General features: G+C 39.1%; 4 protein-coding genes and 1 long non-coding RNA gene across 6 annotated transcripts; 2 read left to right on the top strand and 3 right to left on the bottom strand.

The window, feature by feature from the left end:
• Window positions 1-27,403: 27,403 nt before the first annotated feature.
• On the bottom strand, window positions 27,404-28,462 carry LOC110896568. Its single transcript, XM_022143838.1, has 2 exons — window positions 28,140-28,462; window positions 27,404-28,064 (listed from the first exon to the last, which is right to left on the bottom strand). The coding sequence occupies exons 1-2, from the start codon at window positions 28,440-28,442 to the stop codon at window positions 27,795-27,797; spliced, it is 573 nt and encodes a 190-aa protein (XP_021999530.1). The 5' UTR covers window positions 28,443-28,462; the 3' UTR covers window positions 27,404-27,794.
• A 1,483-nt stretch (window positions 28,463-29,945) lies between these two features.
• Window positions 29,946-42,430, bottom strand: LOC110896570. Of its 2 annotated transcripts, none has more exons than XR_002567996.1 (2): window positions 41,164-41,226; window positions 29,946-30,426 (listed from the first exon to the last, which is right to left on the bottom strand). It is a non-coding gene; the product is annotated as an uncharacterized LOC110896570 (long non-coding RNA). The 2 variants fall into 2 exon arrangements; XR_002567995.1 differs by lacking the exon at window positions 29,946-30,426 and adding an exon at window positions 40,389-40,901 and having other exon boundaries at window positions 41,164-42,430.
• A 495-nt stretch (window positions 42,431-42,925) lies between these two features.
• Window positions 42,926-45,027, top strand: LOC110894582. Its single transcript, XM_022141807.2, has 2 exons — window positions 42,926-44,627; window positions 44,807-45,027. The coding sequence occupies exons 1-2, from the start codon at window positions 43,190-43,192 to the stop codon at window positions 44,842-44,844; spliced, it is 1,476 nt and encodes a 491-aa protein (XP_021997499.1). The 5' UTR covers window positions 42,926-43,189; the 3' UTR covers window positions 44,845-45,027.
• Window positions 45,028-54,079: 9,052 nt separating this feature from the next.
• Window positions 54,080-55,985, top strand: LOC110894583 (uncharacterized protein At1g65710). The gene is made up of 2 exons (XM_022141808.2): window positions 54,080-55,202; window positions 55,283-55,985. Exons 1-2 carry the CDS (start codon window positions 54,174-54,176, stop codon window positions 55,826-55,828), a joined length of 1,575 nt encoding a protein of 524 aa, XP_021997500.1. The 5' UTR covers window positions 54,080-54,173; the 3' UTR covers window positions 55,829-55,985.
• Window positions 55,986-56,814: 829 nt separating this feature from the next.
• On the bottom strand, window positions 56,815-60,997 carry LOC110894585 (ras-related protein RHN1). Its single transcript, XM_022141809.2, has 8 exons — window positions 60,822-60,997; window positions 60,656-60,733; window positions 60,382-60,549; window positions 59,756-59,804; window positions 59,593-59,666; window positions 57,895-57,988; window positions 57,196-57,296; window positions 56,815-57,008 (listed from the first exon to the last, which is right to left on the bottom strand). Exons 1-7 carry the CDS (start codon window positions 60,858-60,860, stop codon window positions 57,196-57,198), a joined length of 603 nt encoding a protein of 200 aa, XP_021997501.1. The 5' UTR covers window positions 60,861-60,997; the 3' UTR covers window positions 56,815-57,008.
• Between the last annotated feature and the right edge of the window lie 11,092 nt (window positions 60,998-72,089).

The following is a 72,089-nucleotide window of genomic DNA, read 5'->3' as shown; positions in this document are numbered from 1 at the left end:
GCCCTTGCTGCTTTGGCGGGTAAAAAGGTTGTGAGCTTGAAGGGTTCCGGGAAGGGTGGTGAAGGTTCCACCAATGTTAATCCAGGGGAGGTTTATGTGCCGGATTGGAAGGTAACTGTTGATACAACAAATAATAGACCAAGGCCTGTAGCGATATCTCAGGGGTAAAAGGGTTCAAGGTTTCGATTAGCCTAACGCAGGTCGTGGGGTCCCCCCACGTTTGTAGCACGTGGAGGCGGATCACTTTGTTATTATTCACTTTGAATTCTAGCTTGAAGGGTTCAACCCAGAATGTCTATGTTAAGTGAGATAATATTGTAGTGAGCCGAGAATAGAACAAGCATGGAGCAGGTTCTAGAGAGGAGAAGTAAGATCAGAGATCAAGAGTGATCTGAGTTGATCTGGAATCTGGAATGAATGGCAATAGGCTGTTATTTATAGGGAAAGAATATTCTATAAGAGGAAGCCTTTGACCAGTGATCCTTGGCTACAGTGAGGGACTTGCCCATTTGAGGGTTGAGGGTTGAAGGGTTTAGACCTGCAGGTAAAAGCGTGTTCTCTGTGCACATACTCTCTTTTACGGCTGTGAGAGTGTTGGACACGCAGAGGGTGATGTGACAAGGCTCTGACTTGTCTTTTTACTGTTCATGACCGTTGGACTATTTCCGAACCTTTTAACCTTTCAACCTTTTAAGCTGTTGTGTTTCTAATCAGGTTTATTAAGGTTTGAGCTACCCCCGTCATCAGCCCCCCAAGTCAGAGGTATTTGGGGTGTAAGCTCAAATGCTTCTGACTTTTGTACACGATTTTTATTGCTTAAAGGCTTCAAGGCTTGAAAGGTTATCAGGTGTCTAAGTTTTTTGGATTTGAATTTTGAAATGACAGTTAATGTGATGGATGGCAGTTTTTTGCCTTTTGCGTACTAATAATTGCCTAGACTTCACTTTATTTTTTCTTTCGATCGTCTCTCCTGGGAGCTAGCAAAAATATGTATGTGAGTTATTCTTGTCTCACTAGAGGAAGTTGAGGCTTTTTGTAAATAATGGGGGATCGATCCAAAGTTTAATCCGGTGGCTCTGGGTTTACATAAATCGATCGATCAGTGTCCCGCTGGTTCGATTGCTCTTTATTGTTGTCATTTCGAGTTTTCCAACTTGTGTCATCCGTTTTCAGTCTTTGTTCTGAATATTTTAGAGTATTATCGTGTGTCGTTTGTTCAGTTGCGTCCTCAAGGTCTTGCTGGGATTTTACATTTTGAGGTTTTATGATAGGGTATGACCCATCGTTGTTGTTCTGATGTTTCTTCCGTTTGACCAAGAACGACGATTGGGTCACGTTTGAGATATCCCAAGTTGATGTTTGTTTGACTTCCTCAATGGTTACTACCTTTGGTTCTTTAAAGGACCGATTTTTCTGGATTTCAGAGTCCATTGTTCCTTTCAGACTTGTTTGGAGGCATCCTTATGTTGTTTTGAATGAGCTTGAACCTTTCAAACACGAGATAGATGGTTGTTGAAGTTTATTAGGGGGTGTCCTTCCAGGATTTGTCCCTTTCCCGAACATCTTTTAGTGTTGGTGGATGTTAGCAAGTTGTGGGACAAGCCGGATCGTGACCCTGTGCTTGTGAGAGATGATCAAGGTATGATATTTTGTATTTTCTGCTTATGTTATATTTTATTTGTTGCAGTTATGTTTGCCTTAGACTTTATCAAGAGCGATGACACATCTGATGTTGTGTTTGGAGATGCCGAGGCTACAACCGGCGAAGATGTTGTTGTTAGGGGCACTGAACATAGGTTCGAGGGTTCAGGCTATGTGAACGTTCCCAATGTCAAGGGTTTCACCAAAGTTGTTGCTTCCAAAGTCTCTACTCGTTGTTCGAGCTGTTGTTTGATAAATACTGCTGACCACCCATCGGCTTCTGAGCCGGTGGAACTAAGTAATGACATAGAGGCTTCAGATGATTTAGAAGTTGGGGTTGGGGAAAATCAAAAAAGGACAAGGGACGGCCCTTGGTGGTTTGGCGGGTAAAAAGGTTGTGAGCTTGAAGGGTTCCGGGAAGGGTGGTGAAGGTTCCACTAATGTTAATCTAGGGGGTTTATGTGCCGGATTGGAAGGTCACAGTTGGTGACAGCTTCAAGCCTTCATCCGTTTGTGAGGATGTTCTTACCCACTTTGATTCTCCTGTTGTTCGAGGTTCTTGCTCATCTATGGACAATGAACTGATGATTTTGAAAATGATGATGGGTGCTTGCAACCTTGCTACCTTGCTTCTTGAGGGTGTATCCCCATTTCGAAGAAAGGATGCAAGAATATGAAGTCTTTTCGAAGAAGAGGGATGAGATGAAATCTTTAATGGTTGCTTTGAAAGAAGCTGAGGGATACGCTAAGAGGGAGAAAACATTGCTGTTTGAAGATTTTTAGGAATTTTCTTCCCGCACAAGACTGAATTGGAAAAGCTCTTGGAGACTGACAAGGTTCAAGTCAGGGTCGATAAGGCTGCCTTGGAGCTTCAGAAAAAAGGCCTTATTAGAGGAGAAAGAAGGGTTAAAGGCTTCACTTGCCCAGGAAACTAGTCATAATAAATGGCTCATTGAGCATGAATTCCAGCAAGTGGTTAACTATCTTCTCCATTCATCGGAGTTCAAAAAGGTCTTGGGTGATGTGTACACCGAGCTTCTTGCTCATGGGAGACACCAAGATTTGTTTGCTGGGTACAAAGCTTTGTAAGCCTGGGGAGCCTTAGGAAAAGTCTTCTCTTTTTCAACCCAAAGCCTTCGAAGTTTTCAAGGAAACTGTTTTGAAGGTAGGGCATATTATTTACCCTTATGTGGGTGAAGTCTCCAAGTATTTTGGTAAACCTTTGCCTGTCTTGCAGGAGCTAAAACCCAAGGGCCTTAATGAGGCTGTTTGTAACGAAGTGTTGAAGTCCCTCTCGAAGAAACGTCCTTGCTCCGGAGATAGCGAGGAAACGTGTTCTGAAGGTGGTGAGGGCTCAAAGGGTTCAAACCTTGAAGCCTCCGAGGCAGTGGGTGCAGCGGGGAGGAAAAAGAGGAAGGCTAAAAAGACCCAAGATGATGGAGGTTCGAAGAAGGATGATGCATCAAAGTCTACCATCCATGACGTTGCTAAGTGAAGAAGAAACCTTAATTCATAGCTTTCTTAGCATGTCGAATAATGTTATGGGTTGTTTGTTTGAACATCTTTTTATTTTAAAGGAATCGTCTAGATCCCTTGGTGGTTAAAGCCTTGAAGGCTTGTGGACAATGTTTTATGTTTGATGGCCAGTATGGCCGTTGCTATCTTTAACTTATCTTGCTATGTTGTTCTATTTATTCCCTTGCGTTTTCATTGATTTTGCATGTTGTCTTTGTTTTGGGTGGTGCATCTTATGTTATTTATACCTTAAAGGGTTCAGTGCTGCAGTCACTTAGCCTTAGGATATTTTTAACAAGAAGATACAACCTCTATCCTATGTATGACATTCACTTAGAGTCTTTTTGGTTCGTAAGCCAATGTTGGGGCTTAAGGAACATTTGGTGTAGGCTGTTCAAACCCGTCTATGAGACATGATTTTTAAGATTTCTCTGAGTCTCATGGAGTTGTATTGATTTAGGAACTCACCCCTTATATAGGTCCATTCAACCCTTGAACCTATTGAGCGATGTGGCCTAGGAGCTCATCCCCTTACATGGCCCTTGCCATGGAGTTTCTTGCTAGGTTCTCAACCTGATTATAGGATAAAAAGACAAATTTTGATTCATTGTTTATTCATTTCAAAGTACTTTGATTACTAGGGGAATAGAACAACTTTGGAACTATTTGTAACACGTTTTGGTTAAACATGGAACCTTTTAAGGTTGTTGCCATCCCAATGGCGGGGAAGCTTTTTGCCTTGCGGACCTGTCAGCTTGTATGATCCCCCTTTGTGGGCTTTAAGGATAATGTATGGCCCTTCCTACTTAGGACCATGCTTTCCTTGGCTTTCTTTCTTGCTGGCCTCATTGTTTCGAAGCACAAGGTCCTCAAGCTTGAAGCGTTCATGCTTCACCCGTGTATTGTATATGATTCTATGTTTTGCTTGTACCTTGCTTTTTGTATGGCTGCTTAATCACGAGCCTCTTCGAGGAGTTTCAAATTCAACATCGTCTCTTTCTTATTTGGCTTGAGGTCGATGTTAATTGTTCTTTGTGTTGTTGCTCCGATTTCAACTAGGATTACAGCCTCTGATCCAAACACTAGGCTGTAGGGTATTTTCTTTGTGGCTCGTTTTCTCGGTTGTTTGAATTTCCAATAGCACATTGGGAAGCTATTCGAGCCAATTGTTGTCGTATCTTCCTAATCGAGATTTAATCCCTTCAACAATGTTGTGGTTTATCCTATCAACCTGGCCATTGGATTGCGGGTAAGCTACCGAGCTGAATACTTGAGTTATTCTGAACTCCTTGCACCAGGAGCTAGAAGGTTTCTCGGCAAACTATTTCCAGTTATCCATGACTAGTACCCCTGGGAGCCCAAAACGATAGATTATGCTTTCGAAATCAATGACATGTTTCCCTGAGATTTTTGCCAATGGTTTTACTTCTGGTCACTTGGTGAAGTAATTCACGGTTACCAATAAGAGCTTGACTCCTCATTTGGCTAGTGGGGATGGACCAACAATGTCTATACCCCACTTGTGAAATGGCCAAGCCAAGGAGATGGGAACGGGGTCATGTTTGGGGCTTTTGGGTACCGGAGCATGTAACTGACAAGTTTCACATTTTCGCAGTTGTTCGGAGGTATCTCGATGCATGGAAGGCCAAAAGTGTTCGAGGTTCATCAACTTTGACACTACCGATTTTGGGCCACAATGAGCTCCACATATCCCTTCGTGAACCTCTTTGATCAGATATTGGCTTTGTTTTGGGCCAACGCATCGAAGTAGTGGTGCAAGGTATCCTTTTTTCTAAAGGATATATCCTTGTAACACATACTGCCTTGACTTGATACGAACCCTTTCAGCCCTAGTCTGGTCATTAGGTAATTCATCATTTTTTGGGAACTTTTCAATGGGAGTCATCCAATTTGGCCCTTCTTCGGTGATCACATCTTGAAACTCGTGTTTTTTAGATGGATGGTATTTTTAATACCTCAACTAGTATCTTCTTGGTGAGATGTGCAAACGTAAGAGATGCAGGCTTGCTTACTGCATCAGCTCTCTTGTTTTGAGATCTTGGAATTTATTTGATGGCACATGTTTGAAATATGTTAATCGATTCCTTTGATTTATTTTGGTACTTATTCATGTTGGGTTCTTTTTCTATGTAGATGTTATTGTCTAAGCTTGAGAGAGTCTGTGAGGACTTGAAGCCTTTTGACACCCATATTTTTTGCAAGCTTGAGCCTAGCAATCAATGCTTCATACTCAGCTTCGTTGTTTGTAATCTGAAATTCAAGACGAAAGACATACGTGAATTCCAATTCGTTGGGATCAATTAGAACTAGCCCTGCTCCTGACCCTTCAATGCTGGAAGCTTTGTCGGTAAAGAGCTTCCAGGTATCAGGGTTGGAGGGTTCAGCTGCAGCTGTTATGGCTTCTTTAGGGACTTACAAGATGAAGTCAGCCAAGATTTGAGCTTTGACAACTTTTCTCAGGACATAGGTGATTTTGTGTTCACCTAGTTTCACAACTCATTTGGCTAATCGCCCAGAATTTTCTTGTTTTTCAAGCACATTCTTAATTGGTTAGTCAATGATCACTTGTATCGGGTGTGACTGAAAGTACCTTCGAAGCCTTCTAGCCGTTTGGACTAGGGCTAGAGCAAGTTTTTTTTTCTTTTTTTTAAAGAAGAATATTTGATTTCTGCTAATTTTGAAGTTTTGAAAAAGTAAACGGGTATCTGAACTTTGTTTCGTTCAATGATTAGAACCGTGCTTATGGTATTTTCAGCAATCGAAAGGTAGATAGAGGTCGTTCCTCCTGTTTCTGGAGCCGAAATGGCTGGGAGTGAAGCCAAGTGTTGCTTCATTTGGTTGAAGGCTTCCTTTTGAGGTAAAACGCTTCAAAGCTGTAAGCTTTCCATTGAAAGTCTTTCTTGTTAGCACATCCTTTGAGGGTTGGCTTTTATGCTTTGTTTCCCCATGATGTGCCCTAAAAACGAGCACTTGACTGGATTAAGCTTTCATGTTTATCTTTCTCGAGGTTTGGAAGGTTTCTTGTATGTCATTGAGCATTTGGTATTCCGTTTTGCTCTTGATCATCAAATCTTCAACATAAGCTTCTATGTTCTTGCCAGTTTGTTCGGTAAACGCTTTGTTAACCAGGCATTGATAAGTGGCACCTGCGTTTCTTAAAACAAAAGGCATTTTTTGGTAGCAAAATATGCCTTTATCAGTGTGTAATGCGGTTTTTATTCGTCTTCTTCTTTCATTAGGATCTGATGGTAACCCTTTTAGGTGTCAAGAAAACACGAGAAGCCCGTGAGTAAGTTAACCTTGAGGTCTATCCAGGGCAGCAGGTAGCAATCCTTTGGGCGTGCTTTGTTCAAGTCTTTAAAATCGATATACATTCTCCAAGACTTGTCGGGTTTTTAAACCATTACCGGATTGGCCACCCATGATTGATACTTGACCTCTCGAAGGGTTCCGGCTAGAACAAGCTTTTCCATCTTTTGGCATTCTGCAAGGCTTCTTTTAGGGGCTTAACTCCGTTTCTTTTGTATAATGGGCTTAACATCAGGTGGGATCCATAACTCATGTTTCAACAATGCTATGAGGGATGCCGGTCATATCTTCGGGGTATCAAGCAAATACATAGTGCAAGAGCAGCTTTTCAAGGTATGAGAGGATTTCATTGTAAAGGTTAGTGTTTACCCTTATCCCCTGTTGAGGATATTTTGGGTTTATGTTCAACCCTTGTTCATCGTCTTCGTCCTTTCTTGAGCTTTCCCCTTCAACCACAAAAGCTTCTTGGGTAGGTTGAAGGGTTGCTATCCCTTTTTCAGTGGGAAACTTCACAGTGCCTTGACCAACTACAACTGCCATTCCGAACACACCTTGCCCTGGCCTTCCTATGATGATATCATAGTTGGAAGGGATATTGATCACCGCAAAAGTGAGTTGTTCGGTTCGTCCCTTTGTTCTTTCGCTGAACAAACATTAGGGGTTATTTGGCCTAAAGGCTTGGTAGGTATGTCTGCGATACCTTCGATGGAGGATTCAGGCTGTTGAAGCTTTGAACGCTCATCGTCGCTGAGAGGGTTAAAGCGTTTCAAGCTTTTCATCAGCTGAGAGGGTTAAAGCATTTCTCAAGCATGATTTTGGAGGATTCAGACTGTTGAAGCTTTGAACGCTCATTGTCGCTGAGAGGGTTAAAGCGTTTCAAGCTTTTCATCAGCTGAGAGGGTTAAAGCTTTGTTTTCAAGGTCGACCATGTTCACTTCCTACTTTTATTCTCCAACCATTTTGTCCTTGACCCCTTTAACCAAGTGAGCAAGTTCGGAGTTGACGGCTCTTTCGATCCTCTTTTTGGGTTGGAAGCAATTATTGGTATGGTGACCTTTCTATTCGTGAAACTCACAATACTGGCTTGATTATTCCAATCTTTTGTTTTTTGGCAAAGGTTGAGGAGGGCAGAAGCTGTGTTTTACCCCTTCGGTTGCCAAGATCTCTTATGTAGCCTTGGTTAAGGCTGTAAAGTTTATGGTTTTTTCTTGGCTTGGAGGGTTCCGGCCTTCAGGCCTTCTGGAATCCGAACCTTTGAACCGTTTGTTATAAGAGCCATACTAGAAGCTCCAGTTAAGAGTCTTTTATTTTGTTCTTTGATGTCTACAGCTTATTCTCCTCGAATGTGGGCTTCAGCCCTTTCAAGTGTTTCTTCAAGGGTTTTGGGCAGACATTTATTGAAGTATCTTGTGAAATATTTGGAATTTTAGCATTCATGAACCTTGCAACCCTAATCTTTTCATTGGCGTAAGACGTTCATCATCACGTTGTTTGGTCTGGAAGATTATCGCGGCGTCATTGACATGCCTCTGTTGTTATAGGGAACTTTTGCTAAGATCGTCAAAGGTCTGAACGCTTCGTCCAGGAAGGTCATTGAACCATATGCGTGAAAACCCTTCAAGGGTTTGCATGAACATGAGACAACATTCGGAGTTGGGTCATTTTTCAATTCTTGCAATCCCGGCGAAGATTTGGAGGTAGTCTTTAGTACCGTGATGGCATCTTTATCTGGGTTTGAAACTTGTAATCAACGATTTGTTGGGAGAAGCAAGACAAGTTTGTTAGGCTTGTAGGGTTTTGAGAGGTCTTCTACTACCCTTGAAGCTGGGTAACCGCTTGAGGTACACTAGTGAGTGGTTGGCACTTGGTTGATGAAATTAAGGTCAAAGCCTTGAAGGCTTTCTGTGTCATCATCCACTTTTCACGTGCTGCAAAGGAAATTTTTTCCATCATCCGTGTCATCAGCTAGAGTATAAGGTTAAAGCCTTAAAGGCTTTCTGATGGTACTCATGAAAGATGTCATCATCTGTGTCAAAAGGTTAAAGCCTTAAAGGCTTACTGTATAAGGCATTCCCATGGATGTGTTCATGACCCTACCACGAGCCGAAGGCAGGGTGGCCATGGCTTGTTTTCACGAAGTAGCAATCGGAGGGAGAACACTTGAAGTTGGTGACTTACCATAATTGATAAAGAGTGGTTTTATGCCCCATAGGTGCACCGGTTGTAACGGGTTGGTAGGTAAATAAGGGAAAAGCGGTTGGACTTGGCCTCCCAAAAGCTTAAAGGCTTGAGTGGTTGGTCTGCCACACTAGGACCAACTTCAAGGTAAGATGTGGTTGAACGTGAGCTGCTAAAAGGAAGAGATGAAGGGCCATGTGATAATGAGGGTTCAGATTCCTCATACTTTAGTCTTATTCTCACCCTTTTTTTTCCTTTCTAAGCTCACATGCTAGTTGAGAAGAAATCTCAGTTGTAAGAAATTTCTAGCTACTCACTCGGGTGTTAGATCTATGTGTTCCCGTGTATGCATTACATCGATTTGAGTAGGTGCAGCCCCTGACCGAGATGGGTTTGTGTTTGAAAAGAAGTGAACTCTGGGAACATATCCCGTTGGAGTACTTTCGGGAGTAGAAAGAGGTGTAGATAAGACCGGTGAGATCCGACCCGAATTTGGTGTTAAATCGGTGTTGTTAGGCACCTGATTTACCTGACCGAGAGACTCGCTTTCAGACATGATGTAAAGAGAAAATGGAGCTACACAACTGGTCTTTAAGATAAAGTTAGCGGCGTAGCTCCACGGTGGGCGCCAACTTGTTGATACAACAAATAATAGACCAAGGCCTGTAGCGATATCTCAGGGGTAAAAGGGTTCAAGGTTTCGATTAGCCTAACGCAGGTCGTGGGGTCCCCCCACGTTTGTAGCACGTGGAGGCAGATCACTTTGTTATTATTCACTTTGAATTCTGGCTTGAAGGGTTCAACCCAGAATGTCTATGTTAAGTGAGATAATATTGTAGTGAGCCGAGAATAGAACAAGCATGGAGCAGGTTCTAGAGAGGAGAAGTAAGATCAGAGATCAAGAGTGATCTGAGTTGATCTGGAATCTGGAATGAATGGCAATAGGCTGTTATTTATAGGGAAATAATATTCTATAAGAGGAAGCCTTTGACCAGTGAACCTTGGCTACAGTGAGGGGCTTGCCCATTTGAGGGTTGAGGGTTGAAGGGTTTAGACCTGCGGGTAAAAGCGTGTTCCCTGTGCACATACTCTCTTTTACGGATGTGAGAGTGTTGGACACGCAGAGGGTGATGTGACAAGGCTCTGACTTGTCTTTTTACTGTTCATGACCGTTGGACTATTTCCGAACCTTTTAACCTTTCAACCTTTTAAGCTGTTGTGTTTCTAATCAGGTTTATTAAGGTTTGAGCTACCCCCATCATCAGTAACAGTTGGTGACAACTTCAAGCTTTCATCCATTTGTGAGGATGTTCTTACCCACTTTGATTCTCCTGTTGTTCGAGGTTCTTGCTCATCTATGGATGATGACCTGATGATTTTGAAAAATGGTAATGGGTGCTTGTAACCTTGTTGCCTTGCTTCCAGAGGGTTTATCCTGATTTCGCAAGAGGATGGGAGAATATGATGTCTTCTCGAAAAAAAGGGATGAGATGAAGGCTTCACTAGCTACTCTAAAGAAGGAGGCAGAGGGTTATGCTGGGAGGGAGAAAAGCTGATGTTGAGGATTGATGAGCTTTCTTCCCAGCACAAGACTGAGATGGTTGAGTTGGAAAAACGCTTGGAAGCTGACAGGGTTTAAGTCAGGGTTGATAGGGCTGCTTTGGAGGTTCAGAAGTAGGCTTTCTTGGAAGAGAAAGATAGGTTGAAAGCTTCACTAGCCCATGCGACTAGTGATAACAAATGGTTAATTGAACATGGATTCCAGCAAGTGGTTACATACCTTCTTCATTCATCGGAGTTCAATAGTGCCTTGGGTGATTCGTACAGCCAGCTTCTTGCTCATGGAAGGCACCAAGGTTTATTTGCTGTTTTTAAGGCATGAGAATCCGGATAGACTCAACAAAAGTCTTCTCTTTTTTAACCCAAGGCCTTTGATGTCTTCAAAGAAACTGTTTTGAAGATGGAACACTTGACTTACCCTCAGGTGGGTGAGGTTTCCAAGTGTTTTGGTAAGCCTCTTTTTGTCTTGCAGGAGTTGTAACCCACTGGCCTTAATGAGGCTGTGTGTGGTAAACTGTTGAGCGCTCATGCTCTGATGATAGTGAAGAGACGTTCTCTGATGGTGGTGAAGGCTTGAAGGATACAAGCCTTGAAGCTTCTGAGGTAGCAGGTAAAGGTGGGATGAAAAAGAAGAACACCAAAAAGTCTAAGTGTTGGTGAAGTGGGTGCAGCAAAGACTGTCGTTTCTGATGCTGCTAGCTAAAAACACTTTGACTTTATTCGTAGCTTTCTTAGCACCTTAAACAATGTTATGTGATGTGTTGTGCACAAGTAGGCTTTAGGGGAACCCTTAAGGTTTCCTTTAGTAGTTGGTAGCCTTCAAGGCTATTGATTAATACGTTAAGTTTATGTCCTTTAAGGCCTTGTGTTTAAAACCGATGTGTTTAGTGCTTTATTCCACTCTTTCCTTATGTGTTGATGATTTTTTAATGTTGCTGTATGTTTTTGTAAGACAGCTTGGTTAGATACTTGTAGCTTAAAGCCTTCGAGGCTTCCGGTTGTCGTTTGTTGTTTGTGACTTGGTGTTTTGCTTTGTACTTTGGTCGCCAAGTTGCATACAACCTTGTATTGTTGTGTTTATGTCTAGGGAATTGTCTTTGTTGGTTTTGTGTTGTCTTTATGTTATTTATACCTTGAAAGGTTCAGTGCTGCAGTCACTTAGCCTTGGTATTTTTAACAATAAGACATAGCACTTATCCTGTTTATCATTTTCCTTAGTTTGATCTTGGTTCGTAAGCCTGTTGGTTATGATCTGCTTTTTAGGAAAACTTTCTGAGGCTTAAGGAACATTTGGTGAAAGCTGTTCAGACCCGTCTATGAGACAAGTTAAAGTTGTTCAATGGTCTCATGGAGTTGGATTGATTTAGGAACTCACCCCGTATATAGGTCCATTCAACCCTTGAACCTATTGAGCGATGTGGCCTAGGAGCTCATCCCCTTACATGGCCCTTGCCATGGAGTGTTTTGCTAGGTTCTCAACCTGATTATAGGATAGAAAAGACAAATTTTGATAGAAAAAATCATCATTTATTTATAAAAGGTGCACTTTGATTACCAAGGAAAGATGGAACATAGAACATTCTATCCACACATGGAACCTTTTAAGGTTTTTGCCATTAAGGTGGCAAGGAAGCTTTTTGCCTTGTGTTTCGGCAAGCTTGTATGATCCTCTTTTGTGCTTTTTCGAGAATGGTGTATGGTCCTTCTCATTTGGGACCAAGTTTGGCTTGATTTCCTTTCTTCCTTGCTTCGTTGTTGTGGAGGACCAAGTCTCCAGGTTTGAATCGTTCATGTTTCACTCGAGTGTTGTGATAAGCTTCTATCTTTTGCTTATATTTAGCTTCCTTTATAGCGGCTTGGTCACGGGCTTCTTCTAGGAGTTCCAGGTTTAGCATGGTTTCAGCCTGTTTTGCCTCAAGGTTAACGTTGAGTGTTCATTGTGTGGTAACTCCTATTTCTGTCGGGATGAAAGCTTCTGACCCAAATACCAAGCTATAAAGTGTTTTCTTGTGGCTTGTTTTTTCGGTTGTTTGAATTGCCCACAAGTCTTTGGGAAGCTCTTCAAGCACTGAGTATCGTGTCTTCCCAATCTTGTTTGTATCCCCTTCACAATGTTTTGGTTTGTTCTTTCAATCTGGCCGTTTGATTGGGGATAGGCCACTGAGCTAAACGCTTGTGTGATTCTGAACTCTTTGCACCATGAGCTAAAAGGCTTCTCGGCAAACTGTTTGCCATTATCTGCGATAAGTACCCTTGGAAGCCCAAAGCGGCAAGTGATGTTTTTCCATACAAAGTCAATGACTTGTTTGCCCGAGATTTTTCCTAGCGGCTTGACTTCTAGCCACTTTGTGAAATAATCTACGGCGACCAATAAAAATTTCACTCCTCCTTTGGCCGGTGGGAATGGACCGACAATATCCATTTCCCATTTGTGGAGTGGCCAAGCTGAGGGATGGGAACAAGATCGTGTTTAGGACTTTTGGGTACTGGTGCGTGTATCTGGCAGTATTCACATATTCATAATTGTTCAGTGGTATCTTGGTGCATAGAGGGTCATAAGTATCTAAGGTTCACAGATCTTGGACCATAATGAGCCCTGCATATTCTCTCGTGTACTTCCTTGATCAGATGTTGGCTTTGTTTTGGGCTAACACATCGGAGTAGTGGTGCAAGGTAACCTTTTTTTGTAAATAATTTCTCCTTGCAACACATACTGCCATAATTTGATGTGAACCCTTTCAGCCTCTATCTGGTCATTGGGTAATTCACCATTTTTGAGAAACTTTTCAATTGGAGTCATCCAATTTGGTCCTTCTTCAGTGATCACATCTTGAACCTCAAGTTCTTGAATTGATGAGGTTTTCAATATTTCGACTAGTACCTTCTTGGTGAGATGGGCGAATGTGAGAGATGCAAGCTTGCTTAAGGCATCAGCTCTCTTGTTTTGGGATCTTGGAACTAGTTTGATGGTAAATGTTTGGAATGTGTTCATCAGTTCCTTTGATTTATCATGGTATTTCTTCATGTTTGGCTCTTTTGTTACGTGGCTGTCATTTGCTTGACTTGAGACAAGTAAGGAGTCTGTGATGGCTTGAAGCTTTTGGACCCCCATTTCTTTGGCTATGTAGTTGTCACTTACTTGGTATGAAACAAGTAATGAGTCTGTGAAGACTTGAAGCCTTTTGACACCCATATTTTTTGCAAGCTTGAGCCCGGCAATCAATGCTTCATACCCAGCTTCGTTGTTTGTAGTCTGAAATTCAAGACGAAAGGCATATGTGAATTCCAATTCGTTAGGATCAATTAGAACTAGCCCTGCTCCTAACCCTTCAATGTTGGAAGCTTCGTCGGTAAAGAGCTTCCAAGTATGGGGGTCGGAGGGTTCAGTGGAGACTGTATTGACTTCCGTTGTGACTTCTTTAGGGACTTCTATGATGAAGTCAGCTGAGACTTGGGCTTTGACAGCTTTTCTCGGGACATAGGTGATTTTTCAAGCACATTCTTAATAGGTTAGTCAGTGACCACTTGTATCAGGTGTGACTGAAAGTACCTTCGAAGCTTTCAAGCCGTTTGGACTAGGGCTAGAGCAAGTTTTTTCCAAAGAATAATATTTGATTTCTGCTAATTTTGAAGTTTTGAAAAAGTAAACGGGTATCTGAACTTTGTTTCGTTCAATGATCAGAGCCGTACTTATGATCTTTTCAGCAATCGATAGGTAGGTAGAGGTCGTTCCTCCTGTCTCCGGAGCCAAAATGGTTGGGAGTGAAGCCAAGTGTTGCTTCATTTGGTTGAAGGCTTCCTTTTGAGGTAAAACGCTTCAAAGCTGTAAGCTTTCCATCGAAAGCCTTTCTTGTTAGCATATCCCTTGAGGGTTGGCTTTTATGCTTTGTTTCCCCGCGATGTGCCCTACAAACTTGCCATCTTCAATACCAAACGAGCACTTGACTGGATTAAGCTTTATGTTGATCTTTCTCGGGTTTTGGAAAGTTTCTTGTATGTCATCGAGCATTTGGTATTTCGTTTTGCTCTTGATCACCAAATCTTCAACATAAGCTTTAATGTTCTTGCCAATTTTTCTGGCAAACGCTTTGTTAACCAGACGTTGATAAGTGGCACCTGCATTTCTTAAATCAAAAGACATTTTTTGATAGCAAGATATACCTTTATCAGTGTGAAATGTGGATTTTTCTTCATCTTTTTTTTATTATTGTTAGGATCTGATGGTAACCCTTTTAGGCGTCAAGAAAACACTTAAATGGGAAGAAAACACTTGAATGGGAAGCCTGTGAGCGAGTTACCCTTGAGATCTATCTCGGGCAGCGAGTAGCAATGTTTATTTTTTTAAGTCTTTAAAATCGATATACATTCTCCAAGACTTGTCGGGTTTTCGAACCATTACAGGATTGGCCACCCATGATTGATACTTGACCTCTCGAAGGATTCCGGCTAGAACAAGCTTTTCCATCTTTTGTATAATGGGCTTATTATCAGATGGGATACATAACTCATGTTTCAACAATGCTATGAGGGATGCCGGTCATATCTTCGGGGCATCAAGCGAATACATAGTGCAAGAGCAGCTTTTCAAGGTATGAGAGGGTTTCATTGGAAAGGTTAGTGTTTACCCTTATCCCCTGTTGAGGATATTTTGGGTTTATGTCCAACCCTTGTTCATCGTTTTCGTCCTTTCTTGAGCTTTCCCTTTCAACCACAAAAGCTTCTTGGGTAGGTTGAAGGGTTGCTATCCCTTTTTCAGTGGGAAACTTCACAGTACCTTGACCAACTGAAGCTGCCATTCCGAATATACTTTTCCCTGGCCTTCCTATGATGGTATCATAGTTGGAAGGGATATTGATCACCGCGAAAGTGAGTTGTTCGGTTCATCCCTTTGGTTTCTCGTTGAACAAACATTATGGGTTATTTTGCCTAAAGGCTTGATAGGTATGTCTGCGATACCTTCGATGGAGGATTCAGACTGTTGAAGCTTTGAACGTTCATCGTCGCTGAGAGGGTTAAAGCATTTCTCAAACATGATTTTGGTGGTTGCACCGGTGTCAATGTAGGCCTTTTGTGTCTTGATGGTTCCTTTGTTAGATTCCATCACCAGAGGGTTTGAAAGCAACTATCCTTATGTTGATGTTCCCATGCCTCGAAATGATGGCATTTGTGGGAAGCTTTGTTTTCAAGGTCGACCATGTTCACTTCTTATTATTTTTTTTCAACCATCTTGTCCTTGACCCCTTTAACCAAGTGAGCCAGTTCGGACTTGACGGCTTCTTCGATCCTATTTTTGGGTTGGAAGAAATCGTTGGTATGGTGACCTTTCTATTCGTGAAACTCACCATATTGGCTTGATTTTTTCGATCTTTTGTTTTTTGGCAAAGATTGAGGAGGGTGGAAGCTGTGTTTTACCTCTTTGGTTGCCAAGATCTCTTGCGGATTCTTGGTTAAGGCTGTAAAGTTTATGATTTTTTCTTGGCTTGGAGGGTTCCGGCCTTCAGGCCTTCTGGAATCCAGTTAAGAGTTCTCTCTCTTTTTTTAAGTCTTTAATGTCTACAGCTTATTCTCCTCGAATGTGGGCTTCAGCCCTTTCGAGTGTTTTTTCAAGGGTTTTGGGCAGGCATTTATTGAATTCTCTTGCGAGATATTTGGAATTTATATCATTCATGAACCCTGCAACCCTAATTTTTTCATCGACGTAAGTTAAACCTTCCTTTTCGATGAAGTCTCTGAGACTTTCATCATCATGTTGTTTGATCTGGAAGATTATCATGGCATCCTTGACATACCTATGTTTTTATAGGGAACTTTTGCTAAGATCGTCAAAGGTCTGAATGCTTCGTCCAGGAAGGTCATTGAACCATATGCGCGAAGACCCTTCAGGGGTTTACCTTAACATGAGACAACATTCGGAGTTGGGTCATTTTTATTTCTTGCAGTCCCGGCAAAGATTTGGAAGTAGTCTTCAGTACCGTGATGGCATCTTTATCGGGTTTGAAACTCGTACTCAACAATTTGTTGGGAGAAGCAAGATAAGTCATTAGGCTTGTAAGGTTTTGAGAGTTATTTTATTACCCTTGAAGCTGGGTTACCGCTTGAGGTACCCTGGTGAGTGGTTGGCACTTGGTTGATGAAGTTAAATCTAAAGCCTTGAAGGCTTTCTGTGTTATCATCCAGCTTTCACGTGCTGCAAAGGAAATTGTGCCATCATTTGTGTCATCAGGTAGGGCATAAGGTTAAATCCTTAAAGGCTTTCTGATGGTACTAACAAAAGATGCCATTATCTGTGTCATAAGGTTAAAGCCTTTAAGGCTTACTGTATAAGGTATTCCCATGGGTGTGCTCATGACCGCACCTCGAGCCAAAGGTAGGGTGGCCATGGCTTGTTTTCATGAAGTAGCAGTGGGAGGGGGAACACTTGAAGCTGGTGACTGCCATAATTGAGCAAGAGTGGTTTTATGCCCCATAGGTGCACCGGTTGTAACGGGTTGGGAGGTACATAAGGGAAAAACGGTTGGACTTTGCATCCCCAAAAGCTAAAGGGCTTGAGTGGTTGGTCTGTCACACTAGGACCAGCTTCAAGGTAAGATGTGGATAAACGTGAGCTGCTAAAAGGAAGGGCCATGTGATAATGAGGGTTCAGACTCCTCATAATTTAGTCTTATTCTCACCCTTTTTTCCCTTTCTAGGCTCACATGCTAGTTGAGAAGAAATCTCAGTAGTAAGAAATTTCTAGCTACTCACTCGGGTGTTAGGTCTATGCGTTCCGGTGTATGCATTACATCGATTTGAGTAGGTGCAACCCCTGACCGAGATGGGTTTGTGTTTGAAAAGAAGTGAACTCCGGGAACATATCCCGGTGGAGTACTTCCGGGAGTAGAAAGAGGTGTAGATAGGACCGGTGAGATCCGACCCGAATTTGGTGTTAAATCGGTGTTGTTAGGCACCTGATTTACCTGGCCGAGAGACTCGCTTTCAGACATGATGTAAAGAGAAAATGGAGCTACACAACTGGTCTTTAAGATAAAGTTAGCGGCGTAGCCCCACGGTGGGCGCCAACTTGTTGATGCAACAAATACAAGACCAAGACTTGTAGCGATGTCTCTGGGTAAAAGGGTTCAAGGGTTTCGATTAGCCCAACATAGGTCGTGGGGTCCTCCCACGTTTGTAGCACGTGGGGTTGGATCACTTTGTTTATTGATCGCTTTTGATTCCAGCTTGAAGGGAATTCAAGCCGGAATGAAGTTGTTAGCGAAGCAATGTTGTTTGAAGTGAAGAAGAGAAGCAAGTATGAAACTTGTTCTCAAGAGAGGAGAGAAGATCAGAGAGTATGTGTTAGCTCAACTGATCTGGTATCCCTATTATGGTTGTTGGAGCTGGTACTTATAGATAAGATGTATTCTATAAGAGGAAGCTCGTGACCATGGATCCAAGGCTACAGTGGAGGAATTACCCGTTTGGGGGTTGGAGGCTTTAGACCTGCGGATAAAAGGTTGTTCTCTGTGCACATGTTCTGTCTGTGCAGAAATGGTTCACACGTTAAGTGTTGATGTGACCGGACACTGTGTTTGTCCTTTTTACTGTTCACCTGAGTTCGCACGTATTGAATCTCTCAACCTTTTAACCTGTTATGTATATTAGTCATTTTATTGAGATTTGGGCTACCCCTCATCATTTTTCAAGTACCCATAAACAAAATAAAATAAGCTACATAAACGAACTAATCTAAATATCAACAACAAAAATAATAAAATAAAAAAACAAGAAACAAAAAAAAATCTATTTGAGCTTCTAAATGAGACTTCCCTTTTGTGTTGGTTGCATGGAGATAAAGAAAAGTTTAAAAAAAAGGCTAGTGGGGACAAAATTAATCGAGTGACTGATACTCTTTTCATTTTGGCCATTTGGAAAACTGTACAAGAGTTTATTGTGACATAAATGAATAAGAAACAGAAAATGCCACATATGAAGACGAATATATCAAACATCAAACCTGCAATAGATGCAAAGATACTTACAAATCTATATGAAGAAAAACTGAAAAGGTGTTTCAGTGTACAAAAAAAAATTTATGTACATGTAATGTAACAAAATTTAAAAAAACAGTAAGAATAAATAGAAGAAACACTGAAAAGGTGAATATTTACACAAATACCTTACGTTGTGTAATTTGACGAGATTTGTTCATTTTATGTATCCATTGATCCTTACACAAATACCTTACGTTGTGTATTGGTTCCCGTTATTTCCTTAATATGTACGTAAGAATATTAGTATAACAGGATACCTTTTATGCTAATACTAGGTTAGAACCCCATGTATTACACGAGTTGAATAAATATAATTTTATATATTAAATAATAAAAAGTTATATCTTTATGAACCTTATATATTATACGGGTTAAATAAATGTAATTTTATATATCAAATAATAAAAAAGTTATATCTTTAAAAACCATATGTATTACACAGATTAAGTAAATGTAATTTTCTATACTAAATACTAAAAACGTCGTATCTTTAAAATACCCATGTATAATCGGGTTGAATAAATATCCAAATAATAAAAAATTACATTCTTAAAAACCCCGTATATTACACGTGTTGAATAGATCTAAAAAGAATTATATATTTAAAAATCATGTGTATTACACAGATTTAATAAATGTAATTTTGTATATTAAATACTAAAAATGTCGTATCTTTAAAAAACCCATGTATAGTCGGGTTGAAAAATCTACCAAATAATATAAAAAAGTATATCCTAAATAAATGTAATTTTGTATATTAAATACTAAAAACGTCGTATCTTTGAAAAACCCGAGTATAGTCAGGTTTGAAAAATCTACCAAATAAAAAAAAGTTATATCCTTAAAAACTCCGCGTTTTACACGAGTTGAATAAATATAATTTGGTATGCCAAATAATAAAAAAAAAGTTATATTTTTAATAAATTAGGATAACATTTAGTATTAATTTATCATTTATATATTTAATATAAGATAAGTAGATAAGAGTGGTATTTGTTTTAAAAATATATTAAATTAACAATTTAGATTTGAGGATAATATTTTATTAAAGTATGATAAGATTTAATATTAATTTATTATTTATTTAGTTAATATAATAAGATAAATATAGATTTGAGGATACCTTCAATGAATGACACGTTTCTAAAAATTAGTTTATTTTATTATAGTACTAGGTTAGAACCCCGTGTATTACACGGGTTACATAAATATAATTTTATATAATAAATAATAAAAAAAGATATATCTTAAAAAATTCGTATATTGCACGGATTGAATAAAATATAATATAATGTCATATGTTAGTACATACAATCGTCAAGTTTATTTTTTAAAAATGAACTTTGATGTACTATTACTTATTATAACATTTTACTTTATTTTTTTATTTTGCATAAATGCAATTTTATATAATAAATAATAATAAAAATATATCTTTAAAAAACTTGTATATTGCATGTGTTGAATAAAATATAATGTCATATGTTAACACATATAGTCGTCAAGATTTATCTTTTAAAAATGAACTATGAATCTACTTATAATAAAAACAAACATTCATCGTTATCTAATTTTTTTAAACTATTTATAGAAAAACAAATATCTATTCTTATTGCGCATTGCGACGACGTCAAAATGTACACTGACTCACATTTACATACTCAAATGAAAACAAATTATATTTAACCCAACTTATTTCCTAAAAAAACTTTAGGCCAAATTTAGACCAAAAAAAAAAAAAATAATAATAATAATAATAATAATAATAATAATAATAATAATTAGAAACGAAAATAGTAAAATATGTGAATCTCAAGATAAAATTTGGTTCACAAGCACAACCTCAAAAAAATATACCTTGCATTTACTTTGCGTAAAAATGTAACTTTCAAAAAGTTGCATATAGATCACCCTGTTATTCAATATACGAAATTATATCAGCCTTTTGCATGGCTAGGACAAATTCTTTAAAAAAAATCATAAATAAAATGTTACAAAAGTTTTGTTTTATAAGATTTGGAAATTAAAAGGTTGAAAATTGTAAAGTGATGCGATCGGCCCATTGGATATCCGATATGGAAACCACCTTTTCAATCCCTTTGAAAATTTCAAATAAACCATATCCTTAACCGAGCATAATCCACAATTTATAATTATGTTACATAGATTAAATTAAATAATAATTATTATGTATAATTAAGGAGGAGAGATTAGAGTTCTAATATGATGACAAGTGTCCTTTTATCAGTTTCTTTTAGTATAGAAGTATAGATTTAGATTAGATTAAATGTTAACGATGCAATTGGATAAGTATAACTTTTTATCCTTTATATGCAGGTTTATTTTAGTAATTATAATGGGTTAAACTGCCTACATTTTATATTGAATATAATAATTAATAAAGCTTATCGAACCTATTAAAAAGATTGGAATCATGTTGACGAGAAGCTACAAGGTTTATCTATGAGCAATATATATAAAAAACAGCCAAGAATATTATGTTATGTTTTAGGTTGTTCTTTTATTCAAATATATTTTTAAGTAAAGCGCTAAATCGTTTCTTTTAATATTATATATACTTTATATTTGATTAGATAATAAAGTTATTTATTTGAATTATTAAAGTAAGCCGTAGATAACACGATTTGAAATTTATTTTAATATTTAAAATACAATAAGTTAAAAACATGGTGTGTAGATTTTAGATTTGATTAAATATTATTAATAATAAGAATTTGTATTAATTTAGATTAAATATTATTATTATTAGTATTATTAATAATTTTAATCAATTAAATGAGAGAATGACAAGTGTCCCAAAACAGGTTTCTTTTATTATATAGAGTATAGATTGTTGGTTCTCATTTGTTCATATCAATTGTTTAATATGAACAAACAATACTGTAACGAGAACAAACTTTGGTATAAAAGGTATCGCGAGATTTGCTGACTTTGAAGATGTTTAGATACTCAATTGATGTGAACAGACAATTGTTTAATTATAATTCAATTTTCTCTTTGATTGAAGAAGTCGAATTACAAAATCACAAAGATCTAAGAGAACACGCAATATTTTATAGTCTTTTCTAGTAGGCAAACACTCTAAGAGAAACATTGAGAAGAGAGACTCTGGAACAATTTTCTGGATATTTTTCATTAACATCAAAGCAAACAATTTAACGGACTTAACTCACTACTAGCACTATCATCACATAGAGGGGATCATGGATCCACTACTCCTTTATTCTAGGAACACATCTCCTAAGACCCTTGAAAAACAAGTAAAACAAATAACTGAATTAAAACACATGACTAAATAAACTTGCAGCATTTTTCCGAATTGTAGTATCTAGTCCATCAGCTTCATGGGCTTCTTAACTGATCGTTTGGGCCTGTCTCTTAGTCTGCCAGCGAATTGGGCCTTATCAACTGCCCCCTCGTTGACAACCAGCTCGTCCTCGAGCTTGAACTCCGGAAACCTTAGTAACATTTCATCAAAAAACTCCCATGTTGCCTCTGCCAATTCTGCATTCTTCCAGGTGACCAAAATTTTACGCTTGCCCAACTCCCACTTTTGATCCAAAACTTGTTGGGGCTGAGGTGGAGAACTGTTGTCTTCATGGTATGATGGCAATGGAATCGGCTCCGGGGATCCTTTCGCTTCTCTCAGCAGTGATATGTGAAAGACCGGGTGAACTTTTGATCCCAGTGGTAGTTTAAGACGATACACGACTGCACCAATTCGTTCTAACACTTCAAAAGGACCATAAAACCTCTTGGAAAGTTTCCTGCTGCTTCGATACTCCACCGAGTTTTGCCTGTGATCACGCAGCCTCAGAAAAACCATATCGCCGACATTAAATTCTTTTTCTTTCCTGCTTTCATTTGCCACAGCTCTCATCCTTTGCTGAGCTCGTATTAAATTCTGCCTTATGACACTACGTAGCCTTTGTAACTCAATAAGAGTGGCGTTAATGGACGGAACATTTGAGTTACCAGGTTTGTACCGATTTGCATCATGAATGTCTTAACCGTACAAAGCCTTGAAAGGACTCATGTTGAGGGAACTGTGGAAAGACGTGTTGTACCAGGATTCTGCTAGGTACAAATATTTGCTCCACAAACCCGGTTCATCACCTGCAAATGACCGTAAAAAATTCTGCAAACAACGGTTTACAACCTCCGTTTGTCCATCCGATTGCGGATGATACGCTGTCGAATAATTCAGCTTCGTACCAATCTGTTTAAACAGCTCCCACCAAAAAGAACTTAAGAAGATCGGGTCACGGTCCGTCACTATACTTCGAGGTAACCCATGCAAACGATAAATATTTTGGAGGAATAGCGTGGCTAAGGTGACCGCTCTGTATTTTGGTGGTAAAGCTATAAAATGTGCGAACTTAGAAAAACGATCGACGACCACCCATATGGCCGATTTCCCGTTTGAAAGTGGCAAGTGGGTGATGAAATCCATTGAAATGTCTTGCCAAACAGTTGTAGGAATTGGTAAGGGCTGAAGAAGGCCGTATGGTTTGTGTGTAGGGTATTTAACTTGTTGGCAAGTTTGGCACGATTGGACAAAATTTGAAACTTCAGATTTTAGTTTGGGCCAACTAAAGGAAACTGTTAACCTTTTAATCGTGGGTCGGATACCCGAGTGACCGCCCGCTTTAGATGAATGAAACTCCTCCAAAAGCATCTTTCGAATGGCCTGATTTTCAGGAATAAAAATCTTCTTATAGTGAAATAACAATCCTTCCTTCCACACAAATGGTTCCCCTTCCGATTTACGCTTCAGCAACTTTGCTACTAAATCTTGGCCTACTGCAGTTTCATAAAACTTTTTTAAGTCAATAAGCCAAATTGGATCAGTGATCGAAATTGCTAACACTTTTGGCATGTCGACTCGGCTAAGAGCATCGGCTACTCTGTTTTCTTTCCCGGGTTTATAGTGGATTTCAAAATCAAAACCCAGGAGTTTTGTTGCCCACTTATACTGTTCAGGTGTTTGAACAACCTGAGATAACAAATGCTTCAAGCTTCTTTGGTCTGTGAAAATATTGAACTTCCGACCCAGTAAATATTGCCTCCATTTTTTGACTGATTCAGTAATAGCGAAAAGCTCCCTAACATATGCGGACGCAACTTGCATACGAGGGCACATTTTTTTACTAAAAAACGCTATGGGCCTGTCTTGTTGCGATAAAACTGCTCCGATAGATACGTTCGAGGCATCAGTGGTAACATCGAAAGGCAATAAAAAATTAGGTAAAGTAAGTGTTACCAATGAAACCATGGCGTCTTTGAGCTGTTGGAATGCACTCTGGCTATCTTCAGACCAAACGAAAACCGGTTTTTTTAAGATATCCGTGAGAGGTGAGGCAATACGGGCATAATCTCGAACAAATCTTCTGTAATACCCGGTGAGACCCAAAAACCCTCTCAAGTCAGTCAAGTTTTTTGGTACTGGCCATGCCTGAATAGCCTTTAACTTGTCTGGATCCGCTTCAACACCATTAACGGATATAATATGGCCCAAATAATCAATCGATGACACAGCAAATATACACTTGGATGGTTTTGCAAAAAAATTATTGTCTGATAACTTCTGAAAAACTTGGTGCAAGTGATCATAATGTTGTTCCAGGGTTTTGCTATAGACAAGAATATCGTCAAAGAAAACTAAAACTTACCGCCGAAGGACATCGCGAAACAAATCGTTCATCGTGGCCTGGAATGTTGATGTTGCATTCGTTAAGCCGAACGGTATAACGAGGAATTCATAATGCCCATCGATGGTTCTGAAAGCCGTTTTATAAGTGTCTTCACTAGCCAACCGGATTTGATGATACCCCGCTGTGAGGTCTATCTTTGACAAGATAGCAGCTCCATGCAATTCGTCTAGCAATTCGTCAACAGTTGGAGTTGGAAATCGGTCCTTGCCAGTAATCGAATTTAGAGCCCGATAATCGACATAAAATCTCCATGATCCATCTTTTTTTCATACCAGCAGCACCGGCGAAGAATATGGACTCTGACTTAGTTTTATTATCCCATCTCTAAGCATATCAGAAATTAATTTGGTCATAATTTCTTTTTGATATTGCGGGTATCTGTACGGCTTCACATTCACAGGGGGTGAATTGGGTAGAGTTGGGATATGGTGATCTTGGGTTCTGGTGGGTGGCAGTTGGGTTGGAATTTGGAATAAGTGATTGTATGATTGGAGGAGGTTTTGAATGTGTGGATTTTCATGGTTGGGGCTGGTGTCAGGTGGTTTGAGATGAGCATCAAATTGGAAGTGAAGAGAGTACAGAGAGGCAACAGTGTTTTTGTGCAGGAGGGTTTTCAATGTCGTAGGGGCAACTTGGCTTAAGTGGGCTTCTCCAGTAAGTGTGATGGGCTTATGGGCTACATTAAAGGTTATTTGAGGGACTGAAAAATCTGCAAGGACCGGGCCCAAAGAACGCAACCAGGCCAACCCTAAAATAATATCTGCTCCAGCCACAGGTAAAACAAACATGGGAACTGTAAAATTAGTACCTTGGAGTGAAATATCCAATTCTGGGCAGAGACCATCGCAGCTGAGGGTCTCTCCGTTGCCCACCATAACCGAAAATTGCTGGATCTTTTGAAGCGGTAGATTCATGGCAGCAACAAGGCGGGTTTGGATTATATTATGAGTGCTTCCTGAATCGATTAACACCTGGAAAGGTTTGTTGTTTATCATACCGGTGACTCGAAGAGCCTTCGGAGAAGATAACCCGAAAAACGCCGCAGTGGATAAGGCGAAAAATTGGTGAGGATGATCGGGATCTATTTGGTTATCAGTCATGGATAATAGGGCATTGGATTCTTCGGTGTTAATTGGCACAGTGTCATCATAATCTGCAATCAAAAGGATCTGGGGTGGATTGCATTTATGTCCCGGAAAATATTTTTCTGGGCACCGGAAACACAACCCTTCAGAGCGTCTTTTCTGTAATGCCTCAGGCGAAAGTTTGGTGAATGTCAGGGGCGGTTTGGAAGGGGTGGGTAATAAGGGCGGTGGATTTGGTTTGGGTGTCGGTGTGGTATTTGGTGTGGAAGAAGCATGGGATTGTGTGGTTTGGGTGGAGGATGCGTAAGTACGGGGTTGAAAGTATTTTGGTTTGGCAAGGTTTAGTTTTTCTTCGACACGTTTGGAAAGGCCGTAGGCTTGGTTCAGTGTGGTGGGTTTGAGGATAGACAATTCAGCGAGAATTTCTGGCTTCAAACTGGAAAGGTAGCAGTTGAGTAATGCTTCAGTTGGAAGTCCGATAACACAGTTGCACAGTTTCTCGAACTCAGCCTGATAAGCTGAAACCGAGGTGAGTTGTTTCAGTTTAAACAAGGCTGCTTGATGGTTTTCATAATCCGACGGTCCGAACCGTAGTTCTAGAGCCCGGACAAAAGCTGGCCATGTTCCAAGGAGCTTGTTGTTGGCTTGGTATTTGTACCAACTGAGGGCCTCACCGGTGAAGTGAAAGACCGATAATTGTAGTTTATCCGTGTCGGGAATTTTGTAGTAATATAGTTTTCGGCTTGGAAAACCCAATCCAGTGGGTTAGAGCCATCGAAGGTAGGTAATTGAATTTTGGGTGGGCGAGGGGTAGGTGGATCAACTGGTGGTTTGAACGAATTAGATGGGGAATCGATAGTGATTTTTGGTTTTTCAGTATCTTTGTTGTTGGTAAAGGCTTCAAGCAGTTGTTTCATCGAAGTTTGCATAGCCTCGAAGTGGGCATTTTGACGTGCTTCACTTGCGGCTGTGGTGGTGGCATTTTGGGTAATGATTTGTGCAAGTTGGTCGCACAAGTTTTGGATGGAGTCGTCGCTGGCAGAGGAGTCTTTTCGGGGAGGCATGGTAAGAGAAATGAAAGCACCAAATGGTATAGCCTTTTCTAGTAGGCAAACACTCCAAGAGAAACACAGATTGAGAAGAGAGACTTTGGAACAATTTTCTGGATATTTTTCATTAACATCAAAGCAAACAATTTAAAGGACTTGACTCACTACTAGCACTACCATCACATAGAGGGGATCATGGATCCACTACTCCTTTATTCTAGGGACACATCTCCTAAGACCCTTGAAAAACAAGTAAAACAAATAACTGAATTAGAACACATGACTAAATAAACTTGCAGCAACTTTCCGAATTGTAGTATCTAGTCCATCAGCTTCATGGGCTTCTTAACTGATCGTTTGGGCCTGTCTCTTAGTCTGCCAGGGAATTGGGCCTTATCACAATATGCTAATAAAAAACTTAACTGCTTAACTTTAGTTTATTTTCACACATAGAGTAATCAAAATAAACAATTAAGAGGGTACGGTATAATTCACGCAAAATGTTATCACTCATTGTGTTGCCGAGTCTCATTTAACAAGGGGAGGGGAAGGAAAATGAATTAAGAGAGAAAAGGAAGGAAAAGATGTATTTTTTTCATGTTCCCGAGTTTAATGAAAAGTAAAGGAAAAGAGAAGAAATCAAGCATTTTTATGTGTTCCCAAGTTAGGAGGAAAGAAAAGAAATGAACAATTTTACCATTATACCCTTTAAACATAAAACATTTTAATTTACCTTAATATGTCATGACATAGCGACTGATGTAGGGCTGAGCAAATGAGTTAACTCGACCCGACCCGGATTAAACCCGAACCGACCTGAAATCGAAAATTGTAAAAAAACCATAACTAAGGACTAGACCTGTATTAACTATTTAAAAAATTAACAACATTAGTAACAAGAGTAAGTTTTTACAAGGGTTTTGAAGTTTCAAAAGAAATTATACTAATTGAATCTAACCGAAATGATTAATTTAACAGCCTCATAACATAACACATTCCAACAAATTCCCTGCATTTCACCTAACATATTCCAATGTCCAATCGTCTGGTCCAGCAATGAAACAGTGAACCACTTTAGATAGGTATACTGTTTGACCAACAAATTCGAATAACTGTGAAATAATGCCAGAACCACTATACGAAACAACAAGTTAAAAGAGGAAATAAAGAAACCAAGTTATCAAACAAGAAAAACTTTACTAGATAAGGTCAAACAAACAAGAAATAAATAAAATGTGAAATAGACAAGAAACAAATAAAAAGGTCATAAACGTACTAAATTATCAAACAAGAAAAACTTTACTAGATAAATGCATCCTTGAGTCCTTAATTACCTAAACCCATCATACCTCTCAGCAAACTCAATAGTATATTAGGAGAACAACTAAATAATGATCTCGCTTTAGCTTGATTCTCCACCAAATAATTGAAAGCCAGTGGTATTTCTTGAGGTTCCAAACCCATCGATTCCAACTCTTTAATAATTTCATCACCTGTGTACTCGTGATGATGAACTCTTTCAAGTATTTCATTGCTTTCCTAAATAATTTTATTACCTTCAGCAATAGCATTAGCTATGCTGCCAACACCATTCATAATCATTGAGGTTAAACCATCATCTTCTTGTTCGACTTTTCTTTTTCTACTCTTATATTTCTTTGCACTAGAAGACTACTTAGGTAGAGAAGACGTAGTATCAACCACATGAACATCATCATCATGATTGTATTGGCTCTCTAGAGTTACATCATTGGCAACTAACAATTCATCCAGTTCTGGAGGTGTTTCTGTGTTAATGCCATAATCCTTCTGCAATCGAGCATTTCTTTCTTTAAGAGTGTCAGCTCGTGCACCTAATGCCCTATCCTTTGCAAATAGTTCTAGCATTTCATGATAGTTTGTAACATTCTTCGTCTTCAACGCTACAACTTTTGACTTTGACTATTTAACAAAATCAAAATAATTAGTATTACAAACGATAATCTGAATATTCTAGTAAATAATTAAAGCACTTACGTCTATTAATTTTTGCCAGACTTCATCCACCGCTTCAATTAGTTGAGTTTCAGGATTCCATGAGAACCCACTTAATGACGTTCCCTGAAACATATCATACCAGGCAGAAAAACGGTGTTTTAACGTCTTTAAACGATTCTTCAAATGAGCTTTGGTAAAAGTCATTTGAAGATTTGTGCTAAGCTCCGCAACCATATTTTTGTATACTTGTGGAGTAAAATTTCCACCAATCCTATAACCATTGGTCTCTTGCGTTATCATGGATTGTATGAATGCATTATCCATAGTTTCCGTCCACATCATGTTTTCTTTTTCACTGGTATTTTCACTGACGCCGTGTTTGCTCATGATGAATTGCGATCTGCAAATGTAATAATAATTAATAATACAATTTCAACAAGAATACATTGTTAAAACAATTAAAAACTTGCAATTGGTAAATGTAATAATATTTAATAATACATAAAACAATAACATAAATAATTTCAAACACCAATCATCAATACAATGTGAAAACGAACTACTATAATGTACTATTCTAAAACTAATTTGACATATCTATTTCAATGTACTATTCTAAAACTAATTTGACATATCTATTTCATCATCTTGTAGCATCAAATAGTTAGTCCACATTTGATTTGCAATTGAGTTCCTTAATTGGTCTGCTTCAGTACTACCCTCACGCATGCCCCAAGTACTATGACGTTCTTCCTCTGCTGGTTCATTTAACACCTCATGTAAGACTTCATCTTCAAGATCTTTGTCACGATCTTCCTCTAGTAAAAAGTTATGTAAAATGTAACATGCCAAAAAGATGTCTGACTGTGTTTGACAAGAGTAAAATGGTTCTGTTGTACTTCTAATGATAGGAAACCTCATTTTTTAGAACACCAAATGCTCGTTCAATTGCATTACGTAATGACGCATGACGAAGGTTGAACAACTCCTTTAAGTTCTCAGGGGCACAGGTAGAGTACTCTTTCAAGTGATACCTTACGCCTTTATACGGTGTCATTAGTGAGCTTGTATGAGGCAAACTCGCATCTACTAAACAGTATCTACCTATAATTAAATTGTAATTAGTAATATTCTAAAATAATATAACAACTAATTAAACTGGTTTAAAAATTACCTGTTGGAATTACTAGTTTATCACTTCTACTAATTGCATTCTTTATTATTCTTGAGTTTGATGCAGTCCCCTCCCAACTAGTTAGAACATATGTAAACTTCAAGTCAAATGTACAAGCTGCCAATACATTTATTGTCGGGTATCCTTTACGACCACGATATCTAGCGGCATCTTTGTTTGGTACTTTGACACGAACATGCGTTGCATCAATTGCCCCTATGCAATCCTTGAAAAAGGATAAAATCTCTTTTTCTCTTTAATTTCTTTTGGGACAATATCACCTTTAGGTTGTTGTATATAATGACTTTCTAACGATAAAATCGCTCACAGAACTCTATGGAAGCACCGACTGGTTGTTGATCTAGAACGACGGTATATCCAAGAGGCTAACCTATTTCTCATGTCATTACCTACAATATGCAAAAATCTTGCAACCTGCTCTTCAACGGACATTCGTTGAGTAGCTTGAAGACCACCATCATGCTTTAAAATATTGCACAATGTCGTATAATCTCTCTCACTCATACGAATAAGTTCACGACATTTACCACTGTTTGAAAGGTCACGTAACATCTCTTCTCGTACATATCATCATTGTAAAATTACATCTCTAGTAGGTATATTAGCATGTTTTTGGTAGACAATCTATGTTGTGTAATGAAAGCTAGCAATAAGAAAATTAGAACTCTATGGAAGCACCGACTGGTTGTTGATCTAGAACGACAGTATATCCAAGAGGCTAACCTATTTCTCATGTCATTACCTACAATATGCAAAAATCTTGCAACCTGCTCTTCAACGGACATTTGTTGAGTAGCTTGAAGACCACCATCATGCTTTAAAATATTGCACAATGTCATATAAGCTCTCTCACACATACGAATAAGTTCACGGCATTTACCACTGTTTGAAAGGTCACGTAACATCTCTTCTCGTACATATCATCATTGTAAAATTACATCTCTAGTAGGTATATTAGCATGTTTTTGGTAGACAATCTATGTTGTGTAATGAAAGCTAGCAATAAGCAAATTAGTCCAGCTACTTGCAATTTTCTAGCTCGCACAACATGAATTATACGGAGTATTTGATCTCGAAGTATTTGATCATTCATAGAAAAGTCCCAAAGTTCACTTTAAATACAGGAGCAAGCTTCATTGAAAGAAATTGAAAATTTGTTTGTTAATTCATAATTACAAACTTATATTGTCACACCCCAGAAATCCACACGCGGAGTATCACCGCTTGGGAGCGTGACATGACCAGGATCAAGCCACCAATCATATTGAACATAGCAATTAAATGTTAAAAGTAATCAAAACAACCCATCACAATATAATTGGTGTTTAACAAAACGTAATCTGAGTAGCGGAAGCATAATATGAAAACCCAAAGTATGTAATAAGTTCAAGTGTTATAAAGTTTAACATGGCATCCACGATCCATGTCCCACAACGACCTGCTCCTCCCTGTGCAAGCTCCATATGTATCTAAGGTCCTGCAAGGCATGCAGCAGAGAGTCAACAACTAGTTGAGCGAGTTCACAGAAAGTAAGTTCAAAATAGCAATCGTATATTCATCTAGTGGGGGCTTCCCAGGTATGTATGTACTAATAGTGGGGGTTTCCCATGATTATATTTATTACTAATGGGGGCTTCCCATGTTTGTACTTACTAGACTATTTGCAACCATGTGTTCTTCTTAGCCCGAGAACAGGAATACGTACAAGGTCACGTAGGATTTACGTGAGTGCCCTTCCCCGAGGACAGTGGTACGTGTGGGGTTTACGTAGGATTTACGTAAGTGTCCTTCCGACCCGGAAGACAGCGGTAGGTATGAGTTTACGTAGGTTTTACGTAAGTGTCCTCCCGACCCGGGAGACAATGGTAGATACTAGTTTACGTAGGTTTTACGTAAGTGTCCTGACTAACCTGAGGACGATGGTCTATAGTCTAGCAATAGCGTAAGTACGAGTAATTATCCAATTCAAATCTTCCAACCCAATTCCCACCCGGGAATCCCATTCCTTGGCTGTGTGAACTCACCTTGGTTTGCTCGGCAGATACACAAAAGGTTTCTTGAACTAAGGGTGGTCAACCACGTCCTAACAGGGTTACCATACAAGTCAGGTTTTTTTTTTTGACTCAAGTAATGCACGTATGTTTCACACAAGTTAACACGTTACAAGCACGTATAGATCATGGCAACACTTTAATCATGTAATTACATAACATATTCCCTCTCGTACGATTCAAGAGTATTGGGCTCGCACAAGTCTAATCGTCTTGTGCGATCCACTCGATGTTTCCCCAAACATACCCGGCCCAATAATCAATCCCAACTGAATAAGGCCCAATTAAATAACACGTAAGTGACTTGTGCGATCCGAGCAGACTTGTGTGATCTGCTTGGGTTGTGCAACTAGGTTTGGGCTTGTTCGGCCCAACAGCATAGCAACATTACATTTCGTGTGATCCAGCAAGCCTTGTGCGACTGGAGACATCTTGTGCGACTGACAAGGCTTGTGCGAGTAGACCTCTTGTGGGAGTGGGCCTCTTGTGCGACCAAGAGGTCTTGTGCGATTGGTTTAACATTCCGGATATCATGCAATCGGTTACAATTCAATCAATAGTTTCCTTATTTTCATTTTATCAATTAACAAGTTTTCAACCATCCGATTAGCAAACCATCGATCAAACAGGGCAATTATCAACTGATTCATAAGAACCCTAATTATAACCAAATCATGAACAATGATCAAACATTCAATTCACATAATCAATTCAACGATTCCCAATTAACAAACAACCCGAGTTCTTGTGTAACATAATTCGGACAGTAGGATTAATCTAGCAATCATGTATCATCTCATCATATAATCACACACACATACAACATACGGCCGATTTATCAAGCATTCGGTTTTCATACATCATGAACAATCCGATTTACATGAACATTAACAATTTCACATATGAGCCGATCACATTACCATTAAAATTATATCACCATCCATCCGATATCCTTCCAAGATTATCATGCAAAACATACATATATCGCACATCATGCAACATACAATCAAGTAACAACCAAACACTAAAACACTAACTTTCATTACAATCAATCGCAACATCATTCAATCCAATCATAACAATACATCATCATGTAAGCGTATATAGTATATCATTGTAAAATCATGGAAGCAAATAGTTAACATACTAACCGATTAGAGGGGAATGAAATCAAAGAAAGCTTCGAGAGATGGGAGGGCCGTCGGCTTCGAGAGAGAGGTGAGAGCAAGTAGGGTTTTGTGTGTGAAGTGTTTTGCGATTGTGAGGTGTAAACCCTATACCCTAAGTGTCATTCGTATAAGGGAGTGGGCCGAATCCCCTTAATGGGTTGCCCTTGATCCGAATACAAGAGGTACGGCCCCAAGTAGGCTTGTGCGACCGGGTTGAGCTCGTTTAATATGTAGACATTCAATACACGCAGCACAAAATCATAACATTCAATAATCATAATAGTTCACATAATCATATAACGTTACACAAGATAGGTTCAAAATACGAGTTGTCACATTATCCCCAACTTAAAAGAAATTTCGTCCCGAAATTTGGTACGTACTCACTGAGGAAGCTAGGTAAGTTGTATCGTTTACTAGTTTTCCTGGGGTGTCACATCCTCCCCCCGTTGATCTGGAATTTCGTCCCGAACTTCCGTGGTAGCTTCAGCCTCAGTAGTGGTTGTTCTGTTCACGAACAATTGGGGGTACTTTTCTTTCATCTGATCTTCGCGTTCCCAGGTGAACTCTGGGCCGCGACGGGAGTTCCAACGAACTCGAACAAGAGGTATTCTCTTGTGCTTGAGGACCTTAACATCCCGGTCCGTGATTTCAACTGGTTCCTCGACGAAGTGCAACTGTTCGTCGATAGTGAGCTCTTTCAAGGGAATTATGAGGGTCTCATCTGACAGACACTTCTTCAGATTCGACACGTGAAATACGTTGTGAACTGCCCCGAGTTCTGCTGGTAGGTTCAGTCTGTAGGCCACTTTGCCTATTTTCTCAATGATTTCGAACGGCCCGACATACCGCGGATTTAGTTTGCCCTGTTTCCCAAAACGAACCACACCCTTCCAGGGTGAGACTTTAAGTAAGACCCGGTCCCCGACCTGAAATTCCAACGGTTTCCTACGCTTATCCGCGTAGCTTTTCTGACGGTCGCGGGCTGCCGCCATGCGTTGTCGTATCTGTGCAATCTTTTCCGTGGTGTCCACTATAAGTTCTGGACCTGTGATCTGACTATCCCCCACCTCTGCCCAACAGAGAGGTGACCGGCATTTACGCCCGTACAATGCCTCAAATGGAGCGGCTTGTATGCTGGTTTGATAACTGTTATTGTAGGAAAACTCCACTAAAGGGAGATGCTTTTCCCAGCTGTTGCCAAAATCGATAACACATGCCCGAAGCATGTCTTCTAAGGTTTGAATGTTGCGCTCAGACTGCCCATCCGTCTGAGGATGATAAGCCGTGCTCATATATAACCGAGAGCCAAAAGCCTTGTGCATAGCTTGCCATAGTTCTGATGTGAATCATGCATCGCGATCCGAAATGATAGATGTGGGCACCCCGTGCCTTGAGACTACTTCCTTCAAGTATATGTCTGCTAGTGTGGTTAACTTGTCTGTTTCTTTGATCGCCAGGAAATGAGCAGACTTGGTGAGTCGATCCACGATCACCCAAATAGTATCGTTCCCACGCTGGGATCTAGGTAGACTAGTAACGAAATCCATGGAAATTTCTTCCCATTTCCACTGTGGGATCTTTGGTTGCTGAAGTAAACCTGCTGGTTTCTGATACTCTGCCTTGACTTTTGCACAAGTCAAGCACTTGCTGACATAGGTAGCGATGTGGGCCTTCATGCTAGGCCACCAATATGTTGTTCTGATGTCGTGGTACATTTTATCTGACCCTGGATGTACCGAGTAGCGAGACTTGTGCGCTTCGTCCATCACAAGTTCACGTAAACCGCCATAAAGTGGGACCCAAATACGCCCCGTTACATAGTAGGCGCCGTCTTCCTTCTGTTCTAATCGTTGCCTTGAGCCGCGTAAGGCTTCAGCCCTGACGTTTTCTGGTTTCAATGCTTCTACCTGAGCATCTCGTATCTGTGCAGGAAGACTAGACTGAATGGTGAGCTGCAATGCTCGCACACGCTTAGGTATAGTGTCTTTTCGACTGAGGGCGTCAGCCACAACATTGGCTTTGCCTGGATGGTACTTGATGGCGCATTCGTAATCGTTCAGTAGTTCAACCCATCGACGTTGACGCATGTTTAATTCCTTGTGTCTGAAGATATGCTCGAGACTCCTGTGATCGGTGTAAATAGTGCGCTTGGTACCGTACAGGTAGTGTCGCCATATCTTAAGTGCAAAAACAACAGCTCCCAGCTCTAAATCGTGCGTCGTGTAGTTCCGCTCGTGAACCTTAAGTTGGCGCGAAGCGTAAGCAATGACCTTGTCGCGCTGCATTAACACACATCCAAGACCCTGGATGGATGCATCACAATAGACCACAAAATCGTCCGTGCCCTCTGGCAATGAGAGGATAGGTGCACTGCAAAGTCTATCCTTTAAGTGCTGAAAAGCAGTTTCCTAAGGACCTCCCCAGCGGTAGGTGACACCCTTCTGTGTCAGTAGTGTAAGCGGCTGTGCGATCTTCGAGAAGTCTTTGATGAATCGTCTGTAATATCCCGCCAAACCCAAGAATTGGCGTATTTCCGTTGGTGTACGTGGTGCAGGCCAGTTCCTGATCGAATCTACCTTGGATGGATCAACATGGATCCCATCCTTGTTTACTACGTGGCCTAGAAAGTGGACTTCACGAAGCCAGAAGTCACATTTCGAAAACTTAGCGTACAGCTGTTCCTTTCGTAGGAGTTCCAAAATAAGTCGTAGATGCTGCTCGTGCTCCTCCTGACTCTTGGAGTAGATCAGGATGTCGTCAATAAACACTATCACAAATTTGTCTAAGTAGGGTTTGCACACCCTGTTCATAAGGTCCATAAATACGGCAGGTGCGTTCGTTAACCCGAACGGCATGACAAGAAACTCGTAGTGGCCGTATCGAGTCCTAAATGCTGTCTTGGAGACGTCCTCATCCCGGACTCTCAGCTGATGGTATCCTGACCTCAAGTCTATCTTGGAGTAGTAACACGATCCTTGCAACTGGTCGAATAAGTCGTCTATACGCGGAAGAGGATAACGGTTCTTCACCGTCACCTTGTTGAGTTCCCGGTAGTCTATGCACATCCTGAAGGTACCGTCCTTTTTCACAAATAACACTGGAGCTCCCCAAGGCGAAGAGCTTAGACGAATAAAGCCCTTTTCCAAGAGCTCTTGTAGCTGCTTTGACAGTTCTTCCAGTTCAGTTGGAGCTAAACGATACGGTGCTCGAGCTATGGGTCCTGCTCCTGGAGTGAGCTCGATTTGAATTTCGACCTGACGATGAGGCGGTAGACCAGGTAAATCTTTAGGAAACACCCGAGGGAAGTCGCGTACAACTGGAATGTCTTCCAACTTCTTTTCTTTCGTTGATGCGTCAGTAACGAGTGCCAAAATAGCGGTGTGACCCTTCCTCAAACATTTTTGAGCCTTCAAGAAAGAGATGATGCCAACCACAGCACCACTCTTGTCGCCTTGAACTTCGAGAGGTTCTTGACTAGAACGGGGAATACGAATGATCTTTTCGCTGCATAAGATTTCTGCCTGATGCTGGGATAACCAATCCATCGCAATAACGATATCGAAGCTTCCCAAGACTATGGGAATAAGATCAATGGAGAAAGCTTGACCGGCTAAGATAATAACACAACCCCTGACTACTTGCGTGGCTTCTAGACTCTTACCGTTAGCTAATTCTACTACATGTTTGGTGGTTAAGAGTGTTGGTGCACGTTTTAACAATTTACTGACTTTCAACGATATATAACTTGTATCAGCACCCGAATCAAACAAAACAGTAACATAGATATCGTCGAGAAGAAACTTACCCATAACCACATTTGGATCATTCATTGCGTCACCTCGACCCAGTACGAAAGCACGTCCCCTTGCTTCGTTGCCATTGTTGTTGTTTCCCCCGTTGTTGTTGCGATTCTGGTTCTGGTTCAATTGAGGGCAATCGCGTTTGAAATGACCTTCAGCCCCACACTGAAAACATCCCCTGTTGCCCCGCTGTTGCTGCTGCTACGGGTTTTGTGGAGCTGGTAGTTGCGGTTGCTGGTTCTGATTCGCAGGCCGTGGGCTCCTACAGTCTTTGGCCTCGTGACCCATCTTGAGACACCTTTGGCAACGACCCCTGTTGCAATGGCCGCTGTGGTGTCTGTTGCAGTTGTGACACTTGGGGTGAAATCCTTGATATCTTCTCTGTCCACGACTACCAGAAGACTGCTGACTAGGACTCTGGTAGTGGTCAGTCTTCTGCTGCTGAGCCTGAGACTGAACTGTTGCTGAACCATTGCTAGAATCCCCATCCCACTTTCTTTTGTTGTCACTGGGAGTAGTAGGAGTAGCGGCTGAAGTGGTAGCACTGATGCGTTTGGGCAACTTGTTCTGTTCCACCGCCTGATCCGTGAGGCGATGGGCAAGACGCTGGATGTCTTGGATGTTGTCGAGGTTAGCCGATGTCACATGGCTCTGAATCTCGGATGCTAGACCCTTGGGGTATAACTCGATGCGCTTGATTGGAGGGTCCACCATGGTTGGACACAAGATGGCCAGTTCATTCAACCGTTTCGTGTAAGCTTCGATTTCCGACCCCGTCATTTTCAGGTGATACTGCTCCACCTCCAACTTGTGAATGTCATCACGTGTGCAGTATTCCCTTTTTATCAATTCCTTGAAATCGTTCCAAGGGGTGGCGTTACCAGCTGCCAACCCTAGAATCTGAACTTGCGCGTTCCACCAGGTTAGCGCAATTCCTTCCAACGTACCAGTGGCGTACTTGACCCTGCGAGCCTCAGGGCATTCACACATCTCGAATACTGACTCGAGCTTTTCGAACCAATGGAGTAGTCCCACTGTTCCTTCCGTGCCACTGAACGTACTTGGACGACAGTCCATGAAGTTCTTGATAGTGCAGACAGGTTGCTGTGCGTGTTGACCTATTGTGTACGAATAGGACAAAGTTTAAACACGAGAGTTTGGTTTAGGAGTGTAGGATCTAAAGATCCTAGTGTGAGTTATAACTACAGGATATACCTCCTGCTTGTGCGGCTGCAAGTGCCGCAGCAACTTGTTCGTTAATGAGAGCCGTCAACTGGGCTTGAGTCATGTTAATTCGTCCAGGCATGATCTTCATGGCAAAGATAACATAGGTAAGAGAGAGGTTCGCGAAAAGTGCGATGACAGAAGAGTGTAAGCACATAGGTATTCTCATGTAATAGGGTCATGTGTATCTAAGCGTACTACGAGCAAAGTTCTATGTAATTCTAGCAAACAGGTAATAAACATAAACCATATTACCTAGGATGTTGAGTCTTGCACGTGGAGCGAAGCGTCGTTGTGGATCGTAGAGAGCACTGTTCTGGTTATAGTCTGATTTTAATAAAAACGTTTTCCCATATTAAAACCAAGTTCTCTATAACCAATGGCTCTGATACCAATCTGTCACACCCCCGAAATCCACACGCGGAGTATCACCGCTTGGGAGCATGACATGACCAGGATCAAGCCACCAATCATATTGAACATAGCAATTAAATGTTAAAAGTAATCAAAACAACCCATCACAATATAATTGGTGTTTAACAAAACGTAATCTGAGTAGCGGAAGCATAATATGAAAACCCAAAGTATGTAATAAGTTCAAGTGTTATAAAGTTTAACATGGCATCCACGATCCATGTCCCACAACGACCTGCACCTCCCTGTGCAAGCTCCATATGTACCTAAGGTCCTGCAAGGCATGCAGCAGAGAGTCAACAACTAGTTGAGCGAGTTCACAGAAAGTAAGTTCAAAATAGCAATCGTATATTCATCTAGTGGGGGCTTCCCAGGTATGTATGTACTAATAGTGGGGGTTTCCCATGATTATATTTATTACTAATGGGGGCTTCCCATGTTTGTACTTACTAGACTATTTGCAACCATGTGTTCTTCTTAGCCCGAGAACAGGAATACGTACAAGGTCACGTAGGATTTACGTGAGTGCCCTTCCCCGAGGACAGTTGTACATGTGGGGTTTACGTAGGATTTACGTAAGTGTCCTTCCGACCCGGAAGACAGCGGTAGGTATGAGTTTACGTAGGTTTTACGTAAGTGTCCTCCCGACCCGGGAGACAATGGTAGATACTAGTTTACGTAGGTTTTACGTAAGTGTCCTGACTAACCTGAGGACGATGGTCTATAGTCTAGCAATAGCGTAAGTACGAGTAATTATCCAATTCAAATCTTCCAACCCAATTCCCACCCGGGAATCCCATGCCTTGGCTGTGTGAACTCACCTTGGTTTGCTCGGCAGATACACAAAAGGTTTCTTGAACTAAGGGTGGTCAACCACGTCCTAACAGGGTTACCATACAAGTCAGGTTTTTTTTTTGACTCAAGTAATGCATGTATGTTTCACACAAGTTAACACGTTACAAGCACGTATAGATCATGGCAACACTTTAATCATGTAATTACATAACATATTCCCTCTCGTATGATTCAAGAGTATTGGGCTCGCACAAGTCTAATCGTCTTGTGCGATCCACTCGATGTTTCCCCAAACATACCCGGCCCAATAATCAATCCCAACTGAATAAGGCCCAATTAAATAACACGTAAGTGACTTGTGCGATCTGAGCAGACTTGTGCGATCTGCTTGGGTTGTGCGACTAGGTTTGGGCTTGTTCGGCCCAACAGCATAACAACATTACATTTCGTGTGATCCAGCAAGCCTTTTGCGACTGGAGACATCTTGTGCGACTGACAAGGCTTGTGCGAGTAGACCTCTTGTGCGAGTGGGCCTCTAGTGCGACCAAGAGGTCTTGTGCGATTGGTTTAACATTCCGGATATCATGCAATCGGTTACAATTCAATCAATAGTTTCCTTATTTTCATTTTATCAATTAACAAGTTTTTAACCATCCGATTAGCAAACCATCGATCAAACTGGGCAATTATCAACTGATTCATAAGAACCCTAATTATAACCAAATCATGAACAATGATCAAACATTCAATTCACATAATCAATTCAACGATTCCCAATTAACAAACAACCCGAGTTCTTGTGTAACATAATTCGGACAGTAGGATTAATCTAGCAATCATGTATCATCTCATCATATAATCACACACACATACAACATACGGCCGATTTATCAAGCATTCGGTTTTCATACATCATGAACAATCCGATTTACATGAACATTAACAATTTCACATATGAGCCGATCACATTACCATTAAAATTATATCACCATCCATCCGATATCCTTCCAAGATTATCATGCAAAACATACATATATTGCACATCATGCAACATACAATCAAGTAACAACCAAACACTAAAACACTAACTTTCATTACAATCAATCGCAACATCATTCAATCCAATCATAACAATACATCATCATGTAAGCGTATATAGTATATCATCATAAAATCATGGAAGCAAATAGTTAACATACTAACCGATTAGAGGGGAATGAAATCAAAGAAAGCTTCGAGAGATGGGAGGGCCGTCGGCTTCGAGAGAGAGGTGAGAGCAAGTAGGGTTTTGTGTGTGAAGTGTTTTGCGATTGTGAGGTGTAAACCCTATACCCTAAGTGTCATTCGTATAAAGGGAGTGGGCCGAATCCCCTTAATGGGTTGCCCTTGATCCGAATGCAAGAGGTACGGCCCCAAGTGGGCTTGTGCGACCGGGTTGAGCTCGTTTAATATGTAGACATTCAATACACGCAGCACAAAATCATAACATTCAATAATCATAATAGTTCACATAATCATATAACGTTACACAAGATAGGTTCAAAATACAAGTTGTCACATATATTTTCTCCAACTAACATAATGAAACATAAATATATGCACACACTCATACACACCTTGACTTAACACATTAAACATAAACAGAAGATAATGTTGGTTATCAGGCCAAATTACAAACTGAAGCAAACACAAAAGAGACGAAGTGTTGTTGTATGAATTTATCGAAGTATGAAATAAATATAGTATTGCAGTGATGAAAAGGACTTTAAAACACCTTTTTCTTTTATTGAATATAGTAGCTTTCACTCTTCTGCATTTATATTGCTCCTTCATTTACTACACATACTGCATACATACATGAGTGCTGTGAGTTTGGAGTGGGGCATGAACTAACATTTGGTTCTCTAGGAGATTAGTATTTTCATTGGTTGGAATTGTTCCACGTTTCTTTTTGTACCGGCTATAAATAGCCTCAGCCTTTATTCAATAAAATGCAATATGTTTTAAAGTCCTTTTCATCATTGTAACTTTTCTATACTATATTTATTTCATACTTCGATAAATTCATACAGCAACACTTCATCTCTTTTTTGTTTGCTTCAGTTTGTAATTTGGCCTGATAACCAACAGATACAGCTCTCGCACAACATCTACATACAAAAAAGAGAGAAATAAAGATCGAAAATCTCACACAATTTCACTATCGAAACAAAGAAATTAAAGTTATCATCGAATTAAACTTAAAACAATACCTATCATAAAAAAGAAGAGGGGTTCTATCCTAGTGATCTAATAATTGAAATTGAGATGAAAATATGAAAAAATCGTAAGCAAAATACTAATCCAATTCGAACTAGTGAACCTTCAAACAATACCGATGGAAAAGAGATGAAAAATATGAAATATGCATACCGATGATTGATGCAGAGCAGGAAGATGTAGAGCAGAAAGTTGCGCCAATTCTGTAGGTTATCCGTAAAAGAACTGAACATGAGATTTACCAGTGTTTATAACAAGGATTAGATATGAGGGTAATTTAGTAATTGATAATATTTTCTCTCCTAATCTCTCTTATTTGGGAGGATAAATATACGTACAACTTTTCTTCCCTTTTCCCTCCTTTCCCCTCCCCTTCTATCCTTAAAAAATCTTGGAAACATAGTTTTTTCATATTTTATCTCTTTTCTTTCCCCTCCCCCTATTAAATGAGACTTGGGAACAAAGTGTTATTGGTGAGTGAAAATCGTTCAATGCTAGTGTAGAAGATGATCGTTTATAGACGATACACGTCTATTGATGACAACTCACGTATTCCAAATAATCGCTTCAAAAACTGTTGATTTGGTGAAGATCATGAGAGTGCACTCAATGTGCTTCCCTTGTGCTGCATAGATGTCTAAATACTTATCATGAGATGCAGTGGTGAAGCTTAAGATTTCCGACCGTGGGCTTAAGCCAATTGTAGACTTATAGCCAGGGCCGTTCCAAGCTTTTTGGATGCCCAAAGCGAATATTATAATTCGGGCCCTTTTGAATAAATATTATTTTACTCGCCATCTTAATGATAATTGATAACTTACTAATATTATTGAATTAATTGCTTTATGTGTCGATAACATGTTAACGAACATGGATCCATAACTCTCTATTAATGGAGGGAAAACAAAATTTGTTCAAATAAAGCTAAACGACGTCGAATGATTAGGATTCCAGAAATTCTTTGCTATGTTTCTAAAAAAATTATTAACAATTAGGGCATATTTGTTGAGACCGTCTAAAAGTTGGAAACGCTATTCACACAAAAAGTGATAAACTTATTCTTTTTTCTAAGGGAATCAGTTTCGATTTTAAATTTTTGGTTGTGACCAATGACCATTTGAAAGCAAATCAGGATAATAGACTTTACTCATCAACTTTCACCATCATTATCATACTCAGTAAATCCCACCAATAGCAAAGCTAAGGTAGGGTCTAATGAGGGTAAGATGTAGACAACCTTACCTCTACCCTGTAGGAGTAGAGAGGCTGCTTCGAGTGGGACCCCTGCTGAATAGTAGTTTTGCATCAAGCCTTGGACATAAGGCACGTAACACTCAACAATTGAGACAAAGGCCGATAAGTGAATGTACCCCCTTGTCTTTCGATTATCAATGCCACCACATGATGCATGATTAATCATCCCCCTATTTTAACGTTATTTTCACGAAATTAGTAAAATAACATTAAAATTAGTGCACTTTCACTTTTGCCCCCCCCCCCAAACGCCCACATATATATACATTATATGCGTATACCGCAAGCGAGGCGTCGAAAACATACATGTGAATTGATGATTTTGCTAACAAAACCCAACAATGTTAACAATTAAAATCAAATAAAAGCATACAATAAGAAATACATGTTTGAGTCAGTGAAAACATACAATAAGAAATACATGATTGAGTTAGTAATTTGAGGAGCTACTCGGATATAGAGTTCTACCTCCAATGCTTTGATTCATTGACTCATGTGAATTATTACAAAATATTAGAGTATATTTGATGATGTCATAGTTAGTTACATGTAGTTGCAGTTGGTTAGTTTGAGTTGGTTAGTATGGTGCATGTTAGTGTCATGGTGTAGGGTAGCATGTATATATAAACTCATTGTATTGTTTGTTTTCAGTAATTAATACAACAACAATCTTTCTCTCTCACTTGCTTCTCTAAACTGATACATGAAAGTTTTCATGGTATCAGAGCAATGAACTAGGGTTTCTGGAAACTTCATCCTGTTTTTCCTGCAAACCTTCATACTTTCCGGTGATTCTTTCATCTCCGACGAGATCTTACCTCTGTTTTCAGTCATCTTCATCCTCTGTTCTTCCTGTTTGTGTTTCTTCTGCTGATTTCTTCGATCTCTATATCTTCTTTGTGATTCAATTCATCAAAACTGAATCATGTCTATCTCATCTTCAACATCTGAAGTTTCTTCTTCATCTGTCTCTACTCCTTTCAATCAACTTCCTAATATCACAAACTTTCTCTCTCTGAAACTAGATGATAACAACTTTATGAATTGGAAACATCAAATTACAGTTGTTTTGAAGACACTTGGATTACTGCAGTTTTTGAGTTCAAGTCAGACGATACCTGAACCTGCATCAGATACACGAGAAGCATGGGAGAAAGCAGACGGTTATGTTATGGCTCTCATAACAGCTACCTTATCACCGTCTTTGATGCACCTTGTGAGAAATGCTAGATCTGCTTCAGATCTGTGGAGAACTATTGAGGAGACTTTCTTTCAGCAGGTGTTTGGGAAACAATCGTTCTATCGTACACAATTTCACAATCTAAAACAAGAGAACAAGTCAATTATTGAATATCTAAACACTGCAAAGGAGATTGTTGATGTTCTTAATGCTATAGGAGATCCAATTTCTGATCAGTCTCTTGTTCTTCAAGTAATTCAAGGATTGTCACCTGATTTTGAGCATTTTGTGACTTCTGTTGAAAATTTTGATATGAAATTCAGCTATGCTCAGCTCCGATCTAAGCTTCTTACCTTTGAAGCTTGTCTAAAACAGAGACAATCGTCTCAGACCATACCTGTTGCTGCCATGACCGCTCAAACTTCAAATCCACCTCATCTTGGCAATTCTCAACTAAATTCGACATCAATTCCATGTCAGATCTGCTCGAAAACTGGTCATAGAGCCTCTCATTGTTACTTTCGGTACTCACCTTCCAATCAAGGTCAAACACAAACTGGAGGTCGTGGAAATTGGAGAGGCGGTGGTAATCGTGGAAGGTTTTCAGGTCGCTCTCCTGGTTTTCGCGGTGGTGGTGGTCGTGGAACCTGGGGTTCTGGTGGCGGTCGTGGTTTCTCTGCTAACTTTGCTGATTGTTACTCAGGAAACCCTAATTTTGGTAGGGATAACCATAGTCCTGATGTTAATTCTGGTCATGATGTTAATGGATCACCTGTTGGATTTAGTAACAACTATGGGCTGGTTCCTGTTGTTGGCCATAGTCATGGAGCAGGCATCTTGGGCCCAAGTCCTGGCTATTCTGGATCTTTTGTTCATGGTTTTGCACCAGTAGCTAGTTCACAGTCTGGGCCGACAGGTCAGCCTTCTAGTCATGGGCCTGCTGGACAAAACTTAGGGACTACACCATTGGGTTTTGGACCAGATCACTTTGCTAGTTGGGCTGGACCACAGACTAGTTTTTCTGGGTCTCATTATGGGCTACATGCAGATTTGTCGAGTGCGTGTCAGCAGGTTGAGTTGTGGATTCCGGACTCTGGTGCTTCTGCTCATATGACATCTAGTCCTTCATTGGTTTTTGGTGCTACTCCTTATACCGGGACTGAGCGTGTTATTGTCGGCGATGGTACACCACTTCCTATCTCTCATATTGGTTTTTCTTATCTCCATTTGTCTAGTTGTACATTATTGCTTCGTCGTGTTTTGGTAGTTCCTGGCCTTGCCAAGAACTTACTATCGATTACTCAGCTTGTCATTGATTATCCTATTGCCATTGTGTTTTCTCACTTTGGCTTATCTTTTCAGACTCTTGCGGGTCAGAGCCTCCACCACATGCGTGCTAGGCCGCATCAGCTTTATTCTCTCTTTGCGGCATTCTCTGCTTCGCGAGAGACGTGGCATTCTAGATTGGGACATCCGTCTGATTCTGTTATGACTAGACTCTCATTGTTTACTTCTAGAAATAAAACTGGAAATACTGTTTGTAATTCCTGTAATATTTCTAAATCTAGTCGATTGCCTTTTCACACTGTTGTTTCTCATTCTATTGATCCATTACATGTTATACACTGTGACATTTGGGGACCCGCACCGGTTATGTCTAGGGCTGGGTATCGTTATTTCATTACTTTTATTGATGACTATAGTCGTTTTACTTGGATGTATCCCTTGACTTGCCATTCTTAGGCTGTTGATGCTTTTCGACATTTTCGACCCTATGTCGAAAAGTTATTGTCGTGCACTATTAGATCACTTTAGTGTGATGGTGCACCTGAGCTGACTCAGGGTGCTATGGCTCGTTATCTTACTGAGGTTGGTATTGCCTATCGTATTTCTTGCCCTTATACACCCCAACAAAATGGGGTGGCTGAGCGCAAGAATGACATCTTTCCAAGGTGGCTCGTGCCTTGTTATTTCATGCATGCTTACCAAAGAGTTTTTGGTATGATGCGTATGCTACTGCCTCATTTCTCATTAACCGGTTGCCTACACCGGTTCTTCACTCTTCATCTCCTTATGAGGTGTTGTTTGGTTCTAGACCCGATTATACCATTCTTCGTACATTTGGGTGTTTGTGTTATCCTTATCTTGGTGATATTCGCCCGGATAAACTTTCACCCAAATCTACTCCTTGTGTCTTTCTTGGCTATGCGCCTAGTCATAGTGGATATCTTTGTTATGATCCTTGCACGAGTCGTACTTACACATCTCGTCATGTTGTTTTTCATGAGACTATTTTTTATATCCCTGGCAGTTCTTCTTCTATTGATCCACCTATTTCAGATTCTTTTCCTCTATTCTTTGTTCCTCCTCCGTTATATCCTCCCGTTTCTTCTTCTTCTACTTCTCCTCATTCTTCGACTTTTCCTTCTTCTCCTCATCCTCCATCTCCTTTTCCTTCTTCTACCTCTCCTCCGCCTCCGCCTCCTCCTCCCCCTCCTCATCCTATGGTTACTCGCTCACGTGATCACACTCGACAGCCCCGTCAGTTTCCTGATCATGTTGTTTTTCATGCTTCTACTACTATTTCTGATCTTCCTACCACTGAGCCTTCTTCTTTTCGTCAGGCTCAACGTTTTTCGGTTTGGTGGGATGCAATGCGTACTGAGATGGGTGCTTTGCACGCCAATCAGACGTGGGATCTTGTTCCGTTTCCTACTGCTTCCAACATTGTTGGTTGCAAGTGGGTATACAAGATCAAACGTCATCCTGATGGGACTGTGAGTCGTTATAAAGCCCGGCTTGTTGCCAAGGGCTTTCATCAGACAGCTGGTGTTGACTATACTGAGACTTTTAGTCCAGTTGTCAAACCAGCAACTATTCGTCTTGTTCTTTCTCTTGCTTTTTCTCGAGGATGGACTATTCGGCAGGTTGATGTCAACAATGCCTTTTTACATGGAGACTTGACTGAGACTATTTATATGTCTCAGCCACCTGGCTTTGTTGATCCTGCTCGACCCGATCATGTTTGTCGCCTGCGGAAGGCCTTGTACGGCCTGAAGCAGGCCCTACGAGCTTGGTTCTCCAAGCTCTCATCTGCCCTTCTTTGTAGTGGCTTTACTCAGTGTGTTTCTGACACTTCCTTGTTTGTTTATCGTCGGGATTCTCTCATGTGCTACGTTTTAGTATATGTTGATGACATTATTATTACTGGGAGTTCATCATCCTTTGTGACAGAGTTGATTGGGCGCTTACATTCTCAGTTTACACTCAAAGATCTTGGTACTCTTTCGTATTTTCTGGGAGTTCAGGCTATCTTTTCAGATGATATGTTACACTTATCCCAGCAGCGGTACTTGCTTAATTTACTTCAGCGCATTGGTCTATCTGAGTGTCGATCTTTATCTACTCCCCTTTCGTTTGGTCGTTAGCTCTCCCGTTATTCTGGTGAGCCTCTTGCGGATCCGACTTTGTATCGGAGTACTGTTGGTGCTTTACAGTATCTGGTATTGACTTGTCCTGAGATAGCCTATGCTGTTATCAAGGTTTCTCAGTTTTTACAGGCTCCTACGGACCGTCATTGGGTTGCGGTCAAGCGTATATTACGCTATTTACGTGGTACTGTGGATCATGGTTTGAGTATTCGTCGGTCAGAGAGTTTTACTATACATGCATATTCTGATGCTGACTGGGCAGGGTGTCCCGATGATCGTCGGTCTACAACGAGTTCTTGTGTGTTTCTTGGCTCCAATCTGATTAGTTGGAGTTCCAAGAAACAACATACAGTTGCTCGACCCAGTACTGAGGCGGAGTATCAAGCTTTAGCACACACTGCGGCCGAGATTCGTTGGTTATTGTCACTTCTTCAGGAGTTACATGTTTCAGTGACGTGTCCACCTACTATTTGGTGTGACAATATTGGTGCTACGTATCTTGCAGTGAATCCGGTATTTCACCAGCGGACGAAGCATCTTGAGGTTGATCTTAATTTTATACGAGACATGGTTCTTGCTCGTGTTCTTCATGTGAGATATGTGTCTACTTCGGTTCAGATTGCTGATATCTTGACCAAAGGCTTGTCTGCTGCTCGTTTTGACAGTCTTCGGTCCAAGTTACACGTGGTTGCTCCCCGTTTCGCTTGAGGGGGCATATTAGAGTATATTTGATGATGTCATAGTTAGTTACATGTAGTTGCAGTTGGTTAGTTTGAGTTGATTAGTATGGTGCATGTTAGTGTCATGGTGTAGGGTAGCATGTATATATAAACTCATTGTATTGTTTGTTTTCAGTAAGTAATACAACAACAATCTTTCTCTCTCACTTGCTTCTCTAAACTGATACATGAAAGTTTTCACAAAACAATTCAACATTGCTCGAATATGAACTCCAATACTTATAAATAATCATTTTTTCTGGAAAATGAACTACAATGAAACAAAAAAAAGGATCACAGAACAACCCTGAAGTTCCATCTAACATAAATCTAAACCCTTAAAGTATATTAATTAATAAACCCTACATGCTACAAACCAGAATAATAAAGGGGCCGTACATGGATTTTTTACATTGGATTTTTTGGGTCTGGCCTTACAGAGGCTTCTCCAATTTAAACGTTGGTGCTGGGAATCGAAAAAGGAACTGGGCTTTGACCAACACGGACTGTTTACCACTACACTAGGCGAATAACATTTGTCAATCCAATCAAACTTGATCTTGTTATACATATTATATATAAGAGTAAATTACAAGTTTTGTCCTTTGTGTTTACACCAAATTGCAGGCGTTGTTCTTTAGCGTAAAAGTTTGCAAGTTTTGTGCTTTATGAATCAAAATCTTGCATGTTTTAACCTTTAGGCCAAACCCAATTAGATTTTTTTTTGTTAATTATGCTCATGTGTCATGCACATGAGGGTATTCTTGTCATTTTACCTCCTTGTGGACTATTGAGTAAATAACTTGATATTCAAGAGACTAGTTGTGTAAGAAATAAGAAATAAAATATAAATATTAAAAAACATAAATCTATCTCTCTCTGACTCTCTCTCTCCCTCTCTTTTCTCTCTCTCTCATTCTCCTTTCCCTCTTCTCTCTCTCTCTATACCCATTACCACCACTTTCCACCACCACCTCCACCTTCCACCACCAACACCCACCACCACAACCTCCCACCACCAACCTTCAGCCGCCACATCCCATCGCCCACCACCACCACCACCATTAGATAGTTCAAGCAGTTGACGGGTTTAGATAGTTCAACTTGTTGATGGCTTTACATCGTTCAACCTGGCACGGGTTAGATACCTCAACCCGTCGTTGCCGACTCTCTTCGTGTACCACCGTCGCCGTGAACCACCGTCGTTGACTCTCCATAGAGTGAACTTGTTACTGTTGGTTATGAACATGTTTTTGTATATAGGAATCAAATTAACTCGCCAATTAGTGTTTGCTCTAGGTTATTATTAACATATAAATAAGCAAGTTAATTGTGCATGGTTGTTGTATCTTTAGCTTTGGGAGTTTTTCAAAAAAAAAATTTAAATTTTCCTTTTTAACCCTAAAGTTTTGATCTTTGACAATTTAAGTTTAAAGTTTTAATCTTTGTTTCCTTTTTAACCCTAAATTTTTAATCTTTGACAATTTAAGTTTCAAGTTTTAATCTTTGGTAATTTAGGTGAAGGTATTATTTGATTTTTCACTTCTAATTCAAAAGTTTCCATCTTATACAATTTAACCTTTTTGATTAATTTGATTTTTCACTTCTAATTCAAAAGTTTCCATCTTTTGAGATTTAACCACTTTGATTTTTTTTTTTACTTGCGTGTTGTAATCTTGGCTTTGGGGATTTTTCAAAGAAAAAATGGTTATGCATATGGTTGTTGTAACCTTGGCTTCGGGCGGATTAAAAAAAAAATGTTTTTTTTTTTACTTTTCACCCAAAGTATTTCATAAATTACTTTTAACCCAAAACTATTTGTTTTTTTTTTTACTTTTAACACCAAACTTTTTATCTTTTGCAATCTATTCTCACAACTTTTTTTACTTTCAACTTTGCTCCTTTATAGTTTTCATTTTCCGCAAGTTTTTCGCTTTTTGCTTCGTTCTAAATTTTGTGACTTAACACATCGCAACGTGCGTCTTTGGTTTAACGTTTTTACGTTTCGTTCTAAATTTTGCGAGTTAACACGACGCAACGTGCGTTTGTGGGTGAACGTTTTTACATCGTTTATTTTTTCCCGTTTGACAGGTTCAACATAACGTGCACGTCCTAAATCGATTTAATTATAACTAAAGAATCCCCGCCGCATTGCGGCGGGTCGTAATTCTAGTTTACTCTTAAATTGAGAAGAGAGAGGGAGAGAGAGTCAGAGAAATAAATTTATGTTTTTTAATATTTATATTTTATTTTTTATTTCTTACACAACTAGTCCCTTGAATATCAAGTTATTTACTCAATAGTCCCTAGGGAGATAAAATGACAAGAATACCCTCATGTGCATATGTGCATGGCACATACCATAATTAACTAAAATATCTAACTGGGTTTGGCCTAAAGGTTAAAACGTGCAAGATTTTGAAACATAAAACACAAAACTTGCAAAGTTTTGCGCTAAAAGACAACGCCTGCAATTTGGTGTAAACATAAAGGACAAAACTTGTAATTTACTCTATATATAAATATAATAATTTTTTTCAAATGGAGGCCCTTAAATTTTGGAGGCCCAATGCGCTAGCCTAGGTTTGATACACTAACGGGCAGGCCCTGCTTGTAGCTTGAGTCATTAACTATCATATATTAAGATTTAGACATTAACTCCTTTATGTCAAAGTTGAACCCAATACTAAGTATGTGATTTGATACGGACACAAATACTCAACAATCCACATGTGACATACGTGTGTGGTTTGTGACTTTGTGTCAATTAGCTAATTCTCCTAAGGTTGGTTGGTTGGTTTCTATTACACTAATTCTTTAGGTCGATTGGTTGATACAACTATTACATACAAGGGCTTTTGTTTACCTCTATTCTATGTATTTAGATGTTAATTCATCATCAAATTTACATCTATACAAGTTGTGACCTAACAAACAGGTGAAAATAATTTTTTAAGTCAAAAAGGGTCTAAAATGGCAATTTAAACCATTTGATTAGATCAATCCTAGCTACTCTTGAGTTGCCATAGTGTTGGATCATCTTCAACAACATGTTCTTTGATTAGCTTATTATTGTTTTAGCAACAGAAAATTAATACAATGATAATCCAGAACATGTTGATGAATCAAGAACATAAGAGTAATTTCAGAAGTTAACCCGTCATTAGTAGTAAGTAGACTTGTACAATATCGTAACATCAATCCCCAAAGGTGCATTTCGCAACACATAGGCTAACAAGTATAACAACAGACGTCTCATGCACAAAACACCTCAAAAGCAACTTAAGAAGCTTTTATTGTAAAAAATGTTCTAGAAATCAAAACGGGTAGTTCGTTTAGTACACTATTGTAAGGGCCGATATAATGCTAACTTAATCAAAAATGAAGTTTCGTTTGGTATTAATCAAAATAAAGTACTACTGGATGAGCTTGTAGATGTGACAGGACAGTATTATACGTCTAAACTTTTGGTTTAAAAATAATACAAATGGAACTCACACGAAATAACGTTTAAGGAAACCTTGAATAAGTTAACTCCGCCAATAATATGTCCATTACCTCCTGTAGCAAAAAAAAAAAAAAAAAAAAGTAAACTGACGAAAATAATAATAATAATTGTAATTCAAAAAGTGACTTGTGAATGTAAAAGGTGCTACAAGATCCAACAAAAAATCATCGGTGTGTGGCACACATTAGGACACTCGTATCTATCAACTTCTGTTGGCATCAATGGAGACACCAAATAGATTGAAATAAAGAAAAATAATAAATAAATGGTTCAAAAAACACTTTAGAAAAAATATGTGCTAGAATAGCCTAAAAAGTTTATGTACATTGAGATGACTAAATTTATGAAAACTGAAATTTTAATTGTTCTCTTGACATGTTAAACACCTCATGTTGAAAAGAAAAAATATATATAACTTAATATCTATTTTAGTAAAAGTTATCAAGTAGGGTTGTTAAACAAGTGGCCTATGCTGAGATAATTGAGTTTGTGCCTGAGCTCATACTATTCTAGTTGACTAGGTTCATAATCTCCCCCATTGAGTTGAAATGAAATGTGTGCTCATATTCGACTCGTTTAGAAGTTGAGCCAACTCATTTTTTAGAGGTTAACATAGATTCAACTATGTGATGGTGGCAAAAACAAAAGTATATATTTCAAAAAAACTACGAGACCTAAAAAAACTTGATAAAGAATGATTGTTCTTTTTGCCTATTGTCGTCACTATTCTAGTTGACGTTAGATGTTAGATAGAGAAATATGTTTAGACTTCGACTATAATCCACTATTAATGGCTCGAGAAGTAGTTTAATATGGTGTAGACCACAACATTGACGTGTCGTTGACATTAACGCCACTGGTAGCATAGGAAATAAGTCGAGAGAAGCAGAGAAATCTGTTGATATTTGGGCAAATAGGGGAACTTGAAAAGAGCTAAAGAGTTACCCCATTAATTAAAGGGGAACTTGAAAAGAGCTAAAGAGTTACCACATTAATTAAACGTCATTTACGCTTATTTTAAGTTTTTTTTTTAATAGTGAACTGTGAACTTCATGTATAAGGTTACCACACTTTTCAAATCGAAGAGTTCCGTATTGCCTCACTTTGGTCAGGCTATGTTTTCTTAACCGGGGCTACGCTAGCTTCAGGCGTTTCCTCGGGAAGGGTGGAAGGGGTGCTCAACAAATGGGGAGTGGTAAACTTTTTTTAACCAATAATATCATGTCATGTCAAGTTCCTCATTCACTCCCCAATTTGCACTCAAACACATGAAGAGTTGTAAACATTTTTTTTTTAAATTGTGATTGGTTGAAAAAGGGTGAGACCCACCGTTAACATTCTCTCTCTCCTCTATCTCTTCTCTTCTCTTTTCGGTGAGTATTCACCGTTTGGGGGAGTCACCGAACACCGATTTGGGGGTCGCGGCCCAATGACGTTCGGTAAAATGGGGTTACCGAAGGGGTCACCGAAGGTGCCTCTTCCACCCTAAACCATACCATCGGCTATCGCTTGACAGTCGTTGTGTCACCACAAGAACATAACTCTCTGGCGTAACACACGGCGAGATGAAAACCCAGTTTGGCTCGGGAATCAAATGGCCAACCTCACAAAAGGCTTAGTTCAAATCCTTCATTGCCTATATCCACCCCGTATGACACAAGTGGGAATTAAACTTAAATCTCTATTGAAAAACCTAAGCCTCCTACCACTAGGCCACAAATGGAGGGGCTACGCTTATTTTGTGTTATATACTTCCTATTACATTCAAGGTATATTTATAATTTTATGTGTGGTTTGTTTGCTCGAGTGAGCCAACAAGCGAACTCACGATAACTAGAAAATTTATCCGAGATAACCATCATGAACCGAGTTTAACCAAGCTTTTCTAGGAACAATTCCAATAAATTACAACCGAGTTACAAACCACAACTTACTCGGATATCTTTATCAACTACTAACGAAAATCATTAAATTCTATAATACTAAATCAAAATCGGTTTCTTCCCAAATCTCAAGAAAAAACATAACAGGTTACGTATATTAAACTACATAATTACATACTCAATTCAAATGTTAAGAAGCATGTGACAAACTTCCTATAAAGTTTCACTTACCACCCTCCAACAAACCCCATTTTTACAACGGCTACTTTTCACTTCCCCCCACCAACAAAATTCAAAATCTTTCTTCTTTAGGGTCTCTTTGGTATGGGGTAATGGAATGGACGGGGGAATGGAATGGACGAGTTAATGGAATGGATGAGGTAATGGAATTGATTATTACCATTCCATGTCTTGTTTGGTTACCAATGTGAGAATGGAATGAACCATTACTTTTTGTTGTTTGGTATGCGAGAAAAAACGAAGGAATAAAATTGGATGACGGTGGTCAATGATGGGCGGCGATGGTGGGTGGTGATAGGTGGCGGTTGTAGCGGCAGCGGTGGTGGGTGGAGACGGTGACGGGTGGTGAAAACAGTGGTGGTGGTTGGTGACGGTGAAGGTGGGTGGCGGCGGTGGTCAGAGGTGGTAGCGGTGGCGACGGTGGTGGCAGGTGGTAGCGGTGGTGGTGGTTAATAGTGATGACGGAGGTGGGTGGCGACGGCGGCGGTGATCGGAGGTGGTGGCGGCGATGATCGAAGGTGAGTGGTGGCGGTGATCGGAGGTGGCAACGACAATGGTGGATGGCGGCGGTGGCGGGGATGGAGGTGGGTGGCGGCGGTGGCGGGTGACGGCAGTGGCGGGTGGCGGTGAAGGCGGGTGACGACGGCGGATGACAGTGGTGGTGGGAACGGTAGTGAGTTGTGGTGTTGTTAATGAAGGGTGAAGAGGGAATGGAATGAAAAAAAAACAGGGGGGAGGGATGGAATGATTTTGAGGGAATGGAATGCATTTTGGAATGGGCGATTCCATTCCATCGACCAACCAAACACTTTTTTCTTCATTCCATCTCAATGGTCCATTCCATTCCACCTTTCATTACTGCATACCAAACACTACCTTATTCTTTATCATCATTCCCTTTTCTTATCCCTCTTTCATCTTCATCTCTCTCATCAACCTCAAACAAATATGGGTTCTTGTTGCAGCAAAACTGACACTACAATCACCTCTAAACCCGTCCTACCGGAACCGCAACCCGAGAAGAAGAACAACAACAACACAGCGGCCGCCGTTGTCGCTTCACCGAAAGATGTTTTCGTTGTGAAACAGCGAAAGAGTCATGAAGTTGAGAGACACCCAGATCAAGAAACCCGTAAATCGGTTGATCAGAAAAAAAACCCCAATTCAAACCCTAATGTGGAGAGTTCCAAATCTCCGGTAATCGGCGTAGGAGAAGGCGGTGTGTTGACCGATGTGTTGACAGGCGGTACAGCAACGGTGAGGATGTCGAGTTGTACGAAGGAAGAGGTGGATGCGATTTTGATACAATGCGGGAGGTTGAGCCGGAGCTCGTCCGGGGCGAAACCCGAAACGCCTACACGAGGTAGGCGGTATTCGGGTTCGAAGAGGAGTTTTGATTTCGATACGGAAATCAAGAACGAGGGTGAGACGGGAGAGGGGGATGGGGGCTCCCGTAGACAGGTACGGGAGCCTAGGGTCTCGTCTCGGTCTGCTTCTAGAAGAAGCAGCAGGGAACGAGACCCGCAACAACAAAGATCTGGAAGCAAAGAAAGAGGAAGTGGGGAAAGAAGAAGAGTGAGTAGATCCCCAAATAGAAGATCTGAATCACCAAACCCTAATTCGGTTGCTGCGGGTGGTGGTTGTGGTGGTAATCGGCCAGGGAAGATGGTATCGGTCCCCGCCACGGATAAGGGTAACAATGCTGGTGGTGCAGAGGTTGTTGTTGGAGTGAAGAAGGTTCAAGTGAAGCGAAATGCGGGTGAGGGGGTGGCGGTAATTGGGTCCCGGACGGCTGCATCTCCGCGTGCTAGATCCCCCGCTAAGGTGAATATTAGGGTTTTGAATGAGAATCAGAACCCGCAGCCGGTGACACTGAGTCGAAGCAATTCGAAGAAGGCGGAACATTCCCCTCACCGGAGGAATCCGTTGGGTGAGATCGACACCAACATTGTTGGATCCGAGCAACCGGGCATCAAAGTAAGTGTACCCCATTCCCCTAATTTCCTAATTTCATATATTTACATTTTTGCTGATTTTTCATGATATGTTGTTTGCAGAAACCAAATGGTAATCAAACTGTATCGAAAACCCGATCTTCTAGGCTGTCTCGGGAGCTAGACATCAACCCAGAAACTTTAACCAACCCGACCCCGAACCCACCATCCTATGCTAGTTTATTACTAGAAGACATCCAAAATTTCCACCAGAAAAATCCGCCCACCGCTGCCAACGATAGGCAACTCAAGAAAGACAATGTTGCGGAGTCGGAAAAGGTGGTTAGTGATGATCTGATGGAGCAAAGTTTACTCAAGTATGTGACTGTGAGAAGGGGTGGTGGTGATGCGGATAGTGAAGAACAGGAATCATCAGGGAGTAATAGTTTTGCGGGTAGTCAGCAACTGAGTTGGATGTCGTCTTCTTGGGAGCCGAATTCTGGTGATTCATCGGATTGCTGGACTTCTAAATCGCGGTCAGATGCTAGAGATGTGGAAGTTGAGAGAAGTGAGTATCCGAGGAATGGAATCGGGCGTGGGAGGGTAGGTGGTCTTCATGGTAGAAGTGCGTACTCGCTGCCGAACAATGCTACCTTTGCTTCTGCATAGTTGGTTTCTTTTGTTTGTTGCAACCTGCAACTGTGTCATGTATCTGATTCGTGTTTTTAATCTCAAAGAACCGTGATGGCTATTGTTTCTCATACCGCATGTTGTTTATAGCATCGATTAGATTCCTCTAACGGGCTTAGTTGTTTGCCATGATCAACCGTCTAAAATGTGTCAAACTTACTCTCGTTTCTCATACCGTGTGCTGTTTATAGTATTAATTTGATTCCACCAACTGGCTTAATTGTTGTTTGTCGTGATCAACCGTCTAAAATGTGTCAAATTATGGCTCATATACTGTGCCTGAAAAAGCTGGTCCTTGTGGACCGACTCGGGTGTCTCGTGCGACTTACCTTGATCACCCGAGTGCTACCAGACTTCACCATTTTCTTGTGTGTATTATACATCTATGGTACTACTAGAATAATTTTACACACACGGGGAATCTGTGTAAAGAGCCTCATTTAGGGTGATAAAGCTTGCAAAAGTGATTGGATTTCGGATATATATTAGAAGAATCCTCATCATCAATGGCAGAAGTAGGTGATGACTCGATGGCGAAAAACTCGAAACCATCTCGTGTCGACTAAAACGCCTCGTCTTTAATAAACATACACAAAACCAAAGTTATTTGAATCTTGGGTAAGGGTATTGAGATGATGCCACACAGCTATCATATACTAGATAGCTGCGTCGCTCACCTCCCGAGTCTGCATCATTATTGTAAAAAAGCCTGATATGTCTAATCTTTAAACTGTTTGCGGGTATGAAATTGTTTTACAATGACGGAAAAGATCCAAGAAAATGACCGGTTTTGAGGAACGGGTCAACTTGGATGTATAGCAGCTTTATTTGGAAGGAACGAGTCAAAATTAACCTTATTAATGCTAGAACATGGGCTATTGACTTATCTATGGTCTATGTTGGGCATCTTATACAAGATGACCCGACTCACCCGTCAAAATGACATATACATACAACTCACCATCTGTTAGAACACCAACACAAATACCATCTTCATAACAAGAATTACTCATACACGTCATCATTTACAAGTTCAAACAAGAAATGCCACCAAACGCGTCACAAATTTACAATCTTTATCAGATAATAGAGAATGCCCGGATTCGACAAAAGTGAAGACTGCTTCCACACGCGTATCATAGTTACCATTAAGACATACCTGCCATCAAGGTTATATTGAAAGAGTCAGAGACCCAACAGCCAACATGGTTGAGTTATCAACCGACCAAGTATATATTGTACAATTTTTAATCATTCAAAAGCTCAATAACCATAACCAACTTATTGTCTCATGCTATTCCAATTTAGTTTTAAACAAAATTACGTAAAGTAGATCAAAGCATTACTTATGAACAGCATGATGCAGCACGGGCTCCGTCAGCAGGTCTGTCCACGAGAACCATACCGGCTGGGTTCTGAGTAGGTTGAGCTCGAGGGAGTCTCTTTGCTGTTTCAAACAGTACAACAGTCTCATATCAGATAATATGATAAAACCAATACAAAAGTAACCATTATGGGCGTTCATCAATCGTAGAAACTGACCGAACCACCCAAACAGAAGCGAATCGGCCGGTTTGAAAACTATACAGTTCGGTTTAGGTGGTTGAACAGTTTGGCTGACGGGTTGGAGCTTGAAAACAGGCTTTTAACTTCTATTATTTATTTTTCTTTCACTTTCAGACGATACAATCGATTATATTCATGAACCACCTTATAACATTTTAGAAGTTCATATATAAATTAACGATTTTGAATACTAAAAATAAAAAAGTTAAAAAACAGTTTAAACCGCCAAAACTGGCCGGTTCGGCCAATCACCCAACCTAACCGGTTTAATTTTTTGTTTCCCGTTTCATCAAAACCGGCTGAACCAGACGATGTGTTATGAAAGGATGGAATACTAAGCATGGCCAAACGAGCTGAACTTGATTATAGCAATGATTAAGATAATGTGGTGTTTGTAGAATCGGGGTTAGTATTGAGAACTATAAAGTAAAAGGTGCAAGTTTACATTGGCTTCCAAACAAAAAGGCATGCATGCATACCTATTTCATGAAATATGTCATTAACATTAGCAGCAGTTTTGGCAGATGTCTCCATAAAGAAAAGACCATTTTCATCCGCATATGCACGAGCTTCCTGCATGGCAATTAATGCATGTGAATATTGGAGGTGTTAAGCCTCTACTGCCTACATACTATCTTACACTACCATCATGAAAGCGGCTGTGATGCATTGGGTTCAAAGCATGTACTTTGATAGAAGTGTAGAAGATAGATATAAAAGTATTCTAGGGTGTGGTACAGTTAGACACATGGTTGGTAAAATTATTATCATCAACTGTATGCAACGTCTAATGTTGGAATTATTATTGCACTGATGGGTGGGGTATAGCTTTGTATGGTAGTTAAAACCATGAATAAGTCTATTTATTGTGCAACTCAAAAGAAATAACTGGAAGCAACTTTGTTCAGCATAATAAGATATTTTTAATTCAAACTTCAATGAATGTGAAATCTTGCCACTACACACCCATTTATAGATCTTCTATATTACAATTATTAGTTGTTTTTCTCCCACAATAAGCACTGACAATTTGAGAATCTAGCACCACAGTTTAATTGTTCTGTTAGATGGCATAAAATTTTTGTACCTCAACTTTCAATTGGATGGAGTTATAGGACGTGGAATATTATAAGTAGCTTGGATGATATACATTATAATATACAATAATTCTTGATTTGCCCATATTTAAGAAACTTCTCCTAATTAATACATTATTTGATACAAATGAGATTATTTAATTCACTACATTAATTATTATCATATTTATAATACTTTAAGTTAAGATTTAAATTTACATTTACTATTTATAGTTTATAATAAACTCTATTTAAGTTAAGTACTATCTTATTTAAATACTTGAGTATATAATTACTAAATATTTATAATAATAATAATAAAATAATAATAAATAAATAAATAATAATAATACTAACCAAGTGTAAAGGTGTTTAAGGCATGACGGGTTAGATTGCGCTCTCCAAAAGAGCCTCGGTGACACCCGCCACATCGCGTGGTACTATCTTATTTAAATACGTAAGTATATAATTACTAAATATTTACATAGTTATAATAATAACAACAATAAGAATACACATATATATAATCAGTGTTTTGGGCATGTTGGGTTAGATTGCGCTATCCAAAAGTGTTTCGATGACACCCTCCGCATCGCTCGGGCCCAACCCACTAGTTTATTATATATAGCCTATCATCGTGACATGACAACAAAGTGGAATGCCCAAACTAGGCATTTGCTGTCAAGGTTTGGATGTATATGCAGATACAAATACCACTTTGAGAAAAGTTGTAATATACAAAGAATATATTATCTTGAGTCTTGACAGTTGACAGGTCATATTGATTCATAGAAAAATGGCATGTAAGTTTAGGCTCAGGGAGAATCTCTTATCATCTCATATTTATTTCATCGAAAAACGTAAATGCAAAGAGTGTCTGCGAAATTATAGAACAAAACACAACTAAAAAAGTGTTCTAGGTTGTATGTGCTTCTTTGTTCCACTTAACAATGCTGTGGTAACATACCAAATTGTCAACAGCGTTCGAGATGTAAAGACACGAAAAGTATAGGGGCAACAACCATTCTATTAGAATATCTCCTACCATGAACAATCATCAGAGTGAAATTCACATGTAAAAATGGGAAAAGAGATGTATACCTCTGGTGTCACTTTCCTCTTGTCTTCCAGATCAGCTTTGTTGCCGGCAAGTGCCATAACCATGTTAGGATTACCTGTACGAGCCACACAATAATACAAGTATTGGCAGGAGTAAAATCCAATTTGAACTTTTCTCATGGAACCCAAAATTAATGATCTTCACCTTGTTTTTGAAGCTCTTGGACCCACTTTTTAGCCCGTGTGAATGAATCCTAAAAATAGTCATATATACAGCAAGTGAATTCAATTTTCAAACACACAAGAAAAAAAAGAAAAAAAGAATTAACAAAGAAAAACAATCCAACTTGGAATATCATTAACCTTCTGATATTTTAGAGATACTTAGTTAACTTTCATAACCTACAACAAAGAATCTAGGTGGTTGACCACTCAACAAGTAGCATACAATACTTAAGCCAATCTTGAAGGCAATCGAATCCCAAAAGCCAATTAGCATTCATCAGAAAATGAAAAACAAATTATAAATTTACGAATATCTGCAACAAATGATACACGATACGTTCAAATCACTACTAGGCAATAAGCACAACCCCTCTAAGCCAGATTTTACTACCCAAACATGATTCCAAATAAATAAAACTAAAAACACTCCCATCCAATATCCCGTTAAACTCGACCAGTACGTCTTAGTTAGCAATCTATACCACATCAACTAACACAAATCAAACCAAACCCTAATTAATCCACCTAAACTCTAACAACTAGTTATAACTATAATTTATAAACAACATTCTAGTAAAGCATAAACTTAAAAACACATATCCGTACCGCGCTAGTAATATCGTAGACAATAATCGCAGCCGCAGCACCCCGGTAATACATCGGAGCCAAACTATGATACCTCTCTTGCCCTGCAGTATCCCAGATCTCAAACTTCACCGTCGCATCATTCACCGCTAACGTCTGCGAAAAAAACGCCGCTCCAATCGTCGATTCCTGTCAAAATCATCAACAAAACTGATCAAACAATCCCCAAACTCAAACCCTAGAAAGTCAACGTCAAAATCAAAGACCTAAAACAGCAAAAAAGTCAAAATCCAACCTGAAATTCTAGAAATTGGCCTTTGACGAAGCGTAAAACGAGGCTTGATTTACCGGCACCCATGTCTCCGAGCAAAACCTAGCAATTGTTGAAAATTAGGGTTCGAGTGAGATTGAAATCGATTAAGAAATTGAATGTGTGATTGATGATGATCGAGTTGAATTACCAGTTTTGCATTGAGATTATTGTGTCCGATTGTTGCCATATTGATTGATTTGTTAATCGGATCGAAGTGGTGGTTTTGGAATTTGGGGGTTTTTGGTTTGCTTAGAAGACGTGATGAGTTGGGAGACTGTTGGGGGTGGAAGAAATGTGGCGCAAAAATAATAAACCAACTTTACATGAACAAAGTTAGTATATATACGCGTGTTTACAAACAAGGAAAAAGATTTATGATATGTTATGGGTGTAACTATTTTCATACCCATTTGTCTATTGGCACATTAAAAAGGTGTTTATTGTCCTATATGCACATATTACAGTGTCGAGCTGTGGTCAAAGCGCGACGTTTTGGTCCGGTCAACCAGACAAAGACTGACGGGTCTGTCGACCGGACAAAAACGCCGAGCTTTGGCCGCGTTTTGGTCCTGTCAACCAGACAAAAGACTGACACCCGGTCTGGTTGACAGGACCAAAACGCGGCCAAAGCTCGGCGTTTTGGTCCGGTCAACAGACCCATCAGACACCCGTCAGTCTTTTTCTGGTTTACCGAACCAAAACGTCGCGCTTTGGCCACAGCTCGACACTGCAGGGTATGCACATAGGACAAAAAACACCTTTTTGGGTTGGCTATCTACACACTTGGTGTGTAGATAGTTTTAGCCTATGGATTTTATGATATGGCGCTTTGTGCCGGGAATTCAATCGGTATTGACACTTGTTATAGTAATCGAAAAGAAAACCAATGCCGATATTGGTTCCATAATACTAATATTAGTACCGATATGTTTACCTAGTATTGGTTTGGTTCATCGAGGTACCAGTATAGCACCGGAACTTACTATAATATAAGAAAAGTAAATTTATTGTTTACCATCGGAATAAAAAAAATCTATAAATATTATGTTTGACCTAGCTCGGTTTTGAATGAAATTTACATGTTAGGTTGGTTGCTTGAATTGTTCAACCCGAGAACCGATAATATTATTTGTGTCAAAAGCTTAAACCCCTATCTGGACACACTTAAAATCGTGTAACCTGAACACATGATTTGTCTAACCTAATATATCTAAACGTGTTAAACGGGTGACATTTCCATACTATAAATTAGCAACATTTTGTTGCATTGTGATGTCCCAAGCATGGGGAGTTCTACAAAAAAAATGATTTTTCACTTTTAGCCCAAATGTTTTCATCTTTTGTATTTTAACCCTTTTTATTTTTATTTTTTTACTTTTAACCTAAAGCTTTTCATTTTTGTAATTTAACCCAATATTTTTTTATTTACAACTTTGGTTCCCCATACTTTATATCTTTAGCGAGTTTTACGTTTAACGTTTCATTCCAAATATTTCGAGTTAACACGTCGCAACATGCGTGTGGAGTTTAACGTTTTTTCGTCTACTTTTTTTTCAAATTTGACAGCCCGTTGCAACGTGTCTATTTTTCCTCGTTTGACAAGTTCAACATAACATGCGGGTCCTATATCGACTTAGTTATTCCTTTTCTACATTTTACGCTTCTGTCTAATTTCTTCGCATTAACACACTGTAACGGGTGTGCGTGGTTTAACGATTTTACGTCTCCTTTTCACTCGGTGTAATTTTTTCCATTTATCTATTTTATTTTTACGAGTTTTTCCGATGTTAAACTACGTTGTCAATGGTGTGGCATTGGGGCTACTTGGCACGGTTTTACGAATGTTTTTAACCTATTAATTTTTTTACTAATATTTTGTTTTGGTTTACCCCTATACTTCCTTTACTTAAAAACTAATTTTTTCTTGCATATTTTATGTACGTGTAGGTATAAATATGATTTGCTCTACGTTTCGACTTAAACTTTTACTAGAAACGAGCCAGGTAAAGTATAATACGTTTATATTTAATGAAACCATTTTTTACGTGTATATTTTTATATAAATTTCAGTATAAATTCAAGTTGTTCTACGTTTCGCCGTAAATTTTTTTTTGGGAAATGAATCAAGTCAAATATGATATATTTTCATGCTTATTTTATGTATGTTTCGTAAATTATGTTTCGAACTGAGTGGAGTTAAATTGTGGTTTTTATTCCTTTTTTCAAAAGCTCTAATTAATCTCTTTTGGTTACACGTGTCAGTTTTTCCTTCATACCCGTTACATTTTCTATGTATGAGTTGGGTCACATATAATACGTAATGATTGTACGATATGAATACGATTTACTTTACTTTTTGATCCAATCACAATGCCTAGACATGTTACATTGAGTTCAATCAGATACGTCGAAATGCGTGCTTTCATATGGTTAATCACATAACGTTTGGACTAATGCATCACATAAGTGTAAAAAATGAGTTAAACGGGTCATAACCGAGGTAGTGGGTCGACATGTTTATCTAAACGGGTTAACATGTTGGTTTGTTTACTTAAATGGTTAAAAATGTCAACCTGAATATCACCTATTATTAAACAAGTTAGACCAGACGGTATGGGGCTCATCCCCAGGTCCGTCCTCTTGCCGCCACCCCTTGCTCCGTCGCCCGTCCTCTTCGTCCGCCCAGAGCCGCCCAAGCCGAGCCTCACCCCCTAACACACACATACATACATACATACATACATACATACATACATACATACATACATACATACATACATACATACATACATACATACATACATACATACATACATACATACATACATACATACATACATACATACATACATACATACATACATACATACATACATACATACATACATACATACATACATACATACATACATACATACATACATACATACATACATACATACATACATACATACATACATACATACATACATACATACATACATACATACATACATACATACATACATACATACATACATACATACATACATACATACATACATACATACATACATACATACATACATACATACATACATACATACATACATACATACATACATACATACATACATACATACATACATACATACATACATACATACATACATACATACATACATACATACATACATACATACATACATACATACATACATACATACATACATACATACATACATACATACATACATACATACATACATACATACATACATACATACATACATACATACATACATACATACATACATACATACATACATACATACATACATACATACATACATACATACATACATACATACATACATACATACATAATACATACATACATACATACATACATACTACATACATACATACATACATACATAAGTCCATACCATACCATCATTTACATACCATCATACTCTACTTACATCTAATCTACTACATACATACCCATCCATTAAACATACATTACCATGTAATAGTTCATCCCATAGGTCCATCCAGGCCCATCTTACTCGTACATGGGTCATGGGCCCATAAGAACTGCCTCTCCAACTCCAGCAAAAACTACCTAAAACTGATTATTTCCGGTGTCGTATGGGAAATTGAAAGCCCACTATGACGCTATGATAACTTAACGTGAAGGCCCTAACAGTACTTCCTAAAAAAACGTTTATCCATGAATTTATTTTGATCTCTATACTCGATGCTAATTTCATCTCTACAAATCTTTCATGATATACTTGATGCCAATTTTATCTCTTCAATCTTTCACGATTAAAAAGATGTTATCTAAATTGTTCCTTTGTCATTTTCCTCACACCTAATCAAGAGTTAAATATACCTAACACGTTATTAAAAAAATATGAAATTGTGGTAAATACCTTGTAAACGTCTTTAAATATAAATAATATAATTATAAATTATAATTATAAATTATATTATAATTATAATTATATTATATTATAAATAATAAATAATATTAAAATACATCTTGATTTTCACTATAGAGTACCAGGATAGTTTTTGTTTTCTAAGTATAGCACAAAAGATTATTTCTTTTCTAAGAATGATCATGTGCCTCCTCTCCTTTTTACAATTTGTTCCTCATAAGTTAGAAGAAATATAGGTAGTTTACCATTATGCATTTTTATATAACTATATAAAGCAAATGTGATGTAAAAGCATGTAATTTTACATCGCGTCCAACATTTAAGCGATATATACAACCAATGAATGCTTTTTTGTGAGGGTAAAATCGGAATGAGTGTAAAATTTTAAGACACTGTGAGGATATAACAGTAAATTGCACCTGCACCCTATACCACACACTCAAAATCCCTGCCCTCGAAAAACCCAATCGACATCCTCATATTCAAAAACATTATTGTCACCTGCTCCGCCCCCTCTTTCACATTCCTTTCAATGAATTCATAATGGAAACCCCTAGATCTACCCCTTTCACATTCACAGCTTCAGGAGATGCAAAAGGCAGAGAGATCGAGCAACCCACCATAGTTTCCTCTCTGGATCTTTGAATTCCTAGAATGGTTGCTCACGATTTCTTACTTTTTGTGTGGTTGCAATCTGTGGGAAAAAGATACAGGTAGGTTTAATTCGTAATGGTAATTGAAAATTTTACTTATGAACAGTTGTGGAACTTCATTTGTTAAAACTGATTCATGAATTGGGTTATGTTATGATATGATTTTTATATATCATGCTTGTATTTAAGTTTCTGATGTTGCAACAGATTCATGAATTGGGTTATGTTGTGGAACATCATCGGTATATGGGAAGCTTTTCTCGATTGGCTTTGAAGGTACGTACTCCCAAACATTTAATTTAGGAAAAATTATAAGTTTTGTCCTTTATCTTAACACCACTTAACAGGCGGTGTCTTTTTTTACGAATTTTGACAAGTTTTGCCCTTTACAAGGAATTTTGTTGCACATTTTGTCCTTTAGACTTAATCCAGTTAGATTTTCTTGTTAAATCTTGTCAAATTAAATCATGGTATCGTATTATTCATGAATTGCTGATTACAAAATAGATTATATAGATGACTAAGTTACATTCTAGTACCCTCTATTATAAACTAATTATATCTACACCACTAATCTAATATTCCCCGGCAAGTTGAGGGCGGGGAACGACCTGCAACTTGGACCGTAGTGATAGAAACCTCTGAGAGGATAGGGACTTGGTAAAGACATCAACAATTTGATCATTAGTTGCAATGAACTTAACATTTAACATCCCTTGAGCCACTTGTTCACGGACAAAATGAAAATCAACTTCAACATGCTTAGTACGTGCGTGGAATACCGGATTGGCAGAAAGATAGGTTGCACCAAGATTGTCACACCAAAGTGTAGGCGACCGATTCACTATTCCAAGCTCTTGAAGAAGAGATTTCAACCATATTAGTTTGCAACAGTATCAGCAATTGCTTTGTATTCTGACTCAGTGGAAGATCAAGATACAGTCCGTTGTTTCCGTGCAGTCCATGAAATAAGATTAGATCCCAAGTATACAGCAAATCCCCCCGTGGATCGACGATCGACAGGGCAACCAGCCCAATCCGAATCTGAGTAGGCTTGTACATCTTGATGCCAATAGGAGTCAGAAAAAGCATGTAGTCTGGAGCTAGAGTCGCGACGGAAAAGTAAGCCAAGTTGAGCCGTGCCATGAAGATATCGCAAGATACGTTTAACCGCAGCCCAATGATTTTCATTCGGTGCATGCATGAATTGACACACTTTATTTACCGCAAAGGCAATGTCCGGGCGAGATAAAGTAGCATATTGAAGTGCACCAACAACCTGACGATACCGTGATGGATCATTAAAAAGAGCACTATCGTCAGGGAGTAAAACGTGAGAGATAGCCATAGGGGTGGCAACTGCTTTGCATTGAGAAAGACCAGCTCGATGTATGACATCCAAAATATATTTTCGTTGCGAAAGAATCAAGTTGCCATTATGATGTACCACTTCAATACCCAAGAAATAATGTAGCCTGCCAATATCTTTAACTGCAAATGATGAACTAAGCCGATTGATGATATTAGTAACAGATAAAAGATTTCTTTTAAGTTGAGGAACATGAAGGACATTAGAAAGTGTGAGGGTTTTATTTGGGGAATAATTTTTTGTCGAACCAATGTTTAAAATGGGTAAGGGTTGACCGTTACCAACAAAGAGAGAATCATTACCATAGTAGGCCTCAGAGTTGTCAAGGCTCTCAAAATCTGTGGCAGCGTGATCATTAGCTCCGGTGTCAGGAAGATAGTTAAAGCTCTGGTGTGAACCAGCATCAAAATGAGTAGCATAATTAGCTTGAGATTGGGTGCATGGTTGAGAAGACTGATTTGGGCACTGAGATGGTAGATGACCAATCCCGCAACGGTTACAGTGACCATACACGGTGTTTTGAGTAGATGCCCAAGAGAACTGACGTGAACTACCAGTTTCACGGTTGCGAGCAGTGTTGTTGTTGCGATAATTACCCTTGTAGGAACCCCTTGAATTTCCACGACCTCCTCGGTTATTGTTTGAGGACCGAGGAGCATAGTAGGCCTGCGGCGGTTGCGGTGGGGTAGAGGCAGCAGTCGGGTTCAGTTGGTTGCCAAGTTGTGTAGCCATGAGTTGTAGGTTACTAATTTGTGTTTGAATGGATTGTAAATTCAGTTGTGGTTGTTGAGATGGGGTCGTGGCCATAAGAGCCTGTGGATTATTTGGTTGTGTTGGTAAAAGTTTAGTAATCATATAATCATGGTCACTAATAAGACCATGAAGCTCACCAAAAGTGACTGGTGGAGTATGGGTTAAAAGGTTTGACTTGATCCTTATCCTTCATTTGTTCACCAATGTTTGCTAGAGCGGTTGCATAATCCTGAGCACGACTTAAATATTCTGTAGGTTTTTCATCACTTTTCATAGTTATTCGAAGAAGATGACTTTTGAGGGTGAACTCATGAGATGAGGAAACTGGCGCATAGGCACGCTCAAGAGACAACCATATCTCACGAGAGGTCTGCCCTTGGACATGCTGAAACGATTCCTCAGAGATGGTAGATGTGATCAGTAAGCGCACATGAGCATCATTCTTCACCCATGGACTATAACTTGGATTTTCGGTGGTGGTGGTCCCTGTGGTGACTTTAGAAGATGGACAGGGTATCGTTCCATCTACATAACCGTTGAGGTTATGAGAAATTAGAAACGGTTCAAGCATTTGCTTCCAATAGCCATAATTCGTAGGTTTAAGAGAGAAGGCAAACTTGTGAGATTGATGGGTTGCTTTTTTCTTGATTAGTAAATAAAGTGATGGCAGCCATGAGATTTGTTCAAGTTACAGAATATTGTCGATCCGATCTGTTAGAAGATTGTTGCTGCTATTGCTGGTCAGAAGATTGCAGAAGATTGTTGCTGCTATTCTCAAGATTAAGAAGGTCGTAACACAGTGAGATGCAGATTGGCGGCAGTAGGGTTTAGGCCAGTATTAGCGGCAATAGAGGTCGAAGTTTTTTTTTGAGAAGAAAAAAAAAACCACGCTCTGATACCAAATTAAATCATGGTATCGTATTATTCATGAATTGCTGATTACAAAATAGATTATATAGATGACTAAGTTACATTCTAGTACCCTCTATTATAAACTAATTATATCTACACCACTAATCTAATATGTCACCCAAGGGTATTTTAGTCTTCTTACCCATTTATTTAATATTATTTAAAAGAATAAAACAAAATATTTTAGGGGTGACTCTTGAAATAAATGGGTAAAAAGACTAAAATACCCTTGGGTGACAAGATTTAACAAGAAAATCTAACTGGGTTAAGCCTAAAGGACAAAACGTGCAACAAAATTCCTTTTATAGGGCAAAACTTGTCAAAATTTGTTAAAAAGGACACCGCCTGATAAGTGGTATTAAGATAAAGGACAAAACTTGTAATTTTTCCTTTAATTTATGCATCAATTGCGAGTCTGTTTTGTTTTAATTTGGATGTCTGACTGTATAGGGCTGATTGCTTCTTCTATTTTGCGTTTGATTGATTTTGGACAAGATGCAGAAGAAGACCCATAACAACTCTTCAGAAGAAGAAGAAGGTATGGTAACTCTGTTGGTTCTCTCATCTCTGTAGATGTTGTCAAGCACGAGTCTTTGAGAATTCTTTGGGTCGAAACAGATAATTTGAAGTGTGGCTCAAATTCAAAATGGGTTGGATTTGGTTGACCCGCCAAGTTTTTTCCCATTTCTACTTTATAACTAAGACGAAGCCATAAATAGGCAAAAACTTGAAGGAGGGTCAAGACAGGTAAGGATCCATTCATGTTAGTCATTATGATCACATCTGTTAGGAGTTTTAATAATAACATTATCATAAAAAATTGAATATCAAAACATATATGTTTCCTCACAAAGCAAGACGGTGCTGCCAATGGCAGCAATGGCACCACACCAACTGCTAAGTCAAAAATTGACAAAGGAAAGGTTTGCTTGATTCAGTTTTAACAGAATTTTATCTATTTTTGTTCTTATGTTTAACAGGTTCTTCAATGGAGGCCTCATCTTCCAACACCAAAAACATTACCTCTGCAGACATTATTAAAAGCAAGACCTCCTAAGGTCAATAGTACAAAAGAACTAGAAAAAAGGGTTGGAAAAAGCTCCTAAGTTAAAGACCAGACCTTTGAACAAGAAGGTAATGATAACATAAATGAACAAAAACCATCACGGTATAATTATCTATATCATTCAAAATACAACAATATTATTTACTTTTATGTAGGTATTTCAAAGCAAATGTGAACCGGGGCTGTTGTGTAACAAAAAACAACAAGTTACCATACCTAAGGAATTTGATTTTGCAACCAATGAAAGAATTCCACCTCCAATACCAAATGGTTCTAGCAAATCATGCTTTTTTGTGGCTTTAGCAGAACAATTTGTATAAGATTCATTTTTTCTCAATACTTATTTCACTTGGCATGTTAACAGTATAAATTTTTATTATTGAGTAAAACGACGTAGTAGGTTGCATGCTTAAAAGTAGAGTTTAGGCAACTAACTCATTTGACCCGTCTTTTCACTATTTTTTATTTTGACCCGTTCGTAATAACAGAAAAGCTCCAAGAAAAAAAATGGGAGAAAGGTCGAAAAGATTGGGTTGCATAAAATATCCAAAAAAGAAACAAGACGTTCTCTTGAACCCTTTTAAAAAACCAGGTTGAACAATCATGTTATTAGCTGTTGTAATATATATTTTTTTAATAACTAATGTATTGAAGATACATGTAGTATTTGAATATTGGATTTGAACAGACTAATTATAGTCATTTCAACAACAGATGATTTCCTTTTGTATATTATGCTACACTACACTTTTAGAAATCACATTTGTTGATATTGTATGTTAGGTAATAATAGGTATGCATTTGAAACAATGTGTACATGCTATACTTGCATTCTCTATTAAAATATGGTAATGCAGTACCTCTTCTATCATTTTTATTGTCCATGAACAAAGTGTTGTTTCTTTTTATTAAAGTTCATTGTCATTGTAAATCAAGAGCAAAAGAAACAAAAAAGTGGTTGCAGAAAGTATTTGGTTTTAAGCCACCAGGTGCTTTATGATTTGATTCATTAGCGAGTAATTGATAACTTAATTTTTTGGTGATATGAAGTAAAATTGTGTTTTCTTATACAGAAATCGAAGAAGGCATGTCAAAAGCCACCTTTTGAAGCCTTGCAAAAGATTAAAGAAGACATATTCTTTTTGGCATCTTTTTTTACATGTTTGGATTCCTCTGTTAGAAAACTGTTTGTACTAAACAGGCCTAGATCGGCTGTTTGATGCTTAATGGGTTGGTTAAATGACGTCGGATCTTTCGGGTTGATGCTTGATGAGTACAACTGGTCATTTGAGTCAGGTATTCGAAGTTGGATCTTTCAAGTTGATGCTTGATGTGTAAAACTGGTCATCTGGGTCGGTTCGGGTTCATTATATGACGCTGGATCTTTTGGGTTTGATTTATTATTCTTCTGAATTGATTACTTGCTCTTGAATATCAAATTTGATGTTTTATTATTTCATTTAACTTTTAGGATTAATTTAGTTGTGTAGCCCATTTTAATCAACATATGGGCTTCAGCTGTGATTTTTGGGCCGTCCTTGGAACATTTAATTTAATTATCCATTTACTTTTCATTTCAAAGCTTTCTTAGAATTATAGATTCTTTTATTTTATTTTAATATTCTTCAAGAATGTACAATATATTATCAAATCTTAAAAAAGTGTCATGAAACATCCAAACTTTAAATGTCAACAACACTACAATGTTTATATTTGAATCTTTGTACATATTTCATGATTTGTAAATTGATCTCCATATGTTATTACAAATGCCAAAGTTATTGGGGTTCAGAAGTGTGAAAAATGCTCTATAGAATACAAACAAAAATGAGTTCCGCGCTGCAAGTTGTCGCTCCCACAACAACGCACGGGTTCCCCACTAATATTGCTATATAAAATTTATGGGCGATAAGACATTTTATTATAGTTAGATTATATTTATATAAAATTTATGGGCCATAAGACATTTTATTACAGTTATATTATATTTACTTTTATATACTATAACTATCATAGTATCCTTTTAGAAACTAAAAATATAATAGATGGATACTAATATCGTTGTTCATTTTCTTATTTCTTTCGGTTGTTCTTCCGATTACCTGTATTATGTCGGCATCATAGTTGGAACGAACTGAACCGATACCAATCAGATTCCCGTAACTTAGCGCGAGGGAATAACACTAGTTTATATATATATAGGGTAGGGATCCTAAGAGAAGTCCACCCTATTTGAGAAACTTGAGAACCAATCTGGACCACACATTTCCCTAAGCTTTTCGTAATATACATATATGTATAGTCTAAATTCAACTATATACATATATGTATATTGTCAAATCTTGAATTATACACGTGTGTATATAGTCAATTTTAAACTATACATATGTGTATATTACGAAAAGTTTAAGGAAAATGTGTGGTCCAGAATGCTTCTCAAGATTCTCAATTAGCCTAGTGCTTCTCGTATATCTCTTAAATGTCAACATATACACGTGTGATTTAGTTTACAAAGATTTTTCAATACCGAGAACCTGGATCAGAGACTAAAAAAGGCGTAAGGTTCACAATGATGTAAAACTAAAATGGGATATACCGGGCTAAGATTCGAGTTACACGAACAAGGGCCAAACCAACCACGCAAGAATGGAATCGTCGAGCGAAAACACTTGACAACCTCCTGGAAGCAGCTTTTCTTACCACCAGACCTTTCTCCATCAATTACGAATCTGAT

Source organism: Helianthus annuus, chromosome 7 (assembly GCF_002127325.2).
Source record: "Helianthus annuus cultivar XRQ/B chromosome 7, HanXRQr2.0-SUNRISE, whole genome shotgun sequence".
In the NCBI taxonomy this organism is placed as follows: domain Eukaryota; kingdom Viridiplantae; phylum Streptophyta; class Magnoliopsida; order Asterales; family Asteraceae; genus Helianthus; species Helianthus annuus.
This window is presented reverse-complemented; position numbering and strand designations above follow the sequence as displayed.

Bases quoted from the DNA above. Each gene is read 5' to 3' on its own strand.
- LOC110894585 (XM_022141809.2), bottom strand. From the start codon at position 60,860: ATGGCAACAATCGGACACAATAATCTCAATGCAAAACTG. The intron at 60,734-60,821 runs GTAATTCAACTC...AACAATTGCTAG, and splicing joins ATAATCTCAATGCAAAACTG to GTTTTGCTCGGAGACATGGG. The intron at 60,550-60,655 runs GTTGGATTTTGA...TGATTTTGACAG, and splicing joins GCCAATTTCTAGAATTTCAG to GAATCGACGATTGGAGCGGC.
- LOC110894583 (XM_022141808.2), top strand. From the start codon at position 54,174: ATGGGTTCTTGTTGCAGCAAAACTGACACTACAATCACCTCTAAACCC. The intron at 55,203-55,282 runs GTAAGTGTACCC...TGTTGTTTGCAG, and splicing joins CCGAGCAACCGGGCATCAAA to AAACCAAATGGTAATCAAAC.
- LOC110894582 (XM_022141807.2), top strand. From the start codon at position 43,190: ATGTCTATCTCATCTTCAACATCTGAAGTTTCTTCTTCATCTGTCTCT. The intron at 44,628-44,806 runs GTACACCACTTC...TTATCTTTTCAG, and splicing joins GCGTGTTATTGTCGGCGATG to ACTCTTGCGGGTCAGAGCCT.
- LOC110896568 (XM_022143838.1), bottom strand. From the start codon at position 28,442: ATGATGTGGACGGAAACTATGGATAATGCATTCATACAATCCATGATA. The intron at 28,065-28,139 runs GTAAGTGCTTTA...TTTGTTAAATAG, and splicing joins TCTGGCAAAAATTAATAGAC to TCAAAGTCAAAAGTTGTAGC.